This window comes from Athene cunicularia (assembly GCF_003259725.1).
Source record: "Athene cunicularia isolate RWA chromosome 8 unlocalized genomic scaffold, athCun1 chr8_part1, whole genome shotgun sequence".
NCBI classification, from domain to species: Eukaryota; Metazoa; Chordata; class Aves; order Strigiformes; family Strigidae; genus Athene; species Athene cunicularia.
In genome coordinates this window covers 28,733,390-28,794,418 of record NW_020799109.1, presented here as the reverse complement: position 1 = coordinate 28,794,418, position 61,029 = coordinate 28,733,390, and the positions used below count along the sequence as shown (strand labels likewise).

At 48.0% G+C, this 61,029-nt stretch overlaps 2 protein-coding genes across 3 annotated transcripts in view; both read right to left on the bottom strand.

The window, feature by feature from the left end:
- Positions 1–6,551: 6,551 nt before the first annotated feature.
- On the bottom strand, positions 6,552–33,219 carry RXRG (retinoid X receptor gamma). Of its 2 annotated transcripts, none has more exons than XM_026853844.1 (10): positions 27,708–28,114; positions 17,793–18,052; positions 14,754–14,898; positions 13,913–14,092; positions 10,552–10,712; positions 9,702–9,831; positions 9,001–9,133; positions 8,156–8,247; positions 7,810–7,915; positions 6,552–6,977 (listed from the first exon to the last, which is right to left on the bottom strand). In XM_026853844.1, exons 1-10 carry the CDS (start codon positions 27,754–27,756, stop codon positions 6,830–6,832), a joined length of 1,404 nt encoding a protein of 467 aa, XP_026709645.1. In that variant the 5' UTR covers positions 27,757–28,114; the 3' UTR covers positions 6,552–6,829. The 2 variants fall into 2 exon arrangements, with proteins under 2 accessions (XP_026709645.1, XP_026709646.1); XM_026853845.1 differs by lacking the exon at positions 27,708–28,114 and adding an exon at positions 33,122–33,219 and having other exon boundaries at positions 6,699–6,977.
- Positions 33,220–56,964: 23,745 nt separating this feature from the next.
- SELE (selectin E) overlaps positions 56,965–61,029 on the bottom strand; it is a 7,269-nt gene continuing 3,204 nt past the window's right edge. Inside the window, exons 6-12 of the mRNA XM_026854481.1 lie at positions 60,794–60,979; positions 60,502–60,687; positions 60,040–60,225; positions 58,986–59,093; positions 58,519–58,540; positions 58,336–58,408; positions 56,965–57,980 (exon numbers count right to left, since the gene is read on the bottom strand). Coding sequence (XP_026710282.1) covers positions 58,351–58,408; positions 58,519–58,540; positions 58,986–59,093; positions 60,040–60,225; positions 60,502–60,687; positions 60,794–60,979 — 746 coding nt within the window. The 3' untranslated portion in view covers positions 56,965–57,980; positions 58,336–58,350. The remainder of the gene's footprint in view (positions 57,981–58,335; positions 58,409–58,518; positions 58,541–58,985; positions 59,094–60,039; positions 60,226–60,501; positions 60,688–60,793; positions 60,980–61,029) is intronic.

Here is a 61,029-nt window from a genome sequence, read left to right as displayed (position 1 = left end):
CCCGGCGATTTCCCATCCCGCCCGGGTCTTCCCTTTTCTCCTGCCAGGGGTAGGGGGGGGTCGCTATTTTTCGGGGAGTTTCACGGGACCCGCAGGCCCGGAGCCAGCCGGGGCCGCGTACCTGCCGCTGCCGGAGCAGCCGAGCCGTCGCTTCCCCCAGCTGGGAGGGGGCTGGGGCAAGGGAGAAACGGCTGCAGAGCTGCGAGGGACCCACTCCACACTCACGGAGAGTGGGAGGTTTTTACAGGCCTCACCTCCTGTGTTCACCAGTGACCTTGGTACCAGGGGCAGGAGCACTCTCAGCCTCTCCAAGGGGCATCCTCGTCACCATGTGTTCCCCACGCCCAGATGACGTGGGTGATGCAGGGACCAAGGTCATGTCCTTTGGGAGCTCATTGGAAGGAGAGAAGTCACAGGTTAGCACTGGCGGTCCACCACCCTGCCAAAAATCCCATGGAAGAGGGAAACAGGGTCCTGGGACAGCCCCACTGTATCCCAGTATAACTATACTGAGAGCTTGGTCATGAAAGCATTGGTACCATGACACAGGTCAGTGTGAAACAGCTCTGAACCCTCACATCCAGGAAGGCTGAGCTGCAGTGGGGAGGCACTGGGCTCTGACGCCTCGGCCTTTGTCTCTCCTGAAGGTCTCCAAGAAGCTCCAGCCAAGTTTCTGGGTAGCCAGATCCCTTAGAGCCCCATTGCCAAGACACCAGCCCAGCAAGGACTGCAGCATGACCAGGGGGCTGCTCTGCCTCTTCCCTGTGCAAACCAGCACAGCCACCCCACCCGCAGAACTGGACAGGGCAGTAGCTTTTCCCTACACAGCCAGGGTCAGCCCCACAGGGTAGGAATGCACTCTGTGGGGCACCTTGCTTATGTACACAGACTGCCCACCTGATCTGGTCTGATCAGAGATACAGGAACACCTGGGAGGGGAATCATTCCCCCCTAGACATTATCACCCCGTGGTGGTCCTCCTCCTCTCTAGGTGAGGAGGGGTCTGGAGACTGCCTTTCCTCGCAGCTCTGTCTAAGAAGGATGAGTTCATCCCTCAACACTGAGGAGGTTGCAGCAAAGTGCTGCTGCCCGTGATTTACACACATCCACCAGCTCCTGCACAAATCACACATACTGGAGCATACCCAGTCTCATGCAAAAGGATGGTCACCAGGTGAACCAGTAATACATGCAAGAAATACACTCCAAAGCCCACCTTCACCTTGGGCAATGGCCCCATGATAGATGGGGGGAGTATTTCAACCAGCTCACTGCAGCCTCTGAGGGCCAGGATTCCATGATTAGCTCACCTAGGGATGCACTAGGTACAGCAGCCCACATCATCATCAGCTGAAGAGAATTAAATCAGAGAAGCAGCACTTGGCTTTCTCCTTCAAGCTGTATGTTCTGCAGGCAGCCAGGTGTTACCAAAACTGAGTGGTCTGGGAAAAACAGCATTAAACAGAAGCTACCTACCACATTAACAAGCCAACAGTATTGGAATAGAGGTCACACATTCCGCCCCCCCCACCCGCCATCTCCCCACTGGGGTTGTCCAGCTCTCCTGTTTTGTGCCAGAGGATTTGGGTGGACCCGCAGGTCCCCACAGGTCACTGCTGCAAGATCAACAGCACTCAGCTCCAAGGGCAGGCAGTCAATTACAGACATGGCTCCAGGCAGCAGGGAGCCAGATCCCTCCCCCAGTATCACCTTTACTCTGCCCAGCAAAGCAGATGCAGAACCACACAGGAGCAGGGAGGGCTGGAGCCAGAAGCAGGCACACAAGAGACCAAGGAAGAGGGTGATTATGAGTTGTGCTTCCCTACACATGCTCCAGCCACCTCCCTTGGGACAGGAGTCACTGGGCCAGCTAACCAGCATCACCAGGGTGCCTTTAATGCCTGAATACAACTTGACCCAGAAGACAAAGCTCTGTACCACTGACCCCCATAAACAGCACACCACCCTCTCCTTCCTTCCACCTTCATGGCCCTTTATAGGCACCAGCTTCTGCACACCCAGCTGGACTGGCCAACCCTGGTAGAGAGGCAAGCCACAGCGCAGTCAAATATCCCTGGGGTAAAAAATCCTCCCACTCTACCACTGAAATCACCCAAATCAAGCCTGTCTCGGGTAGAGCTAATTACACAGAGGGCACAGGGAAATGGACGAGAGAGGTATGTGGTGACAGCCACTGGCCTTGCATAGGTATAGGTTGGTCCTTGTTCAGTAATGCTGACAAATGCCCGGGATTTATCAGGGCTTCTCTGTCTTTGTATCATGCTTTCCACCACAGCGTACCTTGCCATGAAATAAAAGTCAGCAAAGCCATTATCCCCTGAAAGAGGATACACTGCTTCCCACTGCCACCATCAGCTCTGGGGAGCCCCACATGCCTCCTGACCAGCTTAATTCCTCCCCTTCCTCCTCCTCCCTGTGCCCTCTGGTTCTCCAGGAGGTACCAAGTCAGCACAGCCATCCCAGCTTTCTGCCTGGGCCTTTGATGGGACAGCAGAGAGCTGGGATGGATGGAGAGGAACCAGGCAGCAAAGATTGTATCTTGGAGGAGCTCAGGTGTGATGGTAAAGGCAGTCCAGGATCCAGACCAGGCAAGAGGTCCTCAAGGAGAGACCAGCAGTGGTGGCACACAGTTCAGAATCACACCATCAGCATCTGAAAGTCATCTCAGATCTATTGGGCATGCCCTTGAATCACTAAATTCAGCAGGGGGACCAGAGCTGAACTGAATGCAAACCAGCACAAACCTTTATAGCTTGGGAATTATTTTTTTGTATTCCCAATCCAGAACTGCTGTTGTTAAACTTCAAGAGAAACTGAAGTGGCTACAGAACCCAAACGAAGACATGGCAGGAAAACACACTGGCTTGATTTCTGGGTGAGAAACAAATCCAGTTTAGCACAAGCAATGGAGTTAAAGGATTTTTCTTTTTCCAAACTTCTCATCATAAGTGGCCAAACTCACTATTTTTTGAAGTCCCCTCCAAGGAACACTACAGAGAGAGCAGCTCAGAATTAATAAATGCTTTGAAATATTTGGCCTGTGCACTAAAATAAAACTTGTCCATGGTGGGGGGGACAGACCTGCTACTAACTTGGAAAGCTCATGAGATGTGATGCATGGTGGGAAAGAGAAAATGACATTTTGCCTTGCACCAGACATTCCCAGAGCCTCATTTATTTATTATTCCCAAAGCAAAGGAAAAAATGTTGGAGCTTAATCTGAGGCTAGGAGGGATTACATCAGGAAACCAATGACTGGATCTTCAGATGAAGTGGTAGCAATACCCAGCAACTGGAATCTGACAAGAGCAAAATTCAGGTGAGATAGGAGGAGCCAGGTTTCAGTAGGAAGGGTAGGTAGCTGGACCCTGCTATGCTCTCCTTCTTATGCCTGAAAAGTGGCTGATGCCTGGATTTTAAAAGCACCATCATGACATATGTCTGCAAGGAAAAATGACCACATTGGAAGGGACTTAAACTTTGGTGTTTCTTGATTTTTGAGCTCTTCAGTGCTATTTTTGAATTCTTTGTGCAGCTGTAACTCCACATAAGCTGAGGCTGAATGTATGTGCAAGGATAGAAGTTTTATTTGGCTTATCCATAATTGTGATTTCTACAATTTTATGAAAATTAGGTTTTTGCAGGGCCACAGATTGGATAAGCTCCAGCCATGCCAAGCTGCTGTTCTTCTGCAGCAATTCATCCTGAAGGAAAATTACACCAGTGAGTTGTTACTCACTGTGAATTTTGAGATTTGCTCCTTATGGTGTTTGTAGAGACTTGCCCCTATGTTTTACAGTGCTAGGGGAAGCACTGCTCTTGGGCAGAATTTTGACACCATTGTGTAGAGGCCCACAACATGAATGAAGAATTGGAGGGTTAGGACCAAATCCAGGAGATTACATCAAACCTCAGGTCCTCAGTGATTGCAGATAGAGCTCTGTTCTCAATGACCTCTTTCCTCTGCACAGGATAGCTGTCTGCTAGCAACACTTTCAAACAAGTTAAGTGGTCTCTTATTTACAGAAGCCATGCTTGGTGTCTCATGGTCTCACTGCCCTACCAGACACAGGGTGGGGGAGTGTGTGGATCCCACCACACACTGCATTAAGGAGATGATCAAGCACATAGAATTTTCAGAAAAAACCCACTAGTCATCTGGAGAAAGAGGACAAGCCCTGTTCAAAGTGCAACCTGAAGACTTTGTGGCCCAGAACCCAGAGACCACTTTTCCAGGGTCTCAAGGTAGACTGCTAGGAGTAAGGGTGTCCAGGAGCCACAAATGGCCACTTTGAGACTTCCTGCCCTGGCCTTGGTTAGCATATGCCATCACTTTCAACTTGAGTGACTGTTCATATTGCAGGCAGGGCTCTGGATTTGCTCACAGACTGGACTGAGATCAGCACCACAACAGTCAAGGTGAATCTCTCATGAGACTTAGCAAGCTCTACTTGCACTGACTGCAGTGCCACGTGCAGGGCCATTTGGGCTACGTGCTGGATCCCACCCTTCTGTCCAGCTTATTCTTCTCTGTTTCCTATGTGTTGAGCTGTTCTGCCAACGTGTAGTATCAGGGATTCTAAATCCCTCATCATGGACTCAATTTAAGCCAACGAGAGGCATCACGTTGTCTACGTTAAACAGGGTTGAGCATGTCCCAAAGCACTTTCAGATGTCTTGGCCAAATTAAAGTCCAGCCTCCATGCTCCATGTAAGCACTTATGATCACAGCTGCCACACCTGTGTGCTGAGGACAGCCTGTGAGCTCCTGAAAGAGATGACACTCCTGGTGTGGAAGCATCCTGTCCTCTCCAGCTGACTCAGCCTGCCATGATGAGTGGCTCACCCCATGGCCAAAGGACTCTCTGAGTTACCACCGAGTGCTGCAGGGCTGCAAAATAGCACTCAGACACCATCTTAGCAAGAGGTCTGCTGCAGGCAGGAGGACTCTCAGGTTTTCCTCTATGTATTTTATTAAAAAGCATTAATACCACGTGGTCTATCTTCAGACAGTGACATCAGCTCCTGCAGCTCTTCTCTTGCTAATGCCAACCAACTTCCTCGATATAAACCATCAAACCTGAGAGCAGGGAGAGCAAGAGAAACTAAGGGGTTTATAACCAGAAAAGAAACCTAACCCAACGAGCTGGGGACCAGCTCTTAGCAGCCCAAGCTGGAGATAACCTCTTGCTTTGTCTAACCAGAAGCATGGGTGGGTACCAGCCCAGCACAGTCTGCATGCAACATCTCAAACTCTAGCGAAGGTTTTATGATGAGAAGGCTGAATTTTTTAAGTCTTTAAACACTTCCCTTGTAATGGAAAATTACCTTTTCAATTAAAAATATCCCCTTGACCAGTGTTTTTTACCTGTTTTGAAATGATCCATATTTTTTTCAGTTTCACCAGAAAAAAGCATTAGAATTTTCATAATTTGGGGGGGTTGTTTCTTTTTCCTGCTCTTTTGACTCTCTTTTTCCTTCTCACAATGAAATGCTGGAGAATGAATCATGTCCCCATGTGGGAGTTTTTACAAAGTGTTTCGTTTTTATACTTCTTTCTTTCCTGTTGTCACTACCCCTTTCCCTCGAACTTCCCCGAGTCGCCAAGCGGCAGCGTTGCAATCTGTCATGCAGACAGACGAAGCACGGCTGCATCTCACCGCATTGTCTGCTGAGAGGGTCAGAAGGGGCAGATCACTTAACACTACACCTGTTTTATGAATAATAATACAGACAGTTCCTGGGAGGACATTATCCCACCAGGATAAGCTCTGCATATTGAACAAATTAATATCTTTAACTCATTTGACTCTGGTTAGCTCAGTTGCGATGGGAAGCTCCAGCGATGCTATTTGGGCAGGGGAAAGACCAGGCAGACCTTTGAGGTAGGTTGGTTATATTGGCTTTCCCTCTCTGCAGGTTGCACTTACAGAAGTATGAGATTATAAAAATGTGGGTTGAAAAGCCTGTTTCCAGCACAAAAATATGGAGGAGAAAAAAAAAAAAAAAAAAAAAAAAAAAAAAGAAAGCCTGAGAACAGGATTCATGAAGCTTCAGAAAAATGCAAATTATTCATGAGCATGCCAGGTTTGGGCCACTCCAAGATAATCCACCTGGACCAAAATGAAGCACTTCAGTTCTTCCCTCAGTGGCTAGACTAGCTCAGAAAAGAAAAAGCACATTAAGACGACACTTTTTAAATTACTTCAAAAATTCAAAGAATTCAAGGAGTCCAAGAGTTTCTTTTTAAAATGGTGGAATGAAGTGTTCCAATTCAAAGCAGCAAGTTTCTCCAGTTCTTTCTTAGCAGGAACAAGAAGCAACAATACCTGTCCTTTCTTGGCTAGAGGCCTGTGCCCTTCAACAAAAGCAGTGATATCCTGAGTGATGTTCCTGCTCTGATTTGGCTGCCCAAGAGTCTCAGAAGGGTCCCTCAGCCCCATCCCAAGCTGGACCCGTGACCGCAGCAAAAAAGGACACTGCTCTGATAGCGCAAATCAATGCCTCTCTCATATATTATTTTATTTGTTTTGTTGGCTTTTATTGAGTGTGAAAAAATAATTTAAAGCAATTATCTGTACAGAGGGGCAGGGGAATGGTTAGCTAGTCGGAAGATCTGTGACCCCCCACAGCCAGGCCAAGGAGGGTTGGAAGGGGTTGATTTACAGCTGTACAAAACCACAACAATCCCACCGAGGAGGAGCAGAAGGTGGAGGACCTCTCGAGCTCTCGCAGGCTCAGAGAAGAGGGGTGGGAGGCTGTGCAGGGGCATGGGGGGCCAGGGTCTGGACAGAGAGGGGCCAGACCCTCAAGTGACCTGCAGGGGTGTCTCCAGCATCTCCATGAGGAAGGTGTCGATGGGGGTGTCCCCAATCAGCTTGAAGAAGAAGAGGTGCTCCAGGCACTTCAGCCCGATGGACCGCAGCGCCGGCAGGCGCAGAAGGAGTTTGGCAAACCTGGAAAAGAGCAGAGTCAGAGGCGTGTGGGAGGCACTGGCCACCCTCTCCCACGTATTTCCTGCACCAGGGGCTCAGGACAAATTCTCCTCCACAGCCCAAATTCTCCTCAAAAATGCCTTGGGAAGTTCTCCCTCTTAGATTCCCCTGTGCTTTCAAAATAAGCATTTCTCTCTGCATGTGTGGAGGAAATATGTATTTTTTCAAAACAGAATTTAGCATTTTTAAAACTAAAAAAAAAAAGATGATGAAAGAAGATGCATTCAGATTCCCTCTCCAAGACTTGAACTAGTGATTTACATCTGCATGGCACCATTTAAATTCTTCTTGAAACCACATTCAAAAATCCCCAGCCTCCCGAGAGGGTGCGCAACCCCTCAGCACTGCCTCTGCCAGCCACTGCCTCCTGTTTCGAGGCGCAGCTGCAAGGGGGTGCAGCAGGCAGACTGTTCCCCCCCACTCCCCACGTCCAGCTCTGCGGTCACATCCAGAGCCAAAAATAGCAGAAGATGCTGCGGGTGCATCACTGGGCTGGCAGCAATGACGCCAGATCCAGCTGCCGGCGTTTCGAGAGCTTGACCAGCAGAGGGTAGGATTGGATTGAAAAGCAAGAAAGTCACCTCTCGCCAGCACCCTAAAGGCTCTGGGCCACGATTAGGGCACTGAGAGGACAGGCTAGCCTGCGGGAGCTGGGCTGCGTGGACAGTTTTGGCTGGTGTCCTGCCCTTGCTTTGAGTGTGGCTGAGCTGGGATGGACAGCACTGCCCCTGTCTCCTCTCCAGGGCGGGTACTGTGCCACCCTGAGCTGCTTGCCTTGCCTGGGGATACCCACCGCCCTGGCTGCTCGGGGTACTTCTGCTTTGTGTAGGCTTCCAGCGTTGCGTAGACCTTCTCCCTCAGTGATTCCACTTCTGAGGGGCTGGACAAGCCCTTCGCATCTGGACGAGGGAGAGAATACAGGTAGGGAAGAAAACGCTGCAGAGGGGACCTTTCCACTACTGGCAGAGTGGCTGTGTGTGTGTGGGCAGGAGAAGACTTGGGCTCTCTTTGATCATGCACCCAAGGACTGGGACAAATCTGCAGTCCTGATGCTCACTGCCACAGACCTCCTCTCTGTGATCTGCCGTGGCCTGGAAGGCATGTGTGTCACCTGGGACTGCCCCAGACCTCAGACTTACCTGGGTTAAACAGGACAATGGCTCGCAAGCACCCCAGCTCTGACTTATCCATCTGCATGTCTTTCATTTTGGACACCAGCTCCGTCAAAACCCTGCATGCGGGGGACATGGGTAGGCAGACGATCAGAGACAGGTACAGAGAGCAAGGCTGGGAGCTGAAAAGCACCTGGGGCAGGGACTGGGAATACCCCCAATTCTTCTCTGCGGGAGGAGGCAGCTTTGAGAGACAGCCGTGCCACACACTGTGCTCTTCTATGTGTGCATCAGCAGCACCCAGGGACCTGAGCATCAAATCCACTCCCATTCTTACTTTGTTCAGCACGCAGCCTCTGTATGAACGATTTGCGCTCACTTGAGGAAAACTGCATGGGATTTTTTTCCCACGTTTCGCTATGCAAAGCATGGGCACTGCCCTTACGCATGCCAGCTGTGAGTAATGCAGTGTCCTGCCAGGCAGGGCGCAGGCGTGGCATGGACAGTACGTGTGCAGTTGTTATGTGAGCAAGTTGGGGTTTGAGGCTTTGCTAGCTAAAGCTCTTGATGATCAGTATTAGCTTTAGATCCAGCTAAGGCAGACCCATGAGAGAAGGCAGAGAAACATTCCTCCCACTGCACACCTAACCGAAGATCTGCTTCTGCAGCTGAAAATCCCTTTCCAAGGTGCTTTCACCCATTCTTGGTTTTTAAACCAGCCAAGCATCCCCTCCTCATTCTAAGCTAGTTCTGCCCCCAAATCACTATATGTTTGCTCTAGTTCTCACTAAGGACTTGTTTCCCATTCAGAGGGGAAAGACAGAGCCAGCCTAGCCACTGCTGCTAGGAGATGACAGAAACAGGCCACGTACCTGTCAAAGATGGAGCCCACACCAGCACTGTGAGCACTGCTGCGGTGCACGTGCAAGCCTGTGGCCAGGAGGATGCCATCTTGCACCGACACGGAGCGATGGGAGAAAGAGGCAATGAGCAGCTCATTCCAGCCTGCAAGGGGGAGACGTGCAGGACACAAGAGGTGGTTCAACAAAAAAATCAGTCCCACATGGAGCAGGAGAGCTGGTTTCTCCCTGCTGGCTTCAGACTCAGCTCGCAGGAGAGATGGGACCCCAGGTACTAACTGCACCCTTGCTAACACTGCAAGGAGTGGCAAACCCTGACCAGCAACAAGAAAGGCAAAGAAAAATACTCAAAGGGGAAAAAAATGGAAATATACTGGGTTTTCCCTCCTAAAAGAACATATTCCTTGCATCAGCAACCCCTTTACACATTTTTGCATGTTACACACTAATGTGCCCCACACATAGTAAGTTCTGCAGTTATAAGAATTGCATTAACAAGGCAAATTTATACACTCTCCCCCAGCCCCCCTACATGTCTGCATGAAGAGGAGAACAAACAGATTCCACTGCTCCATCCACAGTCCCTGCCAACCACTCATCATGGCTCAGGACGGATTGCTCACCCTGTGACAGCAGTGATGGATCAGCTCAGGATTTCACATTCACCATCCCACCTGGCTGGCATAGCACACAGCCCAGAGGAGGGACGTTACCTGCCCGGAGGAGAATGACTTGGTCTTCCAGTGTTAGGTCAGAGAAGTGGGGGATTCGCTTGGCCCACTCAACAAGTGTGAAGAGCTGCTTGTCAGCCGCATGGCATATGTTGGTGACAGGGTCATTTGTCTAGTTAATAAAGATATCAAAAGGAAAAAAGCAGAGGAAAAGAGGAGTAGAATTTGTCAATGAAAAATCTTTAATAATCAATGTCTGCAATGCAGACAGTATCAAATCAAGTTAGCAATACTCAGAACCACAAGTAAAATGGTCAAATTGCCAGTAATCTCAGCTGTGCACAGTTGGGAAGAGATTTTTATCACTACTATCACCTCTAGAACCAGCCAAATCAGCTGGTTGGTAGACTTTTCTGTTTGCTTGATGTTCTTTGCAAAGCAAGTCCTGCAAGGCAGGCTGCAGCCCTGCTCCCCAGAACATATCTAAAAGCCATCAAGAAGTCTCTGAATGGACATGAACAGCAGTTTTACCCACACCAGTAAAACCACAGCAGTAAATTTGCTGTGTCCAGTCACTGGGGTAGACAAGCAGTGTCCAGGGCTGTGCAACTGTGGAAGCCAGCACAGGGCTCAGACTCCCCAGAATCCAGCTATTTCCCTATATATTCATTCAAACCAAAGGGAACTGGAAAAACATGCTAGGAAAATAATGTATAGGCTGTTTTCTATCTGTCATTCAGAGTAGCTTCAAAAGAAAAATTATTGGTGATTTTTAGGCAGTGCAAAGCAAGAACCCTTTGCAAAATACTAGCTGTTCACGTGGGGTTTTATCTTTTCAATTGCACCTTAAAGGCTCTCATCTTAAGCTGCAAGTGGTTTTAGTGCCCCTTACTGAGCTCTCTGTGTTCATGTCGCTGTATGCCTCCGTCTTGGGTTCGACTGCCAGCTCAGCTTCCAGGATTCTCTCCACAGGCATGTCCTCGCTGCCACTGCTTGTGGATTCGGCCTCATTCTCGCTCCGCTCCCTGCTCCTCTGTCTCTCTTCCTGAACAGCTGCAGAACAGAAATGTGGCTCTTTACATGCAAACAATACTTACCTGCTCACAGTGGGTCCCCTTTCCTCTGGGAGAAGGGCTGAGAAACTCACTCAGGAGAGGGAGAACGGAAAATAAATGGATATTTCAGATGTATGTCCATTAAAACGGCTGCCCCCAGCACCCCCCAATAACTTTAGGGTTGCTGTAGACCAGTGGGCTCCAAATTTGACAAAAGGTTGTGATTTCCAAGGTATGAAGCTCCAGAATAGAGGAAAAAGGAGCTGATACCTCCAGGTGGCAGTCTGGATTCAGCTGTCACCAGATGCTGAAGGAGGCAGGAGGGACCCAGAACCCAGATACTGAAGTCTGCCACGCTCCCAGTGTGCTTCCAACAGTCCCTCAGTGGCCAGAGCATCCAGCAGCAGGGCAAGATGGTCCCTCACCCCCAGCTGGATCCACACACGCTGCCTATCTCATTCCCGAGCAAAAGCTTACCCAGACTGGCACAGCCCTGGCATCACCTCTCCTTCCACCACCTCTCTTCCCAACCCTCCCTACTAGAGAGCAGTTCCTAGCACCTCTGAATGCCCCAATGCCTTCACTCTCTTCTCCCATCTCTGTACTTTTTCCAAAGTATCTACTGACTGGAGGAACAGAATCACTGAAATTGTCTCCAGATCTCAGCTATTAACTCCCAGAGCTGCTGGGTATGTGGAGGACAGGTTGGGGTAGGACATGTGTATGTAGTATGCCAAGCCTTGTGCTTAGCAGAAGTCCTGGGTGCACATTTTTGTTGGAGAAATCCAAGAGGGAAATAAGAATCCTGCTAGCATCACTGCCCTGTGTGACCATACAGCATCAAACAGGGGCCCCAAGCACCCCGTGACCCCTAAGGGGCAGGTAGGCAGCTGGCCTGGTCTCAAAAGAATGGCCTGTGCTGAGCTGTAGGCATTTAAACACCTGAACTTAAAGGTTCAGTGGGGGAAAAGCTGGCTGAAAAGCTGGTCCCTGCCACACGGACATTGGTGCTTCACTATTCCACAGCTTAATGGTTTCCCCAGACTTCAGCTAAGCACCAGGCAGTCAGTAACCAGGGGAGTGGGAAAAACACCAAGGCCGAGGGATAAAAAGTCCTCCTTTAAGAGGAGAGGGGACCTGCATAAACACGGGGGACACCAAGGGAGGGATGACCTCAGCAAGCCCGCAGGAGAATTTGATCCCCATTTTCTCAATTAGGCAAGCATTGCTGGAAGAAGGGTGTGACAAGCTTTTAGGTCAGATACTTGGATCAGGAGATTTCTTTCCCATTTGTCTTTACAGCTTGGCTTTTGCCACAGTGTCAGGAAATAAGCCCTTGCATCAGCCTTGCCTTACTCTGGTTTATGTTAGGGTGCTTTCACAGGAAGGGCGAAACCACGGGAGGTTCCTCAGCACTAAGACTCATGACCACTTTGCAATGCTCAGCACCTCCCTGCATTTCTCCCAGATGGGAGGATGTGCTTCCCAGCACTGCCCAACTGCTTGGGAACTGGCAGGACCCAAGGAGATGGCTCAGCGGGGCATCCAGTCTGGTGTTGGTGAGGGAGAGCAACATGGGACACATATATGTGCCAGCCAGCTGGGGGAACCATTTGTCCTCTTTAGGCTAATGAACAGGAAGAATCTAGGGAAATGTTTCAAAATCTTAGTGGAAGAAAGAGCATGCCAAGGAAATACCAGTCCTGTTTCTCAGCCCCCAGACTCATCCAGGAATCCTTGTTCAGTCTGCAAACTGTCCCCAGTTTCTGCAGCTCCTGGAAAGCCCCTGCGATTATTGCAGTCAGACCTCCACAGGATCCACCAAGATCCTCACGTTTAAATTTTCATGCTCTGCAAAGGGAAGCTGCATTGACACTCTGGTCCTCCGAACCACTTTGCACCCAGCTGGAAGGGATAGCTGTGCCCGGGATTAAGTTTTTGATTCAAGCCTGGCATTTCGCAGTCCCCCACTGCCCTAAGCATTGAGGTAGCACAGCACAGCACAGCACTGATGATGCTATAGGGAACAGGAGAAAGCTCAGCCCGTGCCCAGCATTATAGCTACTTCCCTGGGCTCTGCCCTGCACAGTCTGAGCTCCCGCACATGGACCCCAAAAGGGACAGCTCCACTGCCCTGCTAGCATTCAAACCTGGAAGCAAAACAGTTATTTTATCTTGGAAAAAAAAAACAGCTTAAATGCTGCGCTAGTTGTCACTACCTGACCCTGCATCTCTCAGTATAATTTGGGAGACAATCCAGCTCAGCAGCCCTTGAGCCATGAAGGAAGGAGCAGGTAGCTGCAGGGGCAGAGGTGGACAGATAAACACCCATGCCATTGGGTTTGCCTTTCCCTGCAGCAGAGACTTGTTTGGTGCTGTCTTTTACCTTTGTACTCTCTGGAATTGTGTGGGAGAGGCAGGGCTGCAGGACCCACTGCAGACACATCACCCTCAGCAGCTCTTAGAGGCTTCCTTCCAGTCAGCAAAAAAAGCCCTTTAAGTCCAATTACCTCAGGTTGGATCCATGCTCCAGATCAACACCTTAGGTGGTTTGGGCCAGAAACACTGAAACCCTTTGAGGGTTGCAGTGAGTGCACATGAAGTATGGAAGAGGCTGCAAGAACTGCTTCCATACAGATGTCTCCTGCAGCACAAGAACACCATAGGATGTGAGCTGTGCCAGAGCTCATCTCCAAAGGTGAGGTTAAGAGTGGAAATGACAGAGAACTATAAAATAAAAGAAATAAATCATTCACCCTTATCTTCCACTGCAAGAATTAGGTGGTGACAAACAAAGCCAGCAAGCTGAAAACAAAAAAGAAGGTTGCTCTTCACAGAGAAGACAAGCAGGAGCAGGACTCCTCACTGATGGGTGCTGTCCACAGCAGATGTTTACAGGGTCCCAAGGGGTCCAGGCCATTAAGGACCACAAACTAAAGGCAAATTTGGGTCAAAATCAGTTAATAGGTTGAACAATCACTAGTAAGTGTGTTTAGATGGGATGGGAGGGAAAATACAGTGTAATAGCTTTCCCATCAGCCTCATTTCCTTTATGAAACAAGGTTAAAAATGCTCTGAAGCTGTCACTGTGGGTTTTTTGAATGCTCCAGCCTTGGAGGGCCACCAAGAGCCAGATTTACCCTAGTGAATGTAAGGAAAATTTCTGTAAGCCTATTCCTTCCACCAGCCTTCACATACCTTCCCTCTTCATCCCCATGGCGAGGCACTTCTGATAGCGGCAGTACTGGCAGCGGTTGCGTTGGCGCTTGTCTATGAGGCAGTCCTTGTTGTCACGGCAGGTGTAGATCAGGTCCTTACGGATTGTCCTCTTGAAGAAGCCTTTGCAGCCCTCACAGCTGTACACCCCGTAGTGCTTGCCTGGGGAGGCCAGGGAAGGCCATCAATGGGCAGGCAGGCATTCCCTCCAGCACAGAGGAGCCCAAACCAACACCAAAGATGAAAAAAATGAGCTGCAGGGTGGCTATTTAGTGGGTCTTTGCAGGAATAGTGACCAACAGCAGTCAAACTACAGGACTGATGCCTCCCAGTGATAAGGAGGGACTGCATCCCAGGGGAAGGATGTGGAGCCACATTTTAGCTGCAGCATAAGTGGAGAAAAGCCACAGGAAGCAAATGGGGTACACTGATAGGGAGGGGATCTATAAGACATGACCAGGCTGCGGGTGTCTGGGGTAGGAGAGAAAACCCAGGCACAGCCAAAGCCCAGCTAACACAAAGCACAGGTAAATAAGAACACAGTGATTTTGCTATATTTACCTTTGATAAACAAGGACAAAATGTAAAATGATATAAGGGAAAAGAGCATGGCTTTTAGGTTTCCTCTCTTTTGAGCACAGAGCAACTAATTACAAAACAGACAGCCTGCTCTTGGGTAAGGCAGGCCCAGCTATGAATCCTGGAATGCCAGTATGGCCCCAGTGAGTCTCTACAGTGTTCACTCCTACACGAGCCTTGCTTCAGAGCATCAGAGGAGTTTTCACTGCACAAAGCCTTCCCCAAGAAAAAAAAACGCTCCTACCTGAGGACCTGTCCCCACAGATGGCACAGATGTGTTTGGCTAAGGATCCTGGGCTTGTAGATGGATAATTCATGTTCCCGATCCCCGGGAGACCTGGCAAGGGCTTGACATCCTCCAAGCTGCTTACATTGTTTAGGACATTGAGCTGTAGAAGTAGAAACCACAAGACAGTTTAGAGGGTCAAGACTAACACCTCAATGAAGACATCCCCAAATCGAGCTGACCCCTTCCTTGCTGCTCCTGCTGGGCTTGTCCCACAAGCTTATCCCCAGCAACTCCATGGGGCTGCCATGGGCAGAGAGACATCATCTGGTGAATCCAGCTGGAGGGGTTTAAGCAGATGTCTGGTAACAGATACTGCCTCTCACCCCGTCCTGATGCTGTAACAAAAGCCAGGACTAAGCAGAGATGGAAAAGGACAGGCAGCAACCCTCAGCTGCTCACTTACAGCCTCCAAGCAACAAGGCTGGTGGGAACCTGTCTGCTTCATTAGAGGATGCTGATCACTGGCTGCTTGCAGCCTCAAACACCAACAGCTTACTAAGGAAGAACTTTACAGACAGGTAATTTGTTGCAATTAAACCTGCACTGCTGCATGGCTAGGGAAGCTGTAATGATGGGTTTTAAAAAAAAAATAAATAGTAGTGTTAAGTGGGTTAGCTTCCCTGCCTTGTGATATGCAAATCTGCATAAACACATGAAAACATAGCCATCTTGATCACTCCCTGGATTTATGTTCCCAAACGCTATCACAGACTGGAGAATGGAGCAGATTTGGGGTTATCATTAAAAAAAGGGAGCAAGCTGAGCATCTAAAAATCAACTGCAGCGAGATGCGGGCAAATGGCCCAGAGCCCCCAGCTGAGATCCCCGGGAGCTGCTCATGGCTGCTGCAAGTTAAAGGTTACAAACAAACATCGATTAGAGACCAAAGCCTGATGTTGCCCAGGGCTTTGTTTTATTGCCATTTGCTTTCGAGCTGTTGTCGGCAGGGCAGTGAGGATTAAGGGCCATTGAGCATGTCTTGTCAAAAGCTGTCTGGGCAGAGCAATGTCTCTTCAAAACCATTATCAAATTATCTTCCCCAATGCCATGCTTTGAGGGCCAGGGATGGTTTCTTCATCATTGAGTTTGTTTTTAACAGTCACCTCAATTTATCAGCTAAAGTTCCTCCTCCCATCAAGAGGGCAGAAGCAGGGACAGAAAAAAAAAGGCTTTGGATAAAAATCCAGCTACAGCCTTTGTTTACAGCCTCCATAACATCTAAACCACTAGATTTCGTGCATGCTGTTGCAGGTTGTCCATTTGCTTCAAGAAATTGTCTGTTTCCCATGAAAATGTATAATAATTTTCACAGGGAATTTCAGCAAAGAATAAGAAGGGTTCATCCCACTGGGAATTTTGAATCTGTCATTAGAAAAATAAAAAGATAAAGCCTGTTTTCATCTTCCCTCACCACTGTCCTTTCCTTTTCAAAGCCTCAAAGGTCTGATAACATTGAAAATATAAAAATTACTACCTTAGGAGTCAGGTTGTTTTGCCCCACTGGAAAATAAGTGTATAGGGAAAACTGGCCAGAGGGACAGAGGCTTGCTCTCCCCGGCAGAGACCCAGCCCAGGCACTTTCAGCTGTGCTAACACTTCAAAATTTGAACTTGGCCCAAGGAAAAGAAAAATCAACCCCTTCCTCCCCACAAGCGTCCAGCCACCTTTCTTACACTGAAAGCTTGTCAAGATTCTGAGCTAGGAGGAATTTTTATGGTTTAAAATGTTACTTAGAGCTTGGGTACCGCCTTTTCTTTCTCTCTGGCTGCACTATGAAACAATAACAAGGAGAGAGGGTGTATGGGCCAGGGCGGGAATGGGGCAGTTTTAGCCATCAGTGTCCTTGGAGCTTGACTCCTGCAGGTTAAGTGCAATCATGTATGGTATCTGGGACAACTGCTTGAACCCAAATCCATTAGCTGCCTCCCTGTCCAATTCCCAAGGCCCAGCTGTCTCCTTGCATTAAAGGCAACAAAATGAAACCCACTCCTCAGAGCAGGGAACTTGGCACAGTGCCTAGATTGGGGAAACAGCTTCCTGGAGCGTCCCCAACTCCACAGGAAAGGCTTCCATGCAGCCAATGCTGCCACCAGCTCCACCACCACAAAGTACCTGCCCTGGATGCCACGGGCACAAATACTGTCAGGTTGATGGGAACAGTCAGGTGGTGCAAGAGGAGGAAAGATGCCCAGCACACCCACTGCGGACAGCCCAGACCCACGCAGGAGTTGAGGATGCTGGTGAAAGGTAAGCCAAACTTGTCAAGTTACCCTTATACTCTCTCGGAGCTCTTCAGGGGCCTCCCCATACCATCCTCTCCCAGCCTCAGTGGCAGGCACTAGGAAGGGCTTCAAACAGATGGTGGAGTAGCAGCTCCATGAAGATTCCATGGCTCTGGGGAGGCACCAATCATAACACCTGGGTCTCTTCCCTGTCTGGAGGGGAAACTTTAGCACCTGAGGCAGCAAGGATGGGAGCAGCTTCATTTTTCTTCAGGCAAAGTTTATATGCAATTCAGAGTGTGTGACTGGCATTTAGCATTAACATTTATCTCTCTCTCAAAAGTCTGTCTCCTTTCCAAATAATGAAACAAAAGCAGATAGATACTCTTTTGCAGGAAGAAGGGGAATGCTTCATATGCTGCAGCCCTTGGCTATCTTGATTATTTCCACATACAGTAATTATACACACTGCAATAGATGCAGCGTAGGGGAACTGTACTTACTGCACACCCACGGTGAGAATAGACCTGGGAATTAGCTCTCTCCCTTTATGTGCTGTGTATTTTGAAATATATACAGGTGTCTTCTCTGTGTCTGTGCCAGGGGGATTTATGCAGAAAGATTCACATGCTGGAAATTGTTCTTTACAGCTGATCTCCCTAAGTGGCCAAAACATACCAGACTCCCCACCAACCCACTCCCTCAAGTTTTGTGACTTTACCCTGTCTGAACACCATGAATTGTAGCAAAGCAAGTGCGCACATCTGCCTACCTGCGGACTGGCGTGTGTCACAAAATTCATGCCTGGGGCTGAGGACAGAGCGACGGGGTGTGAGCTGATGGACGATGCGATGACTCTATATGGTGAGCCCAAAGCATTCACCGGAGACCCGATCGCGTTCATGGGGGACGGCAGTGCCCGGGAGGTGTTTGCAGGGGCCTCGAGGTAGTTGTGGTGCCCGTCCACTGAATTTCCTGTGGAAAGGCTTGATGATGGGCTCACAGGTGTGGAGTTGGCGTGAACAGGGGAATCTACAGGGAGAAGCAGAAAGATTAAATACACTATGAGTGAAGCTGGTTGCACAGCAATCAGCTGCCCAGTCTTGGTTGTGTCAACTTCGATGCTGGCCAAGATTCAAAGCCAACCAGCAAAATATGTTCTATGTTATAAAGGAAAAGGGCAAAACATTGGTTATGGTACAGGGAATAGAGTTACATACAGCAACAAAACATACTATGAAGGTAATAATCAAATCTTCCTTCACTGCTTTGGTGCCTCAGCTGACTTGGAAGAAGGCGCCACTGCCTGCCTGTCTCAGGCTGGTTTTCTCTGAACTATTCCCTAAGGTCCCATTTCTTTTGTCCAAATCAGATCTAGAGACAGTGCACATTTGAAACCATGAAATCCCCACCAACCAGGCTGTAAACCCTAAATGTTCCCCATGTCTTATGAAGCACCTTTGCTCCCTGCTCAGCAGGCTCCTCTTCCTCTTCTCACAGCTCAGCTCTTCCCCTTCTCCACCGTGCTATTTCACATGTTCCTCCAGCTCTCAAAACTCGATGCCAGCATCTTCAGGAGGAGCTGGAGCAGTGCAGGACAGAAACTGCCCATAACATGCTAGCAACTCAGATGACAGGACAAGGCACCCACAAAATATTTTGTCTGTTACTTTTCCTCATTTAGTACGAGACAGAGACTGTGGCCACACAAATGTGCCTGGGCAGACAGTCACAGTCATAAGGAAAGAGGGTTTCCTCCTTCTACATGAAAGAGCTCTAGTGCACATTGCCAAACTGAGCCTCACAGTAGCCCCGCCAGGGAAGAGGTGGCATAGAAAACCAATATAACCTTGATCACTGACACTTGAGGGCAGTCTCTGAGGCTGAACACCTCATCCAAGGCCTAAATACTGTCTTCCATAAGACCAGTCTCAAAGATTCAGAGGATATCTGGGAGTTAAATGCCCCCCTGAAATCCTGATGGGCTATGTATCTTGTTGTATTTTTAGGATTTATATGACCTTTTCTCCCTCCCCTAGAATTTACCAACCCCAGCTAACATTAACTGTTGCTAACATTTCAATGAACCATTGTTTCTCTGGTGGTTTTCAACACAGGAGATCATTCCCTGGAGTAGCAAGGCAAAGATGTTGTGTGGGAAGGTCACACAGTTGGTTTTCCATGGCTGGCACAGAGGATGCTTGTTTCCATTGCATTTGCAAGTAAGGAAGTGTTTTGGTGTTTTGTTTGTTTGGTTTTTTTCCTCCTTTTAACATTATTGCAAAGTTATTTATGTGACACTGTTTGTTATTTTACCTGAAGTAACAATCAAATCTGATTCAAAGGGAAGATGCACAATAGAGACGGGAAAAGGTCAGCTTGCTGAATAACATTAAAGACATTTGTCAGAGTCAAGGAGGACTCGATCCGCCGTTATCAACCCACTTCAGACTTAATTCTGCAGAGAAAGGGGGAGAAAAGGTCTTTGTCAATTCTTGCTTTGGCTTTTGGATCAATTCTCCCAGTGGGAAAGCGATGTGCAGCAAGAGGAAGCCAGCTCAATGACAACAGCAGAAGCCTTGGAGGCAGTGAGGCGGTCTGGAGGCAGAGCCAGGGTTCTGCCTGATGCTGGAGAGAGTTGCCCCATGTCCCCCTGCCACCATCATGGAGACATGCAGCCTGTTTTCTGTTAGTAGACAGCAAAATCCCTACCTTGTAATGGCTTCCAAGCACAAAAGCCTCTCATCCCAGAGACAACTTCCAGGAGAGCCTCTAGCAGAGGGCAGAAGATGTGCTGCTTGCCTGGCCTCTGCTTTACCTAAGTGCTCAGCTCACAGAGGCACCTCAGTTGTTCGCCGGGATTTAAAAGGACCATCCTGACTTGCGCTATTATTGGCTTTGGAGAAAAGTGAATGCATTTATCTCCACCTGTGAGTAGTCTGGTACCATAGCATGCAGTCCTCCCCAGCAGCTGTAGTGCAGACTTATAAAGAAATTGGTTTTATGCCTCTTTAAACAACTAGATAAACATTGCCTTTGACGATTCTTCAGCTTGGAAAATAAGCCACTGAAGGAGGGACTGGGCAGAAATCTATCACACCAGGACAGCTAAGGAGAGTGATTTTTCATCCTTTTCCATTAACACAGAAAAGGGCATATTTTGAAAGTATCACACAGAAGATTTAAACTGATAAGAAAAGACTTACACGAAAGTTATTTAACTGCTTGCACCAAACCTTACAGAAACACTGTCAACACTAAGCTCCTCCATTAGAAAGGCTCCAAGTTTCCTAAGGACCCAGAGCAAGGCTTTCATTCAAGGAGACTGCTGGCCAAGGCAAGCCCCATGGTGTGCTTGTGGCCCTGCCCAGAGTGACTGTCCAAGGGCTATGGCCAGAGGGATCCCCTGACCCCCAGGGTGGGATCAAAGGCTGAAGCCAGGAATCCTGGAGGGCTTGTGCCTACCTCTCTTACCCCATCAATGAGACACCAAGGACGAAGCACGAATGCATGAAGGAGTGCTTGGAGGTGGAGATGGATGGATAAATGAAAGTATCTACTGGAGAGCACACAGTGTTTACACCTCCTGGCTGGTGTAAGGCCAGGCTCTGCCAGGACCTGGTGACACAAACCAGAGTTAATATACTTGTTTCCGCAGTGCCTGGCCACATTATCCTGCCAAGGCAGTGACAAACTTGTTGGTCAAAACCATCGGTGTTAACTTTGCCTTTAGCAAGGATCAATTTTATCTGTTATAAACTGTAACACAAACCCCATTTAGAAAAGGGGAAACAAACAAACAAACAAAAAAAATCAAAGCAAAGCACTACTGCAAGGTGGTCCAAACTTTGACTTCCAGTTCATCCCTGGGATAAATCTGTCAAGTCAGTCCCTGAGGGACCCTCTTGCATCTGGGGAATTACTCCTCTCAGCTTCTCATTTTCAGGCCAGAATGCTCCAAGAGGGATATAAGGTGTGGCTGCTACCAGGTTACCAGCTTGTGCAGGGAACAATTTGCATGGCTGGCAGGTGGTGTGCAGGAAGAGCCATGCCAAAGCATCCTTGACACTGGAATTACTTAGTCCCTGAGCTGAGTACCTGCAAAGTTGTTTCAGTCCAAAGGAACCAGAGTGGCTCGGACAATACAAACAGATTGTAAGTCTGATTCATTTTCCTTGAAAATGATTAAATGAAACAATCCACAGGAAAATACTGATGGTCCATGTCCCACATCTCCCAGCAGAAAGCAACTAGAAAGGCCTTGGGCTCGCAGGGGTGGCATGGCTTTCCTCAAGGTATTCTCTCCCATCATTTGGGGGACAAACAGATACGCCAGCATGGTGGCAGAGCGGGGCCAGCAAGGAGCAGCTCTGCAGCAGGGAAGCAGCTCTGGGACAGAGCGGGGGGCACTGGGGAGACGGGACTCAGTCCTGCCCGCCAGCCACAGCCGGCCGCCCCTGACTCTCCAGCGGCATTCAGCACAGGTGATATTTATGCAGGCCAAAGCCAGCCCAGAGTCTGTCCATCAGGTAATGCGAGGAGACAAGCGATGCCGGGGATTCAGCCAGCTGTGTTGGAGCCCTGCAGAGCAGAGGGCAGCCCTGTGTAAGGAGGCGATGGCTCTGTGGCTGGCACAGCCCCTGCCTGTGAGCTTCACATGCAGTTTCCAGGCTGGCCAGGTCCCCCAGGTCTGCTGGGGAAGACCAGCTGAGACTACACCAAGCACCAGGGCTTGCTTCTGCTTTTAGCAACCTCCTCCAGATTCAAGACCAGCTTATTTCTGATCCACAAATGGGGCTGTTTATGTCTTTCTTCCCTGTATCCCTCCTCCACATTAACGCTTGGACACATCGTTTTCTGAAGAGAGGTTCAAGGAAGTCTGATACTGTATTTATACCTCTCCTGGAGAAGCAGGAAACGAGGACAGGAGGGAACTGCCTTGTGTGGATTCTCTGGTATCTCAACTGCAAACGTGCAGTGTCAAGAGAACCCAGTGTCTCAATCAACCCTCCACCAGCTCTCTTGTGCAGAAATGCACACAATCCAGCCTTCTCTTTGTAGGAAGCAAAGTTTAAAAAGAAGAAACGTGCTTCTGGGTGCTATGCTTTCAAACTGCCTCTGCAAATGTATTACACCACTTGCTGCAGAAAGCAGCCATGGATTGGAAGCGTGCACACAGACACAATATCCATCCTGTTGCTCTAGCATTCCGAATAAGGATCATAGCTAATCTCAGCATAGACATTAGAAAAAACAATGAAGGAAGGCCCCAAGAACCACTTGGTTCTTTGCATTTTGAAAATGGTGCCCTTGGGGACCTAAGCAACAGCGTTACATTCACCCACTAGTCACTGAAGCTGAGTAAGGACACAAAGCTTTGATACTCCACTCCCACCTGTATTTCACCTCCACCTTAGCAAAATCCTAGTTCAAGGATGGGAAATTTGCATGAATAGCCTCAAAAAATTAGGAACAGAGCAACACTGTCTCCATCGCAGCAGATGTGTAGGCGTCCAACAGATGCACCTGCAGATCACAAGACTCCAGGCCTACCACACCAATGCTAAACTGCCAGGTCTGGGCTAACACAGCTAAACTGGTCCAGGACCAACACTAGCTCAATAAAGCCAGCCTGGATACCTCCATGCTGTAAGCTCTTCACAGTTAAAGCTGGGGCAGGCATGGAAGCAAAGACTACCTGCAAGAACGCACAAGTAACCCCAAATGCCTCAGCAAAGGGAGCATCCAGGCTGCAACCAATAAAGCTGTCTTGATTTTCACCCAAATAATGGCAGGAAACACCAGTCTCAGCAATTACATTTGAGCAGAAAGTGGAATGAGAATGCACAGAGACCAGAAACATACAAGCCCTACACACACTGTCTATTTAACCAACATGGGTTGCAAGCTTGTTTTGATTAATGCCCCTTCAGCTGTAACACCCAGCAAAGACTCAAGAGAAAATGCATCTGTGTTAAACACTGGGGTCTTCTTCAACTAAGGCCTAAAGCAATCCTACCTCCTGAGATCTGCAGATCCCTGGCAAGCCTAGAGATGAAGATACTTTGAACCTTCACAGTTTTGTTTTTAGTGTCAGAGAGAATCAAAAGCTGGAACTGTTCAAAGAACAAAAAACATACTTGTGCTTCTGAGGCCTCAGATACACATGGACGGGGTTCATTCCATTGACACAAACAATTAAAGGTGCAAGTTGCTCTGCCCGACACCCGACTAGCCAAACTCTGCAGATACTTCATCCTTCGCAGATCAGAGAGCTCCAAGTAGTGGGAAGAGACAGGCAGAGGAGAGCTGATTTCAGCAGAGGAGCACAGGCACGCGTGGGAGGTACAGCCTGGCAGGCAGATCGTCCTTGGGGACGACCTTCAAGGGGAAATACCTGTGAGAAACACTCCTGAAACTGGATGTAGTTATGTAGCAGGAAACCCATGTTAACTATAATCAAACAGTTTTGCAGCTATGTCTGCAGAAGTAGTTTTTATTTTACACATGGAAGCTAAACTGAAAATCTATTCCCTTTCTGGTATTTTTAACTGTCCAAGCAGATTTCCACAGGCAGTACAGATTGCCATGTTAATATCCTACAGAAAGGTTACTGGTTTTGCCTGGCTTTTAAGGTCTAGTAACCTTTGTGATTCCACCTTCCTGCTCAATCCCAAGTCAATAAATAAGGAACCCTTCCCCTGACAGCTAGCATCAGGGAGGAGCAAAAAGTTTTGGATGTGTGCTAGCACAGGGGCTTCTGCAACAGTGATCTGCACAGAGCAGGAGAAAGTTTCCCTCAGCTCTCCAGGCAGTGGGAAGAGCTGCTTCCTCTCCTCTTGGGTAATACTTCTGTGCTGCCCTGGAAAACATGAGCCACCCAAAACCTGGCCCACGGGAAGTCACGGGCTAGAAACACACAAGACTTTCACCTGCCCTGGTGCACGCTCAGCATCAGATGCCATTTTGAGATCTTAGTCTGATTTGACTGAAATTGGACAGTGGGTCAATAGCTTAGTATGTCCAAGGACATTTGGACAAGACACACGCGCAGTGTAACCACAAATTCCCCTCTCTGGGAAGCCAGCTAAGGAGGAGGGAAGGAAGGAGCAACATCCACAGAAGCTACACAGGCTTTGTCACAGGAAAGGCAAACTCTAAGGCTATGCTGATCTAGCCAAACAACTCCTTTTGCAACTGTCCATCAGGTACTTAAAATAAGGACTGCAAGCCAAATTTACTCACCCTAATATGGTATTACATCCCCCTGGTGACCACAGGAACACATAAGAGTCAGATAAAGTTTCTCATCTCCACAGAAATACAAGTTGATTGTCTGATCAGATTTTCCACCTGGCCAGCAGCATCTCCAGTACATCATCCACCAGGGAAAAACACACATAAATTTCTACAGTGGTCTTTAAACTCCTGGAGGGGCTACAGGTCCCCATCAGAAAGGATCCCACCAGCTGCAGGGTCTGTGGCTGCCCCAGGCAATTGAAGGCAAGTGTCTCCTACTTTTTTTAAAAATAAAATAAAATAAAATAAAAAAAAATCTGCATTTCCCTACCTGCAGGAGTTGCCCAGTCACTGGATTTTCTCACACTTTTTCTGTGTCAAAGAACCTTCCTCCATCTTCACACACGCAGTTACAGGTATGGACATAGCAAGCTGTGACACCCAGGGAAAAAAGCATCCTGCAGGTCACAAAACCTGGGACCATCACAGGCAAAAAAGGTGCCAGCCAGCCAGGCAGCAGCCCCACTCCAAGCACAACCTGCATTTCTCCCTCCCTAGTCCCCAAACGACCTGGCCTAACCCCACTTTGCTTGGGAGAGCTGACAAGATTGCAGCCGGAGGTGGCATGGCCACAGGCCAAGTTACATGAGTACTAATAAAAGAGACTTTGTGGAAGAGCCAAGTTAGTTCTTGTCCCCAACCAACTGTGCCAGAGAATGCTCAGAGAGAGAGGACAGCCAGCACAGCATCTTTCCTTGCCCTGGGAGCTGGCCTCTGGATGAAATGCATCCTTCTGGGGAATAAAAAACATATTTTGAAGCCCCTTCCTTGCTCTTGTAGCCCAGGCTGTGAAGGCAATTCCATCTGCCCTAGTGCACATCTCCTGCTTTAGATGCCTAAGGGTGACTCATCTGAATGCTTTCACTGCTACTCTACAAACTCATATGCAACACTTTAAGAATATGACTGTCCTTTTCTCATCACAAATCACGTGCTCATTACCACTTTGTGAATGTACATTCTCAGACAAATTCAATAGTGTTATTCAGACATTTATCATCAAAGACATGTACCTTATTTCTAACCCAGATACACATAAAATTAAGGCATATGTAACAGTTATCTGAATGCAAAAAAACCCACATATATGGGGTTTTTTGCTGTTACGCTCAAAATGAAGCCCAGAATTTCAGAGCTAAAGGAAGTCTGAATACAGTAAGTTCTAGACATGCTGACCAGCAGCAGCCATATCACCTTAACTCTGCCCTTGAGCAACACAGTGCAAGAACAATGAATGCAACCGGCTGACACCCTAGTGCAGACACTGCCCTTTTCCACTGTCCTGATGTCCTCCTCCATGGTGCCAGCGCAGGCAAGACCATGAACATATTGTAGGCCTGAAGGGGATGCAGGTTGCCTGCATTGGCTTTGTGGTGAGGACCCTAAGGCAGTGGAAAGCTGTCATAGACACCCTCCATCGATAGTCACCATGACATATCCTGCTTCATCCCTCTCAAAGCCTGACTGTCCTCTCACAGCCCACCGGCCCTGAAGCTGTCTTATCAGAGCAGCAGCTGCCTCTCAAACAGGCTGAAATCCCTCCCCGCAGACCCAACAACCCAAGGAGAGGCAGCCCTCACACCACCCGCAGGTCCCCAACCCCACCAAGCTGACTCAGGGGCATGGAAGCCCTCTTGAGGGGAGTGCAGATGTGAGTGGTAACCTGCAGGTCTATAGCATCCGGGGAGCATAGGACAGGCCAGAACAGCTGTTTTAAAGCAGCCCAAACAAAACCTAGCCAATGTTTTTGCATCTCTGTCAGAAGTTCACCTGCAGAAAACACCTCTGTTTTTCTAAACCGAGTTAAAAACAGGTTAAAACACCAGTTAAACATACTTTGAAAAGAAAGTTAAAGTCCCAGTATACTGAACTGTTGGTGAGCTGAAAAACAGTCCCTTCACCTTTATTGGTGGATCAGAAATACCTCTGTTCCTACTACCAATTTCTTCTCCTAGAAATCTCCCAAATGCTCTGCTGAGTGCTGTGACCCCTGACTCTACAGGGATCTGTGCCTGGTTCCTATGATCAGTTTGAATGTCACTTTCACTTCCTTGTAAATTTGTAATACTCAACAAATTAAACACAAATAACACTCCTATTGTTTCACTCTTATTGCAGCAATAGGAGAGAGTTTGGCTTGTCTTTGCTTGTTCCTTAAAAACACCAGTGATAAATAGATTCTTCCAATGAGTCGTCTCTTTTCCGCAGAAACTGCCTAAAAAGGTATTTTGGAAAGTCAAGCGCTTGTGAAACTTGGGGATGACTTGATGCAATACCAATTACTTTTCTGGAGTTGGAGAATTACCAGAGGTGAGCATCTGGTGCAAGAGGGAGGAAAAAAAATAGATATCGGGAACATCCCATGTGCAATTCAATGGCTGCATTAACCTCTCCTCTAGCATAGAAATAACAGGTTGATGTATACAGCCTGGAGGCCTCCAGAGGCATTTACCCACCCTGAAAGGCTGGAAACAACTTGCAGAGTTTTCCAGAGATATTAAGACTTTGCACATCCATAAACAACAATGCACTTTAACTTCCCTGGAGCAGCATCAATTCTTTGTCAGCAGCCAATACACAGCCCCTCACAGCCAAGCACTCCAACTTGCCCGCTCCCTGCCTCGACTGGGGAGCATCCTCCAGCTCCTCAAGCCACCCCCCTTACACATCCCCCATGTTAGGGCAAGAGGAATAACTTTAGATAAAAATAATGAGCAAGCCGCAGTAACTGCAAAGCCCATTTCCCAAGAGCAGTGCTGGCTTCTGCAACTGGGGCTCGATCCCCGCTGGTGTGCGTGGGGGTGTTGCAGCTCACAGCCCTGCAGACACAGCCCTTCGCAGCCGGCTCTCTTGCTGTACAGCCTCATTTGGCTAATCTGAAACAGCTTCACACGATTACGGTGGTATCTGTGTCACAAGGACAGAAGAGCCACTGGGCAAGGAAAGAGCCCTCATTAGATTTTCTTGGGGGCTGTTTTATGTTTTAAAAGTAATTTTTTCCTCCAGCAACTTAAGAAAAACGCAACTGGAAAGATACTTACTTGGTTTGATCCTATCCTCTCAGTGAATATATTCAGTCCATCACGTGCAAACACATACATGCATCTTTTCAATGCCATATACTGAACTTCAGAGCAAAGAGTCACTGTTTGACTCAAGCATGCATAATTTCAGGCAGCTTGGTTTAGCTGTGCTTAAGTTCACAGCACACATAATCACAGGACAGCTTCAATCACACGCACACAGGCACCATAGGCTACAGCCACATATGAGGTAGGTTAAACATGTTTTTAAATTCCCTCTACCCCACCCCCATACTCCTGCTGTGGGATCAGTTCCTCCACCTAACCCAGAAGGCACAGATTGCAAACGCCAGTAAAATACTTACTGCCAAAGCCCGCAGGAAACTTAATGAAGTGAGGATAATTCCCATACATGTTTAATCTTCAGTTCATCTCTTGCCTTTCTAAACACAACTGCCTCCTCTAACTTCAAAGCTGCCCGGAGTGCAGCGCAGCCCGTCGGGGTCGGGACATGGCTCTGCAGGAGCTCTTGGAGGGTGCTGGGGCAGCTGCCTCCTCCCGTGGCCTCATCCTCACTTCACGCCGGCAGCAGCTGCTCGCCGGGATGAGACATGCTCTTGTTCGCCGCCGCTCAGGGCTGGCTCCCGTGCTCAGCTGTCTCAGCTCCCTGCAAATTCACGGCAGACCGTCCTGGTAGCATAATCAGCCGGATAAAACGCCAATCAATGCGTGAAGGCTCCGGTATAGATCAGAAATTGGGAGGAGGCGGGGAGGTTAAGTTGTTTAAGGGAGGAGCATCGTGGGGAAGGAGGGGGGTGCTTTGCTTTTCCACCAGTGAAGACTCGATGCAGTTTATTAGTTATAGTAGCCCCAGCCATGTGGAAGCATTTTCTAGACATGGGAAGGACCAACCCTTGCCAGAAGGACTGGTGCCCTGATGATGGGCTGGCAGACACAGGGCAGGAGCACCCACGCAACCATCCCAATGCTTTGGGGTTAGGGCTGTGCGGGACAGGGAGCTCCAGGCTCCCATCCCACACCAAGCCTTGCTTCAGCTGTGCTGGCACCAAGTCATGGCCCCTGCGGTGCTGGGCTGCGGGCAGCCCTAGGAAACGCAGCCAGGGCTGAGGAGCACCAGGACCTTTCTGGGGCTACTGGAGCTGCAGATTCAACTCCCCTCCCCAGCCCCATCCAAAGGAGTCCAAAAACTGCACAAACCACCAAAAAAAGCATAATTAGCCAGTTGCTAAAGTTGTATGGGATAAGAAGAGGTGGGGACATGGGACAGAGCCCAGGGGGTTCTGTAACAGTCAGTAAAGCGTCCACAGCTGTAGCAGCAGAATGCAGTAGGCTGCACAGACAGTCCCATAGATATATCCACAACTTCAATTTAATGCCCACCTACCCTGACAATGAAGTACTGCAGAAAATAGGTAGAAATAAGCAGAAACAAGCTGCCAGTTGCCAGATCGGGGCAAAGCTACATGCAGTCTCCATCACTGCCTCCACTGCCTCCTCCAGTGACTGGTACTGTGAAGGGGGGGGGGATCAGTCCCAGTTCCCTGCCTGGTAAGCCCCCTACCTAGCTCCTACAATTCTGGAGAAAGGCAAGGATGCAGGCAATAGCACAGCCCACTGTTTCTGGCTTCTGATCTGGGTGACCTCGGATGAAGTCACCTCAAAGGAATGGAGAAGGGAGGAATTTTGCCAGAGGTTGTAAAGTGAGCAGGGACCAAGGTCTGCACTGATTTACGGGTGTGTTGGAGGAGGAGGTGGGTTGCAGCCCTGCCTTTGGCACCAGTCATGTTGCAGAGAAAGGGGGAACAGGTCTAGCAAGGGGCTCTGCTTTCCCAGTGAAACCACAAACCACCCCCACATACAGGACAGGGAGCATGCCATGCCAGCAGCAAGACAAAAAGAGGGAAGAACAGTAAATAAGGATGTTTGGAACCCTTCAAGGGCCTGCTGGCTTTTGGACCCCTCCAGGTCGCCCAAGGGCCGTGCTGCCCTTTGGCACTAAGCATGCTACAAGGGGAAGGCATGCAATATGCAAGCACAGAGCTGTTCACAGCATCCAGCTGCAGCTCTGGCGGATGCTGACTGAGGTGCTGTCAGTCCCAAGGTATTGTGTCTGCAGAAGGAAAAGTTACCCTTATTAGTTCTGTTTCTTCCCTTACTTTCAGACATTGCCATACCCATTTCTGTCTAGCCAAATGGTTTAAGCAGGGAAGGGGTTTTTTTCCTCCCTCATATTAATAACTTCTAAATTATTTTTAAAAGGTGATTTGGCTTCCTCCCATTTCTGCTCTGCATCTCTGTGCGAGGACCTGGTAATGTGCAATATCAGAGGGATACCACAACACGGACACACAGCTCTTTATGGGTAGAAGGTACATCAGATCAACTCCAGGACTTGGAGTTTACCTGCAAATGGGAACCTAACATTTGGGAGTGCATCTTCACGTAGCAGAACAAATGGATAACCAGACTGCTGCCAGGAGCAAGGAGGTTTGCAGGCAATAGTATCAGCATTCTGCATAGCCCATTAGCTGTAGTCCAGGTATTTATGTACTGTTTCTTCTCACAGTTGGGAAAAAAAAAAAATCAGTATTCAGAGTAGGTTCTACCGAGGCAAAAAAACAAGTAACTGCAGTCTTGCGAGGGGAATATAAACAGAAGAGATCACTCTCATATTTTCTATCTGGCCACCTTTCACATCTCATTTGGTTTATTGCACAAACATTAATGGCACTGCAGAACTGTTTCAGACGAAGAGAGGCGGCCAAGCAGCATGCTTACACACCCTGCTTGCAGGCCACAGGTTTTGAGCTCTGGAGAAGGGAGACCAGTGGGTCTGATAACCAGCACAAAAGCATAACACAGCAGCATCTCACTGTGTGGTGCTACATCCTGTCCCTCTCCCTGTTCAGCTGAGCTTGTGTCCTCCCCTGTCACCACCCCAACATACAAGGACAGCCTCAGCAAGCGTCCTCAGCAAGGGCCAGTCCTCCTCTAAGCTACATGCAGGTTCAGGAGCCATAAGCACAGCTCTCATTTCAGTGGGTGCTGCCCCATGCTCACTTAGCCGTGCTCGCACACACCCATGGGCCCCTCCAAAACTGTCTCCACCCTGCACTAATCCAAGTGGCATCAGGTCACTGGCAACCATAGGGATTTCCAACCTGTAGGCTAAGTTTGCTATTTAAGGGTAATGCTGGCTTTGCCTCTGGTGCTGTCATTTGACAGCCACACTGGGGATCCTTGTCAGGGGCAGGAGGCAAGAGCCAGACACAGGGCAGAGATGCCCCAAGGCCCTGCAGGCACAGACGCAGAGTGCTGCGGAAGAACTGGCTGCAAGGTGGCTTGTTTCAGTCTTTGGATAGAAAATTGGATTTCTCAGCAGGGCAAGTTTTTTTTTCCTCTAAGACTGGAAGAAATATTTTTCAATCAAAAACCCTAACAAACAATCTGCTTCCCAAAGAGTGATTTTCACATGCACACACACCCTCAATAAGATCCAAGACTTCCACAGAAGAGCGAGACTTTGTGCAACCCCACACGCAGCCTGCCAGAGGGATGTTTCTTGGATCCGGTGTCAGTGGAAAGCTCTGGCACGATGAAGCCTGCCTGTCCAGCAGACAGACACCACCCAGAGACCTTTCCCATCATCTGTCCATCACCCTGCAGAGATGCACTGGGGCCATCTACTCCCAGTCCCCAAGTGCCCACTAGCACTCAGAATTGAGCCATTGCTTCAAGACAAATCCACCCTTGCACAACAGTTTTGCTTCCACCTGATTGAGTCACACCCCGCTGCCATCCCAGCCTGGCTAGTCCCTTGCTCTCAGGGACAGGAACAGGGCTGTGCCCTCACCAAGCAGTCACGGGGCAGAGCAGGGGCAGAGCTGGCTGCGTGGCCAGTTCAGCTCCAGCAGCACTGGGACAGGAAGGTGTGAGCAACGAAGCGGCTTTGTGTTTTAAGCACCAACCGTGCTGAGATTTAGTAGTGCCATTAATTCTTACTGGCCACACGGGATCTCGGCAGCTGTAATTCCATGCTAATGAAGTTTTAGTGGGGAATTATTTGTATTGATCTGCCCAGAGCAAAGAGCCTGATTTTAGTCCAGCTCTGCCAGCACCCTCTTCACCAACCCTCTTTTCTTTCTTCCAGCTTAGAAGAAAGCAGAGAGGAAAGAAGACAAAACAGCTCTGAGCTCCTTAAAAACATTGGCAGTCCCAAGCAGTAAGTGGATTACCTTATTGATTTTTAGCAGATCTGGGTTAGTGAGTGCTTAGTGCTGCAGAACACACGCACACACTGAGCTCCAAGGAAACCCCTCCAGGCCCTTTACCCAGGCCAAGCAAGCATCAGGCAATTAATTTAGGGGAACACCATGGGTTTTGGGGTGTGGAGAAGCTCCAGCCCCTGTGCCCAAATCAGTCTGTGGCACTCTCTTAAGAAGTACTGCAGGACCTTACAGAGGCAGCCCCTCAATTTATACTAGAAATAGGACAAGTCACTGCTTCAAATTATTAAATGCTTTTTATTCCACCCCCTCCTTATTATGTAAAAGGAGAAGACATTATAACCGCCACTGTTATTTTAGGAAGGAAAAACATTGCCATGCCACACCCAGATGGGACTCGGTACTGCCAACTGCCATCCATAAGCCACATCTTGGGGTCATCAAAACAGAGCAAAACTCCGGACAAAGTGGTGCTGAACCAAGCCAACTGAGATGCTAATGTTGTGTTGGGGTCCCCAACTCCCTCACGTCCCAATTAGCTTTCCAAGGCCATTGTACTGCAGCAAATATTTCAGCAGTCAAGCATTTCAGCATCTCAAAGACCTCCCAGTACTCTTCCACCAAGCCTTTTGAAATGCTGGTCTCTGGAGTCAGATCCTAAACATGTGAGGGCCTAAAGCAAAACAATCTTATCCCACCCTGCCCCAGAACCAGGAAAGCTGGAGATTAAATATGGTCCCTTTTCCTTGCACACTGGATTGAACCAGGAAAACCCCAAACATGCCTGAGAATCCCATCAGTCCTCACTCCCACCTCTATTTAAAGGCAGAGGCATTCTAGGGTCATGCATGTGGCAACAGCATATGCAAATAAAAAGGTCTCAGCTCTCATAATGCTAAAGCTGCACATACATCTTCCTCCTGACACACTGCTTCGGAGCTACAGAGTCCCAGAGAAATCCCACTGCTCACAGGGTGCTGGCATTAGAGCTGGGGCTCCCTTCATGTGGCTAGGGAGGACACACAGACATGCTCAGGGCCAAACAGGAAGCCAGTGGCAGAGCAGGGACTTGAAACTGGGTTTCTCCAAGCTAACTGATGGACTGACCCAACCTTATCTATCGGCTGTACTGGTTGGCATTGGCCTGGGACAGACAACAGTCACCAAAAGCAAGGTGCCCACTATGATTCCCTGGAGATGGTGAGGAAGGGAGCTACTTCATCAGCCCTTCCTCACCCAGACCTGCCCTTTCTCACCACTGTCTGTTGTAAAGCAATAACCACAGGCACCAAGCTAATGAAATTAGCCCCAGAGCTCCACCAGGCTAATGCAATTACCACCAGCAGCACAATCAAACAGCAGCACCACAAACACACCTGCAGTAACACAGCCTACCCTGTCCTTCTCCCTAGGCCTTTCCCATCTTTCCCTGAGCCCCACGGTTGCCACCCAATGTGGGTCCCCCCCCAGGGTCTGGAGGGCATGGGCCACCATCCCCAGTGCCAGGCTGTTCCAGAGAGGGCACTGCCTACCTTCCAGCAAGCAATGTCCCATGCAGCCAAGAACAGCTTCTGAGGGCAGATAATTCCCAGCCTGTTTAAACCCTAGGAGACCTTCAATTACCAGCACTGTAATGAGGCCCTCGACACTAATCAGCAGTGTCACCGAATCCTCTTATGCCTGCCTAAGCACCTCCAGCAGCTTTGCTGGTTGGAGGGCCCAGCTGCCCACTCCTCCAGGGAATTACCTCCCCAGGCAGGCACCAGTGGTGGCACAAGCACATTTTAACACAGATGCAGGTGAGATGCTCCCAGTCACTGGTCCCAGATGACAGGATGACGCAGACATACCTGAGCAAGGCCGCTGTCCATCCCAGAGGGCATCTGGGACCAGGCCCACACTGGAGATGCACCGGAGTGGACAAACTGCAGAATTACTAGAGGAGATATTTTAATGCTAATGCTCCCTATTAGAGATGCAAAGGGCAGGTTTATATCCACCCATTTCTGAATATAAAGTGTGATCTATTCTCTGGGATGCTCCAAGAAACTTTTCAGCCACTAACTGCAGATGGCAGGTGACCCCATCTCGCTCCGCTCCTCTGCGCTGGCACTCATTCACAGGGCAACAGGCAGCTCCCTCCGCACATCCGTTTCTGACTCACGCTTTCTGGTCCAACAATGCACTTTTTAATATCATGCGAGGAGCAAAAACAACAGGTCCACTATAATGCTGAGATATCCTGAGGCAGAAAATCCATTCGGAGCCCAGCTAGAGAGAGTCAAGTCAATTAGACACTTTCTGGGGCATCAAGCTGCCAACAATCCCAGCCTTTGTAACAGCGAAGAATCACTGCCTATGTGCTTCCCAGCGACTCCCCCTTGCCAGAGCAGAAAGGTCAGCACTGGTAGCGTCATGGAAAAGCATGCAGCAAAGTATTCCTAGGAAGGTAGAACCAAAAAAATAGCCATTTGGACCCTCTGGAAAAATAATTTTTTGTTGAAAGCATCCATTGCTCTGGGTTGGGTTTTCAGGGGAATAAGCAAGCCCATAATAGAGGAGATAGGTACTACACCACATAAAGGTTTGGGCATGCATTGTGTTGAGAAGCAATGGTTGGGTCAACAGGGTTTAGGAACTCATGGCTCCCTGTCTGCTTTCAGACAAGCCACTCCACCTTTAAACTTTGCTGGAATAAAAATCATAGAGACAAAAAAGGAACCTCAATACAGCAACACATCCCTTTGCCCTTCAAAGTAAGCACCTGATTTCTCTTGTCAGTGATGTAAGGCAGAAAGCTGGGCTGTAAAACCAGGATTCTGGGTTGGATGAGCACCGAATTAAGCCAGCATTTATATGAGCAAGTGCTAAAGTCACTCAGATCCAAAGGCAGGTCTCTGACCAAAAGGGCCTCACATCCAGAGGAGATTTTGGTGGGAAACTAATACTCAGCTTTTAACAAAGTCCACTTTGACATATCATCTGGTGTTCAGTGTTGTGGTAAGGCATTAGCTGTCTTTTTCTACCTGCCAAGCCACAGAAATATGGCACTCAGATCACAGCTAAGCCTTGCAGGAGGTTAAAACCTTCACGGGAACAAAAGCACAGACACCAATATGATGGTTGCTGCTTGTTCAACTTATTAGCTGCGCAATTGCCTTATATATGTTCCTTAAAGGGATCCACCTTAAGCATGGCTGTGTTTTGGTAACATTCTTCTTTGGCATGTTTGATTGGTTCCCTATTCTTCCCGTACATCGCGAGGTCTTCCGAGTGCCTCTCCCTACAGTTCAGCAAATGACCTTCAAAGGACAGGTGAAGAAAAAGTTCACTTGACACCTCCTTGATACCACCCTGCAAGTAAACTTTCCAATCTGATTGTCAGGGACCTACAGGCTGCCATTTAAATGCAAGCCCCTCTTTAACCCTGCTGTACACATGATGTGAAGCTGGGATTTCTGCAAAATGCCTGAAAACAACTAGATTACCTTCCTTCAAAGAAAACTACACCCTGAAGACCAAGATTTCTTCATCTCCTGAAAAAATGTTCTCAGAGAAACCTTAGAGGACACAGCCCATGCAACTGCCTGCAATTTTGCCGTTTTCCCACAACAGCCATTTCTCAGAGGAAATATTTCAAGAGAAAATGGTTCTTTGACCAGGTTAACCCTGCATTATTGCTTGTAGGGACAGGGACTCTAAAAAAAATCCCTCAGGAACAAAAACCCCTAGATTTCGGGGCCTCTCTGACTACCCAGAAAGTGAAACTTGGTCCCTCCACCTATCTCTGCAGAACTGCCAGAAAACTTCCAAAAGGCCCTTTCCCTTTTTTTTTTTTTTTTTTTTTCATGGATCCTGCTCCATTCTTCATTCTTTTTCACTGGAAAACCTGGATTTTTGTGGGCAGACTATGTTCCCCTCTTTAGCAAGGGCCTGCGCTGAGTGGCACACAGCTGACAGAGGACAGCCCAGCCACCCAATTTGTTGCATTTGTTGATGGCCACCAGAGCTCAGCACAGGGTGAGGGAGGTCTTGTCACAGCACTGCCCTGCACAAGGCTACAAGGGCTCCCACCTGCATCCCCCACGGCAGATGCCACAGCCTCCTCTGCTGCTGGGGGCTTAGCTTGCTACTCTCACTCTGTACATCCCCACGTTCATGCTTTTACATTTCCTCTTGCTTCAGCAAGTGCAAAACTCCAGAGACAACCTGTCAATCTCCATCACATCCAGCTGCCTCAGATGGTCTATTTATACCAGACAGGCAAATGTGGGTATCTTGGAGTTCAAGGTAACAAGGGTTATTTCTGCTCTGAGTAGCTCCTTTCTCAGGGGAGGAAGGCTTGCAGGCATCCAAGAGGAACAGTTTCACATTAGGGGGTAGCACCAATACCTTCATGGCTGAAGGCACAATAGCCAACACCAGCCACCATTCGGTCTGGTCCCCAAGGTCCCAGTTACAGCACCTAGGCTCCAAAAACCTGGAAGGGTGATATCTGTCATAAGACACCTCATCCCAGTTCCCTTTGTATCCTGTCATGGCAAAGGGGGGATCAGCATATACTTTTGGATTTCTAATCCATGTTCTCTCCAAGCTTCAAGCTTGCTCACTCTGAGTTTCTTCACTGAGTGCTGCCTGGATCAGGTGCAAGCATCTGACTGCACTCTATCACATTAATGCCGTAGATGGGGCTCCAGCTTTCACTGAATCACTCCTCTCTCTCCTGCGCTTTTATGTTTACAATAAGATCTGCTCTCTAGCAGCCACTGTGTCCAATCCATATAAAGCCTGCCTTATCAAGTTGGACCATTACCATCATTTAAAAAGATCTGAAGAAGGTGGCGTTTACATCAGATTAGCACTTTGTGTCACATGGCCACAGAGCTTTTGATGTGGACCAAGGGCCTAAAAGCCACATCGCCAAGGCACAGCTTCAGTCAGCACTTCTCAGCTAGCTGTCTTCGTAGTTCAGTCCTTGCTCCAGTCAATGAAGCATTTTCTATAAGCCATGGTGAGATGGTGAAGCTGCTGCCCCTTTTGTAGGATGCTTGCAGCTCCTCAGGAGCCAAGCAGCTCACCTGGATCCCACTTCACTTCTGCAGATGTCACTGGCTCATTAACCCTTTTTCATTAGACTTAGCCTGTCCATTGGTTCTCCTGAGAGCAGGGAAGGAAATCAAATACTGCTAAAACCCAAGTGTGTCTGCATGAAAGTGAGAGGCAGGTTTCTCAGTGCTTTGCTGTCTCCTCTAATGCATAAAGATCTCATCTGTTTCTGTAATGACATGATCTTCCTGCGGATGGCTCTCCTGAGCTCCACTGAGTTTCAAGCAAGTCTTGGAACAAGTTTAATTGCTCCAAATACTCTGATCCAGCAACCTTGGCCTAGCACTATTAGCACAGCAACTCTGCACACTGCAACCCCCAAGCTCACATCTGTAACGTCTCCAAGTCACCAGGGGAAAAACCCCACACAATAAACCAGACCTCATCTTTGTCCAGAGACACACCCTGTTTGAGACTATACTGCAGAGACATGCCTATACAGCCTCTCCACAAATACTGCATCCAGAGACACAGTCTAGGCATGACAATTGGAAGAAATGAAGCACAACCAACTCTTGTGGCCCAAGCACAAGGCACAAAATGCATTTAAGATGCACTGAAGCCCAAAGATGCCCTTCATTGATCAGCAGTAAAAAAAAAGCAGTAAAAAAAGAGAAGTGGGATACAAAGACCGCACTTTAGCCCTCACTGTCACTGCCTCTGGTGGCTCAGGCAACTCCACTCTTGATAGATAATCTGGGTCTGTCCCCTAAAGCTACACAGACTTCCATTTCAAAAAAAAACAGGGAGGAAAAAGGTTCATTTTGTGATCATGTCTTTATAGATCCAACAAATATCAGTTCAGAACTCTGCCAGCCTGGTCTGTTTGACATTCAGGGGACTGAGCCATCTCTTTGCCTTGCCCAGGCAGATACACACATCTCTCATCTGTTCTAGGGGCTGTCCTTGTCCTGGGACTCACCTTGCAGTGGCAGCTGAAAGGAAAAAAAAACACAACACAAAACTCAGCCAAAATGTTCTCCCATGAGATTGGTTCCTCTCAATGTTTCCCTGCAGAAACTGTTCAAAACCCTTCTCCTCCCTGTGTAGCCAAGGGGCAGGTAAAGAGCCAGCTACAGTGATCATCCCTCTCCTCATTAATGCCCTCCATTGCCTTTCAAATATACCCTCCTTTGAAAAGCCACATGCTCCCCTGTACCAAATAGAAAATCCACTGGTATCTAAAGCCATGGAAACATGACTAAATGCCCTGTGCCCCAAAGAAAGGAACAGCCCTGGATCAAGACAAGCACAGACCACACCACACAGAGCCAAGATAGCACAGCAGCGAGAAGCAAGCACATGAAGAATTTGCAGGGATGTGGAATGAAGTTTGCTGGCACTGTCAAATACCTACTTGCTGTCCCCCAACCTCTTCCCAGTAGAAAGAAAGAAGTCAGCACCTGCTCACAGTCATATGTTTTGGCCCTGTTCTTTTGAGCCTCTGAGCAGAAGGAGGAACCTCTGCACAGCAAAAGCAGAGAAGGAACCTGGGGTGATATGTGCACAGCAATGCATGCTCAAGTACAGACACTGCTCTAATGTGCACTGACTTCAGTCACCTTATTAAAGCAAGCCCTGAAGATCCCAGAGCAGCTTCTCCAAACAGACAGCTGTCTCCTCTGCTAGCCAGACATATCCCAGTTGCAAAATCTGGAACCCAATCCCTTTCCTGGTCTTAAGATTTCCAGACCAGCAGCACAGCCCCAAAGGCTATATCAGTAAATTCACGAGCCCCATGGTATGATCCCAGGGTCTCAGCTGACACCAATGGATGCAGCTCTCTGACAAACAAAACCATCTCACCTGCAGTACCCAAGAGCTGCCCCGGTGCCTCTTTTTGGCTGGAAACTGAGCTATCAGTGCAGGTTGGCTCCCAGGATCCCAAGCAAGCAGACCCAAAAGCAGCATCTCTTTCAGGTCTCTCTACTTCTGGTCTTCTAGGAAGATGAACCTTTCTGTGCATTCCCATCACCTCCGGCAAGAATCTCCCAAAACGTCCCCCATCATCTGTAACCTTGCCTGGAGAAGAGCCTTTCTGATGTCTCTGCTGAGCACCTTGCACAGACCTTCGCTTGGAGCAGCCCCATTCTTGGCCTTTGTAACAAGTCAGCAATAAGAAAAAGGTCATTTATGTCCATCACCATGGTATGTGGCAGTGAACAGGGTCAAGGCAAGGGCCAGTCAGTGCTCTGCAGGGATGTCTATCTGTGCAGATATCACTACAGATTTTGGGGACAGCCAGTCCTGGACCTGCACAGTTATCACTGATGGAAGATGACAAACAGTGCAGGGCAGAGGCTGCTAGGAAGTACCTGCTGAAGGAAGGACACTTGACTACACTCTGCTCCTACCTCCCCTGTAAGCATCCACCATGTGCAAGATGGACCTTTGGCCTGGATCCATCTTGCTGCTTTTTGCACCCACAGGATGCTCTCACCCAGTCCACACAGGATTGGCCTACCCTAAATCCAAGTCCTGGCCTACACACAGAGGGTAAATATATATATATATATATATATATATTTAAAATCACAGAGCCAGGTTCAAATAGCATCACTTTTTTGGCCTGATGAGGAAGGCAGCTCAGATGCAAGGATGCTTGATGCAAGATGTGATCACCCCCTGCCATGCCAGGCTCTAAAGGGCACTTGGCTCGCCAGCCACCTGCCCCATCCCCATCCAAGCAAGCACAGCCACCCTGAGGCACCTGCAGCCCTGTGCGTGCAGCCAGAGACGGATGTCTCCCTGGCCAGCACATCAGCCCTCCCCACGCACTGACTCTCTGCATGAGCTGTCTGTCAGGGGCCAGGATCATCGCCCAGCACAGAAACAGGGCTGAGCTTTTCCCAGCTCCCTCCAGACTTTGGGTCATCAGGCCTCAGACCCACATGTGCGATGTGGAGGCCAGGCTGGCCAGGGCTGTCCCTGAGTGGGACAGGCAGTTTTGTGTGTTGAGCACCCAAGGTGCTGGTGCAACCGTGGAGGAGGCAGTGTTGCCCAGGTCATGACATGCTGGGGGACAGGTCTGCAAAAGCACCCCTTTCTCCCTCAGCAGGGCTCAGTGCCCTGTTGCCCTGCTCAGAGTATTTGGAGTGGGAAATACTCTATGCTTTCCTATGAGGACAGGCTGAGAGAGTTGGGGTTGTCCAGCCTGGAGAAGAGAAGGCTCTGGGGAGACCTTATAGCAGCCTTCTATCACTTAAAGGGGGTACAGGAAAGCTGGGGAGGGACTCTATCAGGGGGTGTAGGGATAGGATGAGGGGTAACTATTTTAAACTTGAAAGAGTGTAGATTTATATTAGATATGAGGAAGAAATTCTTTACTGTGAGGGTGGAGAGACACCTTCCAACCCAAACTGTTCTATGATTTACCTACTCTAGGGTCACTTTTTGCTTCTGTGGCCATATACCCCTAAGAAAACCCACTGTAATGGATGTGGCAAGCCCAGTCTGCCTGCAAGCTGCCATCCCTCAAATGTAACCCCATTGCTTGGCTTGAAAACCTTCCCTAAGTGCCCTGCTGTGTTCTCCTCTACCCTCCTCCCCTTGTGTATGCCTTTAACAGTTTGCTGGATTACCCATTGCAACTAAAATAACAAAGCTACAAAAGAAGAGGGCAAACAAACGTGATATTCTGCAGCAATTAGAGCTAAACAGGGGAAAGGGGAGCAGGGAATGAATGGACAATGGGGAGGGGGGCAGGGACACAGCAGCCCAGGCCCAGGAAGCTGGGCACAAACTGTCCTCGGGAGGCCAGGTCCGAGCCAGGGAGCAGCAAGCTGCATGTAAGGAAATGCAGGGAGATAAAAAGGGTTGTTTAAACAAGCAACAGGCAGTCCCCATGGGGCAGCTTCATCACAAATTGTCCAGGAAAGATGGGCTCCTGCTATCCCCTCACACCGAGTCGTTTCAGGTGGCAGGGGGATGCTGGCAAGCTTCGGTGGGGTCAGTTTAGAAAGGAAGGAATCCATTAATCGCCCGGGTAATTACTGCCACATATGGATTTGCACAATTACACTCCCTTAATTGGTTATTACAGGCAAGCCAGACTGATTGGGCAGAATGTCTGGGCTTTAACCCCTTCACTGCCCCCAGGGCCAGCCAGACACTGAGGCAGCCTTCCTCCCAAAACACTGCTGTATACTCCTGTAACCTTGCTGGCTCCTATGCCAAGGACCATCAGGCATGGACCCCAGCACCCAGCCCAAGGCATCTTTGCTCTGATGCCTTCCTTTCAGCTGGGGATCCCAAGGAGATGGACCCAAGGGGAAGGAATGAGCTTGCACCTCAAAACAGCCAAACTCCCCAGCCAATTTCATCTGCTCTGGGTTTGCAACAGACTCACCACACACTCCCCAGGGTGCTGAGGGACTGCACACTCAGATCTTGTTTGTTTTTAGGAGACCCAGATTTCTTGCGCACTTCGACTTTGTGCCCTCAAGCCCAGCAGGGTTGGTGCCAACAAGAGGAGAATCCACCCCCAAGTCTCTCAGTCTCTGAACACAGCTTCTCCAACTGAATTTGCAGTGTACTGCTCCACTTCCTCAAAGCACTGAAAACAGAGGCTTTACTCTAGTAATACATATGTATATACAACCACAGTAATATAAGCTATGCCAAAAAGTACAGATAAAGCCCTTGTAAAACTCCAGACAGCATAGGAGTTCTGCCAGTTGGGTGTGGAGGCAGTCTGGTCTCCCCACACCACAGCCATCACTTCCAACACCCCTCACAGGTAACAGACCATCCAAGAACTGGCCCCAAAATGTCGTGTTCAGGATCCAATAATGTTTCTGTAGAAAGCTCAGAAGAGGCAAGCCAAGGCAAGAGCAATTTCTGCCAGAATCATGTCATTAACAAATTCCTGTTAAAAAGCCATAACAGGAAAGCAAACAAGAGTGTTGCAGAAAACCCACAGGGCAGCAGGGCCCGTCTGAGGAGAGAGCTACTCTCAACAGCCACTGACACCACGGACAGAGCATTAGCATCCTTGCACATCAGGGCCACCATGCTGCTGCTTGGCTTTTTCAAGCTCATGCCTATGCGGTGCTCCTCCACAGGAGAGAGCACAGAGAAACCTACACATCACCCAGATAGATAAAACCTTACACATGGTCGATTGCAGGACACAGCAATGCACCGCTACACCACACTGTGCATCCTCAGCCTGGCACATTCAGTTTGTCTCTAATTTGTTGCATTATTGCAGTTTCCCAGAGACTTCCTCTCTGCCCTCATTGTCACATGTGTGGATGAGCCTTGAGATAGCACCCTGCGGCTTCCATCCTCTCCCTTTCCCTAGGGTAATCCAGCACCCCTGTCCAGAGAGGCAGCACTTGCTTAGCAGTACAATATTGCTCAGCACAAGCAAGGGACTTAAGGGCAGAGAAGAGCAGAACCAGGAATCACAAGGCACATGGTGAGGACTTTCAGGTCAACTTCTGAATCACCCCAGCAAGCTACTCCATCAGGGACAAGGAGAGAAACCAATCAGGATCACATCAAGAGAAGAAAAAATCTAACTCTAAATCACCCCCCTAGCTTCATCGTCTGGGTAAAAAAAAGGCCTTAGGAAGCCTGCCTTGGATTTTCAGCTGAAGTAGATCAAGAGGAGACTCAAAACACCTGCAACAAACACCCACCCACCTACCCACCCCTTCCCCTACTGCTATCACTGCAGTAATACCGCTACAACACTCTAGATCTAGCCTAGGAGAAGCCTCCTTCTCACCAACTAATTAAAGGGCTTTTACTGTCCCCTCTCTGCTTCAAGGAGTAGGGCCAGCAATAAAAGTCTTCTCCCTAGAAGGTCACTGGTGTTACATGGAAGTTGTAGTAGGATTTGCTCCGGTTGTTTCAGTCACCTGTGATTTCCCAGCTCCCTGACTTCAAATAGAGAAATTTTTTTCTCAGGCAAAAGCTAGCTCCAAGCTCACTGTCTGAAGGGGACCATCTCATCCATTGTAAAGGCTGCATTCCTCAGCTTCCTGTGAGTGTTTTCAGGCATACCTGAACTTGTCTTTGAAGAAGAGAAAGGCAGGCTAGCCCTGCACCCATGAAAGGTTGTTGATCCCTCGTGTAAACCAATTGCCTCTGCAGAGTTCGGAATGAATCTTCGGAGCTGTCAAAGGGAAGATCAGGCAGAACCTGCAACTTTGCTTAAAAAGGTCAGCTGGGAAAAGTCAGGATGGGAAGGATGCTTGCTTTATTGACAGATGCAGAGTGGAAGGGGCTAACCTGTGAGTATCTGCAAGCTGATTTTGGCAGCACACGCTAGGGTTCAACTCTGGGCTTTGCTGGCTGCAGCTGGTGACAAATCCTGTGTAGATCACGTCCAAACAACAGCATCTGAGGAGTAAGCTTGAAACTGAGACGGGATGAGCACCAGGCAGAGCTCATTCTGGGGCATGAGAATAGACTAGTGGGATAGATGCTTTTATGGCTTCTGTGACCCAGGTCAGCTTTTTAGATCTTTAAGACTAGAACATCATTTTCTCTCTGTCCTTCACTTACATGCATGCCTATTTGTCCAGGTTTCTGTAGGAAACAGAGCTGCGAGCATCCAGGCATTTGCTGGCAGTTTCTCATGTAAAAAGTGTATCACCCCAATAAAAAGCCAGGGAATCTTCCAAACTGATGGAGTTTAACCCAAACTTCCCTTACCCTGAGAGCACTTTAGAGTCCAGGTATGTTGAAGGGTTGGAGTACTTGTAAAAGTAAATAAATAGAATTTTTTTTTAATTACAATTCCTCAGTGATTATAACATGGGTTCTGCCAACACAGAAATGTACCAAGGATGTCTTACAGTTGTGCATCGCCTTCCCATTTGTGTGGCACTAAAGAAATCCTCTTAGAATTGCACAAGGTTTACACAGGGAGCTGTACATCAGCACTACCACTTGTGAGGCACAAGCCTAAGTGGCCTTTCGAAAATACTTTCGTGTTCCTGTCCAGCTCTCAGTCCTGCCTTTTGCCAAAGTCCCCTTCCCCTTAGCCTGGCTCAGGGTATGATTTAAACCACAGATTCTTTCTGTGCCTCACAGATAGTCTGAGCTCAGGTCACAGGAGGGATTTGCCAGTCACTTGCCATGCTCAGAGCTGGTACCAGCTCAGTGAGTCCTGGGCACCAGCAAGTACACCTTTGGAGCAGACATTAGCAATGGTAGGTGATAACAGGCCCTGCTGTGCCCCACAGGCTGCCAACACACACTTAGGGACAGCCAGCCATTGTCTGTGCAGCCAAGTGAAGGGAGGTTGAGACAAAGGGAGAGCAACTTCACTGTAAGCTCAAGCCAGAGCCAGCAAATTCCTACCCACTGCCTGCTACCTTGATGTCTCGGCATGCTGCCTGCCCATTTGCACTCGGGGAACACGTCCCGGCCTTTGGGGAGCAACCCCTGCCCTCTCTGCGGTCCCTCCAGCCCTCTGATCTGCCCAAGACAGGTGGGTTTTGATTCCCAGGGTTCGGCCCCTGGTGCAAAGGTTACTTTGCTTCTCACTATATCAGTTTCAGCATTGTGCCACTGGTTTAACTGATATACAGGAATCAGACAAACAGTTAATCTGCTGATGCTAATTAAACTTGATGTGGATATGTGACATATTTACTAAGAAAGCAGCAAGAGAAGTTGCTAGTTTGAATTTTATGTGACTCAGAAATATATAAAGGCAAGTAAATATATTCCTTTTGGTCAGAATATTGTTATACATATACTGCAAAGTGGTCATATACAGCAGATGTAGTGAAACACATTGGAACAGGTCAAAACACAGACCAGGTTCAAAAGGGTCTGAAATGAATTAGACCATTATGGCATTTTCCCAGTGAAATTGTCTCTCTCTGTACATGTTTAATATTTGACAAAATCAATATTTATCCAGAGAGAGTTTCAGTTTTTGGAGAAACATCACTTTGGTGGAAAATTCTTGACTAGCTTTACATGTAACTTCCACCTGTCCTTTAACATTTATGAGCTGATTCCCAGAACTCCTTTAGTATAAGTCATTGCAGTCCTCGTCTGTAAGTACAGTATCCCCTTCCACGCCCTGAACACTTTTCTTTCCCTCCATTGCAGGAGGAAAGCACAGACTGACAGAAAACAGGTATGGAAGAGATCTGGCAAGCTCATCTCACCCATCTTTCTGCCCCAAATCAAACTAGAGACCTTCGGAGACAGAGCTGCCACTTCCTTCCCCAGCCCATCTGTCCCATCACATCTCCACCACTCCTGTTAAATAGCTTTTCCCAGTGCCTAAACAGAGCCTTTCCTCCTGCATTGAAGAGTGCAGCACAGTGCTACGAGGGTTTCTTTCCAAAACCCACGCCTGAATTAAACTCCCACAAAGGCTCCGTTCAGTCAGCACCAATTGCTATAGGAGCAGCATGCCCAGGAGGCTGGGCAAACCCCATGGTTCTTGGCAATGGTCACAGTGGTGTCCCGCCACCCCTCCGCACAGCTGCCCAACCCACAGCTGAGCCCACGCCGCTGCTGAGCACAGCCAATTCGTTTGGGGTCAGGGCAAGGACTTACAGAAGTGAGGGAAGGATCCTGTTTCCAGGGAATAAGGAGCCTGCGTGCCCGGCTGCATTTCCAACCTGTGTCCTGTCTCTTCAGTGGACTCAACCATGAAGGGAGGTTTGGGATCAGTTCTCTCGGCTGCACTGGGCTGTTGGGGAAAGAAAGGAGTGTTTACATATTACAGAGCAGCATCCTCTCAATCTGTCCTAAGTTACAAATTTACCTCCCAGACCTTGACCGGGGCTGGGGTTTCCTGTGTTTGCTCTTTGGGCTCCTGTCTCTTTGGAAAGCTGGAGATGTTGCAATGCTGGGGTGAGGGCTGGCTGCATGGGCTGCCCAGAAAAGGCCCTGCAATGCAACAGAGCTGGTCCAAAGCAGCTCTGCTGAGAAAGTGTCTCCTGGAAGCGTTTTCTTTTCTAACCCCAGTTCCTAAAGGAATGAAACCAAGCAAACAAATGCCATGTCTGAGCATTTGTTTCAGTTCAGCTTTCCTCCTTCTCTCTGCCAGTTGGTCTTTTTCTCTCATCTGCAAGTCTACCCATTCTAAAAATCTGATAACAAACTTTGCCATTGAGAAAGTGGTAGTGTTAGCCACATCACCACTGGACTCCAGTGGAGACCAGGTGTAGCTGGCTTTCACCTCACTGAAGCTGTCCGAAGACTGTGGGGGCAGGTGACAAGGGAACAATGTCCTCTATGCATTCCGGGGCAGCTCCTTGCAGGTGACCTGGACAGACCCTTGTCTCCAGGAGGCTTTCAGCAGACAACTGGCCTGTGCTGTGACCAGATTTTCTTGTGCTTGAAGTTAGAGCCCCTGGCTTTGTCCCTGAGCTTGCTTATCTGTTACACTCTCAAACCATACATGGGCGTCTGCCTGCATCTTCCCTCTGTGTTTGGATTTTGCCAGTCCTGATGGAGAAGAGCTACAAGCAAACAACATTCCACTCCCCTGTCTACACTGATAATCTCAGGATCTCAACTCCTCTGTGCTCTCCTCCAGGCTGTGTCAACATTGCTGGGGTTGCGGAGGGCAGGATTGCTCTGACTTCGCTGTCCCATCCCGTACACTGTGTGCTGCCCTGCTCAGCAGAACCCCACAAAGAATATTCCTCTGGGATGTGAGTCAGATTGCTAGTGGGTTTGTTTTAACCACCTCCCTCTCCTAGTTTTCTCCACATTTACAGCAACAAAACATGTGGGTCCCAGAGTGAAGAGTGATCTCAAGACTTCCCCTTCCAGAGACTCAGAAATTGAAGCCTCTTGCATTGCTGTAATCCCCTCAGATCAGCAGACAAAGCATTACTAAAACCAAGGTGGGCTACACAGCCCCTTCCACATCAGTGCTAACCACTGGGACATCTCCTGCAGGAGAAACATCTGCAGGGAGTCCAGGCAGGCAGACCTAGCAAGGGCACTGAATTGCCATTTTGACTTTGCTTGCACTTTCAGGAAATTCTTAATCTGAAATTGCAACAAATCCCCCAAATTCAAGTTTTCATGGAGCTGAAACCCTGCAAGGTAGTCTGGATTGGAGCCAGGAGGTGAAAAAAGAGACATGGAAAGATAAGATACCCTGTGGCAACAGCTCTGGACCTCTTAAGCAGCCATAGAAATCCAGCGTGTTCTGTCAGCTGTATCTTCTCCCCACAAGCATTCCCCCTCTTACATCCTTTTTTTTTTTTTTTTTTTTTTTTGGTTTTACCCAGGAAGGGCTGCCCAGCCATCAGATCACTAGTAAGGGACTCCATATCCTCTTGAACCTACCACTGAGCTTCCAGATCCACTCAGGTTTGCCTCCTCCGTTCCCACAGACAGCAAGATTTCTGTGCCCTGAGTTGAGGTGCTTGGATCCTTCTTGCTATCCCTTTCCCTTTCTCAGACCTCACATAGCGCAGCAGCTGCCAGAGCATGAAACCACTCCAGAAACGGATCTCCAATGTTAAGTGACACGTCTTTAAATACATGATAGGAGCCAGAAGAAAGGCTATGAAACACTGCTCTTTCAAAATCTTAAACCTACACTCAGAACACTTGGCGTGGCTGTGAGAAGAAGTAGCAGGACATGAACTCTGCAAGCACACAAGGGAGCTGAATCAATGTCCTGTTGATACAGCCTAGCAAAATAAACTAATGATGGACAGGACTGCAGGTTTACATATGTGAGGGAAGGATTTACAGTGATACCAAAGGAATTATTTCAGCCCCACAGTGACAATACCCACCCACTTCCTTATTATATTTTATTGATCTTGCCCTAAATACATGTGGCTGGAGGAAATGATGCATAAATTACTAACGAGTTAATTTCTTGCTCCGACACAGACTCACAACAGCCCTTTGAAGGGGAACCAGGAAAGACAATGTGTGAAAGGATAAAGGCAATGAGACAAGCTTGGATGTAATAATCCCATGTGAATGATTATTGCTGCAACTAATGTAATCTAATAATGAAGAATTTACGCCAGATGTCCCCCAGAATATGCCAGGCAGACTCGGGATTCAGCAGTGGATCTATTTCTAAGGAAACCTTGTTAGGAAGAAAAAAAATGCTGTTGTCTATTGGTCCAATGAAAGGCTGTAGACCTTTATAGTTGGAGTAACAAAAGCATGCCTTGCAAAGCTTCCTGGGAGTGTGTTCATTAGGCCCGATTGACAATTTGTTTTCAGGTGAAGTTTAAGATGTTGGGTCTGGCCTATAAAGCTCCTAACAGTCTAGGAGCAGCCCATTTCAGAAGGTGCCCCTTACCCCAAGCCAGAGCTGTCACCAAGATTTCCCCTGTGTCTCCCTGGGGCAGAGAGGGAGCTTCAGGGAGGGCAATGTTCAGGATAGGTGAATGAAGAGTGGCGAATCACCTCCTTTTATTTATTTTGAACTTGCTTCCCTTCAGTTCCCTCCAGGATATCATAGTCCAGAGCTCCATCCCCATCCTGGGGCATGACACACCCCATACACCCCCTTCCTTCTCACAAGCTGCAGCATATGAGGCCATCATGTAGCAGGGAAAAGGAAAATAGAGCTCTGCACCAGAGGAGTATCATGGGTGTACCCAGGTTGCTGCAAAATTAGATCATTTTCAGCTCGGTTCATGCCATTTAGAAACCCATTTTGCAGCAGGCATGTTGACACAGGCCTGGTGGAGCACTGCTGGCCATCCAGGTCTTCATGAAGTCCTGAACCAGACCAAATTTGTTGCCCAAAGAACAGACCAGAGTTGGGATGATTTGTTATTTCAGCGCTGAGCAAAATGTCTTCTAGCCCAGGCATGAGTACCAATGGGCACTGGTTTCCATGGCATGTTAGGCTATCAGCCAAACCGGAGACCTGACATCAACACTTCCTCTTCATTCAAAAACCCACATAAACTAAGTGTGAAAACAGGCACAAACCACTCTTTTTGCTCCCTCTCCTTGCCTCTGCTGCTTATTCATCACCTCTTGGAAGGTATTCTATACAGCCATTCCAAACACCTATTCTGGTCATGCTTTGGGGTTTGAACTGCTCTTCATAATTCCTCATTAACCACTGTTATTTAAGTAGCTCTGATGGGAAGAAGGGGGAAGGGAAGCTTTAGCAAGATCCAGATCCACTAAAACACAAACCACTACATTCAACTTGAAAGATTTGCTTAAGCCCCATTAACTTAATTGGGACTTAACATCTTGTTCATTCGTTGTTTTTGCAGAAGACCCAGAGATCTCCACAGTGAACCTGTGTGACTCCAGTACTGAGTCATGGGGACTGTGCAAACATGGTTTGATTGTGTCAAAATTGCAGCCACGGTGCTTCTCCCATGATCCTCCTTTGTCAGCTAGTTTGATAGCATAGGCTGCTTGTCTATGTTGAAATCTCTTTCACGGGGGCTCTTTGATCTGAGCCTGTGTGCTGCTGTTTTGTTCTAACAGGCACACAGCTGCTCCAGAGGACTTTGCAAACAATAATACAAACAGCTGCACTTAGGACTTGCAAACCCTGATTTTAGCCACTTTGTATGTTAGACGTCACCATGCCTAGAAACGACTTACAAACAGGACCAAAGATCAGGCCTAATTTTAGTAAGCCTTTGGGCTCTGCATCCCCTGATTGTGCTTGCTTTGATGAAACATGATCATAGGATGAAAGAAAGCAAAAACCCAGCTGGCACCTGCTGGGAGGGCAGGGAGAGAGAATCTGGCAGACAGGAGGTTCCTACAGAGATTGCCAACACTACTACACGTCTGTTTTGCTTTTTGGGCAGCATGGTGAATCCAAAGGTGATAAACATTTGGCTTGGCTGGCCAGACAAGATGTGGCCACATCAGATACTGCACTGTCCCTCCTCGCTCGCTAGCATCTCTGCACCTCTCAAGGCAGCTCCTTCTGCCATGCTTCAAGTCTCCAGCCCCTGAGCTTCAGAGAGGATACAGGCTCTGCTGGAGTGAAACACATATGTGGGAATAGCCGCTCCCTTACAAAGAGCAGGCTGACCGGCTGGGCTGCTCTATACCAGACATCTGGACAACTGATTTAAAATTTCAGTTTGCAGCACAACACAAGGATTGTTGTCAGAGGACATCTTTGAATATCAGGAAACTGAGGTATCTGTAGTATTTTTAGGACAACAGCTTTATTTAAAATTCAGTGCCATGGAAAGACAAATGTTTAACTCAACTGGGAGTGACTTTGTTCTTCAAATACTTTCAGTGAGGAAGAATAACTCTGAAATGAAAAAAACTTGCTGTTGTCTGAACATCAAAAAAGGTTAGTAAAGACTCTTGACTACCCTTTCTCTCAGTCTGATGACCTGAAGAAAGGACTACAGTCCAGTTGTGCTCTCTAACAAAAGAGTATTTAAAGTGTTCTCTTTTCACCAGTCAGGATGCAATTTCTTTCTATAAATATCTAGTGGGTTTACTGCACCATTGAACACGCAGGTGAGCTGGCTCAATACATTAATCAGCCGACCACCTGCAGCCTGAATGACTCATTGCCCCTGCAGCAGCAATCAGCAAGTAACATCCTCTGATGGAGGACAGACGGACAAGTCAAACCACTGGGCTATAATAACCCCTGTTAGCTTTCAAAACCCATTCCTCACCCCCACTCTCTCTCCAGAGAAGCCTACAGCACCTCTTCGGAGGGGTGGGCTGTACATCTATGCGTGAGGACCTGCACCTTAGGCCCACCAGCTGGATTTTAGGGCGGTGGTCTGGCCTGCTGGGCCCCTTCTGGGAAGGAAGGGGCTGCTGATAACATTAACCGTATCTGCACTCTATCACAGGGACCCGTGCTTGCCTGCACCGGAAACAACATGCTAAGCAAACATGCAGACCTTAGTGGAAACTACAGCAATTAGGTTAATTAAGAGCTGGGGAGGTCCCATATGTTTTCTGATCTGTTGTTTTTTAGGTCCCCTATTGCACCTGTTCCCGCAGCATCCAAACCCCCCAAAGGCTTATATTTTCTGGCTCCAGACATGGGAACAGAAGGACGGATGTCCCAGATCAAAGCAAAGGCCTCTTTGGCCTCATAGGCAGCAGCAGATAGAGAGGGCAGGAGGATAAGAACAGGAGATGTTGTCATTTCCCTGGTACAGGTCCTCTGCTCTTCCTGGGAAGGCCCCAAAGCTCTTCTCTAAGGAGTTCAGTATCATTCTGTCGCTATCCCTGGAGGTACTTAAAAGATGTATAGACATGGCACTTCGGGATGTGGTTTAGTGGGACTTGGCAGTGTTAGGTTTAGAGTTGGACTCAATGATCTTATAGGTCTTTTCCAACCTAAATGATTCTATGATTCTGTTTTAGACACAAGGTAGAGGCATGAATTTCCCAGACTTAGCCCTCAGCAGTGCTGGCAAATGAAACCAAATGCTCATTTTTCCAGGCCACAACCTCACTGTTAGAAGAGCTAATAGCCCCAGTTTGGGATTTCTGAAATAGCTAAAGAGATTCGAACACCAAATCAAAACCACTGTCCAGGACCTGTGCACCCAAATCCCTGGGGTTGCTTGGAGCATTCCTGTAAATGTGGGGTGCCACTGCCCTGGGACCCACCCAGGTTCCTCCCAGAGACACCCTGCTTTTTGCACGGAGTGCACAGGACCATGCAGTCTACATGCAGTACCACTCATAGCCTGGGATCTCAAATCCTATTTCCTCCTCAAATCCTATTTCCTTGGATCCTCTAACAAGTTCTTTCCTCGGGTGCAAGCTCAGGGAGAAACCTGTTCTTCAGAGTTAGCTTTACTCCTTGCAAAGTCCAGGTGAGTCCATACTCCCACAACTCCTCCAAAACAGATGGTTCATTGCACAGTGCATTTCTCTGAAGCGGAATCACTTTCTGGAGCAAATATGAAAGCAAAGAGTATCTGTCTGCTGTTTGCAACCATCTCTATTTCCCCTGCTCATGCAGGAACACAAATCAAGTGCCTTAAAAGTCCATGGTGTCTCCATCACCAATTTCTGTCACCAAAATGCTGACCTGCAGAAATTGCTCCCGCTTAGTAGGCAGGGAAGGATGTTGTGAAGAGTCATTCACCATTTAATGGGCTGAGAACCAAGATCTGCCCTGTGTGTGTGCAAGGAAACAGGATGCAAAAGTGACAAAACAAAGTCATTGACTGACCCATTGTGTGTGTGCACGTGGCTGCGTGTGTGTGTGCGCGTGTTATTAGCTCCGTCTGGCAGCATTCGAAACACTTTTTTGAGCACCTAAAGGAACCGCTTCTGAATTTAACACAGCCAAACTGAATAAATTGCAGTCTGGAGAAAACAGTGATTTTTGTCTGTGTCTGAGTTCTTTTTAGCCCTTGCATGACTTCAGTGAGCCAGGTGCTTGTCTGTAAGCAATTACAGTTACAAGTTACAGTTACAAGAAACTTTTTATGTCCAGTATGTTTTTAAACCCCAGATTTTAAACCAAATCTTGATTTTTTTTTAATTGTCTTGAGTGCTCTCCTCATGGCACATCAGCTGGGATTTTACACCAGAAGCAAAACTTTCTACTCAGGCAGGGCAAATTAAACAGGGCACTGAATATTCCTGAAGAAGGAGCTAATAAAGGAAAAAGAAAATGGTCCAGATCGATCTGTACTGACCTCAGCAGCAATGTCCAAGTGCCCCAGTTCAAAAGAGCAGAGTGACAAATGCATTCAGGTGAATGGCTGGCCTGTCATCAGTGCAAATAAACCACCAGCCTGAGCAAACTCTGCATGCCTGAGTAGGGCTTGCAGAATTCACTGTGGCTTTACCAATTGCCCGCCACTCTTCCCTCCAAGGGCACATGGCAAGGTTCTCTCGCCTCTACCCCACCAAAAAAGCCAGGGAGAAGAGCACAGGTAAGAAGGGTCTTGCAAAACAGAGGTGAAGTTGTTCTTCCCTCCAGGAAAGGAGGAAGAGCAGTGGAGAACACAGGTTATCTCCCTGCTCCCTCGTGCATGATCTCAAGATGACTACTTCATCACTGGCAAACGCTTCAGCCAAATCCTCTACCTTTAGTTGTAAGAGGTTACTGACACAGGTAAGTTTTTCTCTGCAAGTGCCTTAGAGTAGAAGAACCTCTGCTACACCTGGTTGGTTGCAAGGATTGTGTTGGTCAAAAGTAATTTTCTGTGAAGTAGCAAAGATCTCCATTCTCTGAAAATGACCCAGCAGTCCCTGACTCATCTGCAGAGCTTTCCTCTGCTGCCTTCAAGGGCCAGATCAGACTCCAGTCCAGGAGCAGTCCCATGACAAGGGAGCATACATACCCTGCTCTCCACTCACAGACAACCTGGGGTCCCTGGTACTGATCGAGGCAGGGGATCAGGAGGAAATACAGCGAGGACTGGAGAGGGTCCTTTCTCTCTGTCTTAGGATAGGGCTTTCTAGGACAATTCCCACTGTCTTTCTGCTCAAACCGTATCATTTCCCCCCATTTGTTGATGTAAAGCCAGCGTTTCACCATGTCTGATTTTTATATTATCATCTGGATTGTTTGTGCTTACACAAGATAAGGTGAAATGGGGACATCACTATATCGTGCAGTGTGGGCTGCGCTATATTTTCCTCTTAGTTTAGGCCAGGCTGGGCTTGATTTCCCAAGATCCCAAAGCGAATACATCTTGCCTGATTGCAGCCCCTCCTTTCCCAGGAATCATCCTGTGGAATAAACCCTGAACAAAGCATTTCCTGTCTCTCCTTTAACCCCTTTCCTTCCACCCAAGCACTCTGTGACCCATAGCCTGCTCCAGAGGGCATGGATTCAGTGCAATCCCCTCTTCCTGCCCACTCAGAGGCTGTCAAAAGCCCAAAATGACAGCACTGGAGTGCTGGAAGCAAGCAAGTCACCTGCAATTTCACACCTGCCATTGCTGCTTTCATGGCAGCTGGTGAGGCGAGAAGTTGATGAAGGTCCCACTTGGCCCAGGCTGAAAGTCAAAGCAACTGTTGGGCTTTTCAAGGAATGTCCTTCCCTGAAGTAGGAAGGCAGGTAGAAAACCTGCTGGCAGCTGCCCGGGGGCATCTGCTGCCTTGCTGAAGAGGCATTTGTGCTTTTTGCATGCTGTCCTGTTCTTGGCAGCACCTTTCCTGAGCTGGAAGAAGCATTGGCCATCATCAGCTGTGGAAATACTTTCTGGGCTGTGGATTTCTTTCTCACCACTGGAGCCACAGCTGAACTGTGTTGGCCAAGTCTACCTCCCTTCTAGGTGATATTTAATAGTGCCAGGTAAGTAGCAATAACCATTCAGCACGTTTTGACTTCATTGGTGAAATCTAACTTGCAATTTTGCTTGTTTCTCCCTAAAAGCATGTATGAGAGAGGCCATAAACCAGGCGAGGGAGCTCCATAGTACAACCATGCAAATGCTATGGCAGGCTGGGCTTTGATGTCTGCTTTTCTGCCCTCCACCAAGTTTCTGCTGCCCACCACCAATAGGAGGATGGCCTGCCCTGTCCCCAGGCAAGCCCACACCATACTTCTCATTTAACCTGAGTTATGGCTTCCAGGGAGCAGTGATCTTGTGGACCTTCCTGTCCCTGACCAAGAGATCACCATGGCAACTTGCTCCTCTAGGTCTATGTGCTGAAGATCCCTTGCCAAATGCCCGCCAGCAGCCACACACTAGCAGCAGCTCAAGCTAAGAGGAGGGAGCCAGCCCCGTGCAAGAGCCAGAGAAATCCAAACAGGAGCAAGACTCAGGACAGAAACCAGACTCACAGAGGCTTGAGAATGTTGCATTGCACAGATACTGTGTGTTGCAGTCTGGCCTCCTGGCCCTAATATCCTCTGACAGCCCCCAGAGCAGGAGCTGTGCAGGTTAGCGATTTGATCACGACACCAACTCCTGTGGGAGCTGCTGCTTCAGAGTCCCTGCTGCCAGTCCTCAGCAAAGCACGCAAGGAGCTGCAAAGATGTGCAGTCTCCAGTGCCTGTAGCAGTGACCTGTCTTCATGAGTGAAGAACTGCTGGCCAAATGCTGTGTCCAGTCCAGCCCTTGAAAACTGGAGCTCTGGAACAGGACTTCAGTCAGGCCCTGGTAAATGACTGCTTGTTTGATCGTTAATTGCTTAAGAAAACAGAGGGTGCAGACCCAATCTAGGCAGGTCTTGTACTGTCCATATCACCAAGGGCCACAGACACACCCACCCCAAATCAAACACTACTTGTCTTTCCAAGACTTTAAGTGAAATTTTGTTTCTAAGTCTCCTCCTGTAGGACTGCAGATGTAAAAAGCTAAAGCCACCCAGGTAGCTCAGTTAATCAGGAATGTGTTAAGTTACACCACAAAAGCCATCCCCTTGCCAAGCAGCAAACACGCAGAGCTGTGAAAGGACATGCGTGCCTCCCAGTTAATGTCACCTTCACAGCTTCCATAGGTCATGGCAGAAGCAGACATTCGCTCTGAAATAAGATGCCAGGCAAAACGTATCCCATTGTGAACAATGTCACGAGCCCAGGGAGAGCTGAGGAATTTACGGGAAATGGAACAACAGGAAATAGGGAAAGTCCCTCCAGCAAAGACCCTGTGGCCCTTTGGTGGTGGCACAGCACTGCACCATATAGAGGAGCAATACAATGGAGTTATTAACGACTGCCTGGTAGCAAGCACTCCCATGGCCATTCCTGCCAGCATGGGAACTATGCAGATAGCAAACAACATGTGAGCCATGTTCACAGGCACTGCAACAGAGACACATCTACTGCAAATACAATGTCTTCCTGAAGAACCTAAAGGCCTGGCCACACCATGCCATCATAACTGGTAATTTATATCCTGATGCAGGAAAAGTCAGTGACCAAGAATCAAGCAATCTGGATAAGCACAGGCTAGGGTTTTGCCTGTGTCCTGGCCAAACATTAATTATGACTATAGATGTCACCTGTAAGTCTCTGCAAGGAAGGAGATTGCCTCAGGGAGTCTTTGTCTGGCCTAGGGGATATATGGGAGTGATAGAAAACTAATCCCACCCAAATGTGGTCTCACTCCTGCTGCCTCTAGAAGTCACATAGGACAAATGCTTGGAGAAAGAGAGGGGACTACTTTGTAGTTTCCTTTCTGGCAATGAAGTCACTATAAGATCTCTGGGAGAGCTGCTAGAAGGACCAGTTCTGCTCAGGAGAGAAGAAGCTGGGCAGCCCTGACCACAGCAGGGTGGGAGTCATGCTGGCCTGAGCCGCTCTCTCCAGAGAATGCTACAGGGCCATGCATGCAGAGGACAACAACAAGGACAGGCTGGGGACCCATGTGGTGGTTTAGCCCTCAAAACAGCTCCTGCAGGGATTCAGAGCAGGGCATTTCGGGCTAATCTCTATGTCCCCTCAGGGAACCTGAAGGATTACAGCTCTACATCTGCTCACATGGTTGGGCCCCACCTTGTCGAGGCGGGGGGAGCGCTGACAGCAGCTCTCAGTTCTTTAATCGGTTTGGGTTAAAAAGCAATGGGCCCTGTCCACTGTGGCACAGCACCTCTTGACTCCCTTGCTTATAGGCCTGATGGCTTCTCTTGAGCCTTGCCTAGGGCAGGAATGCATTTTATGGTTTATTACCAAGGGCTGGCTCCTGGCAGCAGCTAGAGAGCGCCACGGTGCAGCTTCCTTGGCTATGTCAGGGGTTGGGAAAGGGTGGCCACAGGAATGTCTGGCCATCACTGGTACCTAGCCATCACTAGCCCATGGCAGAGTCTTTGGCTACAGCCCATGCCAGGGTGGGAGTGGAGGTCCCTGGATAGCAATCACCACTAATCCCCAGAGCTGTGCTTCTGACAGCCCATGGTCTCCTGTACTTAGCTAACTTCCCAGCAGAAAGGGCTGCAAAAGACCTGTAGGGGCAGAGGGGTTTGTGTTGTTAACTACGCACCAAGATCACCTACTTGCTTCTTTCTGCTCTCCTCTCCCTCCTGAGCATGCCTCTCGCAAAGTTAACTGCTGGTCCAGGCACCTGCTTTACGGGCACAACGCTAAGCCTTCCTCCTTCCTTTCAGGCCTGGGGGTGCTGGTGTGGGGTCCAGCTCCGGCTGTGCTAGCTCCCAGGCAGTCAGTGCCATCTGCTGGCTACTCTTCCCTTGACTACTATGAAAACGGAAAGCTAAATAAGGGACAGCCTTGCTATCGAGGCAGTCTTCCCCCAATCCCTCACATTGTGCTGCTGAAGCCAAATCCACATTTAGGCTGACCTAAATCATTTAAATGATGTACGTTTCCAAAAAGGGAGCATCACATTAAAAACATTTTATTAAATACTGTTATAAATAGGACAATACATATCAGGTTCTAAGTCAGAGATTTAAATTTCTGATCATAACTTAAACATAACTTAAGAAAGACCTTGTCATCTAAAGTCCTTTAACAGCTTAATAAATCATACTTGCCATATATATACACACAAATGTCAAGCTCCCATTTTATTTGTAAATAATGTAAGGATTTCATGGCTGCATAAACACCTCTGTATTATTTTTAAATTACCTGAATCTAGATCAATGGCCACAGACCTACTCAGGAACAAGTATTTTACAATACATTTACAGTTAATAGCACAGAAATATCCACAGTAAAAACTGCACAATTAAATATTTATGTATACACCTGTATTACAGTACATAATCCCACAGGGATGAGATCATTTCAGATATACTTGCTGCATTCAGAAACCAGAGTACCTAGTATAAGCACTATAATTCCTAGCATTATTAAAAAAAAAAAAAAAAAAAAAAAAATAAGGTCCCTAAGCCTTCTTGGACATGCAGCAGAAACCTGAATAATTACCCATATCACTACAGGCATATTTATTGATTGGGACATCCTCTTAAAAGAAACCGACTTCAACAACAAATCAGATCAATGGTTTCAAAGCTATTCAATGAATGCTTTTTCATCCTGATTATTCTGTTTCTGCAAATATAATCCATATGTCTCCAGAGAAGACATCTCCAGCAGTGTAGTAAGTGATGTGAAATAATGCATGTCTTCACCTCACCTAGGTACCTTTGAGTAGACCAGAGGAGAAACCAGCCTCCTCTTTAGGCAGCAGCTTACTATTTGCTCACCATCTGGACAAGAGATGGCAAGCTCCCAGTTATGATAACTACATGACTGAATGTAGACAGTATTTTGCCAGAAGGCCAGAATTTTACTCTCTGCTTGTCTTCAGTGGAAATACCAGACAGCTTGAGTTCAAAATTTCTGAACAATACACAAGGTCAATCATCTTGTCAGCAAGAGGTAAAAACATCTGGAGAGCTGCTGATTTGCATGCAGTTTCATTTTCCGGAAATCTGAGACATAAGTAAAGATGGCTTCAATTCCTGCAGAGAGAACAAAATTCCTCTGTAAATTGAAAAGTTGGCATAGGTTCGTATTTGCTCTCATTTCTGAGGAATTTTGTATGCAGAAGGTAGCAAAACCACACAAAAGTGTTCCTAAAGCTATGTGCAGCTGGACAGAATGCTAAGCACAATCATCCTGAAGGAGCTGAATAACCATTTCTAAAGCAATAAATCCATCTGTCTTGTTAGGAACTGTCATGCAATGCCAAGATGCATATTAGGTACCCCAAAGCATATATTGCTATTTCAGCAACTGTATGGCAATTAACAGCTCTGATTGCTTGCGTGATTAAAAGGAAGAGAATTTGCGAGGGCAGATATCTCATGTGCTTACCTGAAACACCTGGAGTTAGACATTCTGGCCAGCACTTTGGAAACTACCTTCAATGGCTAGGCTCTGGCAGCTACTATAAAAAACAGAAATAAAAAGTACTTTAATGACAACTAGCTTATATCAAATGGATTTTAGAAAAGTGATTGCAGTGATTTTCATGCTGCTTTTTGAGCCACAACTTACCTGGAAGGAGTAAATTTCTTTACTGCAAGAAGAATAAGAAAAGGTATTATTAGCATTTCAAGATGAAAGCCCCTTCATGAAAAATTTTTCTTCTAATAAAAATCCTCTCATTTCTGAGTATCTGATAAAAATCCATTATCTAGCAACAAATCTCACAGGCAGTTATTACTGTGTTGTCATCAGCCCCATCTCAAATTCCCATTCACTCTTCCTGGCAGTAATTACTGATAAAAAAATGTTTGGGTTTAAAAACATTTGGTTTTCACTATTTTTGATTTTTAAATGTTCACCCAAAAGCCAGCATGGCATGTGCACAGGTTTCTTAAAATAATTTTGGAATTTGTCTCAGTATGGGAATTTTCACTTTTTCAGAAAGCTAAGTATTGGGGTTTGGAGGAGTTTTTTTTCTCCACTGAAAATTTTTCAGGAAGGTACATAAAACCAGTAGATCCAGTTCAATTGCTCACCTTTTTTTCGGAAACGTCTTGCAAGCCAAAGGAGGAATGATGCTGTGGACAACAGAGAGGCACTCGTGGCTGCTATGCCCACAGAGACATAGCTGACTTGTTCAGAAGCTGAATGGATGAAAATGTTTCAGTGAGATCAAGAGGCATGTGTGGTCTTTGAAGCCCTCTCTACTTCTTCCTTTTCCTTGAGGTCTTCATAAGGAACCAGAATTGCAGCTTGTAACCCTTAAATTTTCTGTTGCTGTGACAGGACACATCCTGCTCACAAGGTTAAAAGCTGCATACTAAAAATCATCCCACCCATTGCCAAAGCAACGGCAAGGCAACAAGCTAGCTATACCAGGGTCTGTCTAACCTCCAGCCTCACAACACAATTTATGCTCATCTTTTCTTTTTCATGTTTCAGTTCATACTTTAATTCCCACTGTGCTGTCTTCCTCTTTGAGCAATCCTGTCGAGATCAATGAAATTATTCAAGGATCTAAATTATGCTCAAGCAAATAAAGTGGAGTTGAGCTTTTAGGATGTGAGGACAGTGACAGAGCTCACTTGAATGGGAAGGCAAGTCAGACTTCTGTCCTGTAAAATTACAACCTTTGACAGAAAAGCTCTGTGAGATCTTTTGGCCAAGGAGTTCACACAAGGAAGTATCACACCAAATTAACAAATACATAAACTTTTCCACTGAGAAACAGACTTATGAATGCAGATTTCCCCATAAGGTTCTGTTTCTCTAGAAAATCTTTTTTCTTATTCATATGAAAAAGCTCAACACGAGAAACATTTTAACTAAAAAACGAACAAAACAACCCAAAATCAGGTTGCAGCTTTTGGTTTTGAATAAGAAATCCAAATTTATCACCAAGACATTTTAGGAATTCTCCCCTCTTCTGTTTTTAGAAAAACATACCAAGAGATTTTGTTGAGCTTTTGAATTCATGGACTTCACTAGAAGCTTTAGCTCACTGGTCGGTGTTAGCTCCTCCACCCTTCCATACCTCATTTGACTAGAAACCCAGTGCCATCTCTCTGTGGCTAGTCACAGGTAAAATACCTTCACATGTGGGCAGACTGGCACTCCAGTTTCCTGAATGACTGCACTCAAGAACATGAGAACCATTGAGCTTCCATCCTTCTAGACAGCTGAAGTGGCAGGCTGTGTTGTATGTGAAGTTGCCAGCACCGTGTGAGCAATCCATAGAGCCTTTCTCAGGAGACTTCAGTGGTTCACACTGTACAACTGAAATACAGAAAGAAATGTTTAAGAGTCATTTAGGATTTTCCTGTCTTTGGCCTTAATTTTTTTGCATGAGTACATTGTATTTTCAAGTTCATTCAACTTTGGGATGAGAGCAGTTCACTGAGACATGAGCGGGCATTTCTAAGGCAGAGCAAGGCACAGCTGAAAACATGACAGATAGCAGAGTTCAGTTCGGAGCCAGCACCCTATAGGAATATGGATTTCAGTGTGTTGTCCACTGACAAGAAAACTGTTTGCCAACCCAGTAAGTCTTACCTTTGCATTTTGGCACTGGCTCCGACCACTGTCCCTGTGCTGTGCACTCAGTGCTGGCTGGACCATCCAGGACATAGCCCTCACTGCAGCCAAAATCACAACGTGAACGATAGGTGAAGTCTGCAGAAGCGTGGTCACAGGTCACAAAGCCACCTTCTGGCCAGGCTACAGCCTCACACCTCACAGCTGCAACACACAGATCACAACAGAAATCAGCACAGCCGTCTCAGGCATCCAACACACCAATGCTGACAGCCCCAAGAGCTCAGGTGAGCAGGGATAAGGAAAGTACCTGCACAGGATGGCTGCTGCCTGTCCCAGGCCCCAGAAGACTCACACTGCAGTGTGGCTGGTCCCGTCAGGACAAATCCTGCCTCACAGGTGAACTCACAGGTAGTACCCCAGGTGATCTCCACAGAGGGTTGAGAGCAGTTCACAGCACCATGAGCAGGAATTTCTAAGGCAGGACAGGTCACAGCTGGGGAAAAAAAAAAGAAAAAAGAAAAAAAAAAAAAAAAAAAAAAAAAA

What these genes read in the sequence shown, in the direction of transcription:
- RXRG (XM_026853844.1), bottom strand. Translation starts at nt 27,756, where the DNA reads ATGTATGGGAATTATCCTCACTTCATTAAGTTTCCTGCGGGCTTTGGC. An exon ending in CTGTGGGGACAGGTCCTCAG is followed by an intron (nt 14,093 to 14,753) that starts GTAGGAGCGTTT and finishes TGGCCTCCCCAG; the next exon opens with GCAAGCACTACGGGGTGTAC. An exon ending in ACATGAACACAGAGAGCTCA is followed by an intron (nt 9,832 to 10,551) that starts GTAAGGGGCACT and finishes TTTATTAACTAG; the next exon opens with ACAAATGACCCTGTCACCAA.